The 72,089-nt window shown below is 41.7% G+C and overlaps 2 protein-coding genes across 2 annotated transcripts; one reads left to right on the top strand and one right to left on the bottom strand.

Annotated features, from left to right (window-relative positions):
- Window positions 1-10,733: 10,733 nt before the first annotated feature.
- Window positions 10,734-24,084, bottom strand: LOC100460011 (putative SAGE1-like protein). Its single transcript, XM_003779737.3, is given in 13 exon segments — window positions 10,734-10,878; window positions 11,262-11,355; window positions 11,726-12,113; window positions 12,364-12,469; window positions 13,101-13,204; window positions 13,206-13,243; window positions 13,492-13,632; window positions 13,903-14,013; window positions 14,272-14,406; window positions 14,657-14,797; window positions 15,427-15,567; window positions 18,339-18,471; window positions 23,875-24,084. Coding segments are annotated over 13 exon segments (1,887 nt in total).
- A 32,040-nt stretch (window positions 24,085-56,124) lies between these two features.
- Window positions 56,125-60,432, top strand: LOC100460374 (cancer/testis antigen family 45 member A3). The gene is made up of 4 exons (XM_024240622.2): window positions 56,125-56,293; window positions 58,216-58,464; window positions 58,843-58,936; window positions 60,152-60,432. Exons 1-4 carry the CDS (start codon window positions 56,125-56,127, stop codon window positions 60,207-60,209), a joined length of 570 nt encoding a protein of 189 aa, XP_024096390.2. The 3' UTR covers window positions 60,210-60,432.
- Window positions 60,433-72,089: the final 11,657 nt, after the last annotated feature.

Raw genomic sequence — 72,089 nt, forward strand, 5'->3', positions numbered from 1 at the left:
TCCAGTGGCGAGGAACCTATCCTGGTGGCTACTGGCAAATTCACTGCACCCAAATACCCACCTTTAAGATTTTTTAATACCTTTTAGTTTTTGTAGACACCATTCTGGAATGGGTAGAAGCTTTCCCCACCAGAACAGAGAAAGCTACAAAAGTGGTCAAGGCACTGCCAAAAGTGATCATACCAGGATTTGGCCTCCTCTGCTCCTTGCAAAGCAACAAAAGACCCTGTTTTCCTGCAACTATAACCTAATAGATAGCCCAAGCTTTGGAAATTAAATTTCATCTCCACTCCTCATGGAGGCCACAATCCTCCAGCAAGGTTAATAGGACTAATCAAACTTTAAGGCAGACCCTGGCAAAACTGTGCCAGGAAACTTCTGAGTCTTGGTACACTCTGTTGCCTATAGCCCTCATGAGAATACGAGTGGCACCCCAAGAAAAGACAAAACTTAGTCCGTTTGAGATGACTTCTGGGAGACCCTTCCTTACCTTAGACCTGTTTATCAAACTGGAAACCCAGTCTACTATACAATAGATTCAAAATCTAAGCCAGGGACCAGGCGTGGTGATTCCTGGCTGTACTGTCATCACTTTGGGAGACCGCGGGGGTCGGATCACTTGAGGTCAGGAAATCGAAACCAACCTGGGCCACGTGGCAAAACCCCCGAAATACAAAAATGAGCCAGGCAAGGTAGTGGGCTTGTAATCGCAGCTACTCAGGTGGCTGAGGCAGAAGACTCTCTTGAATCTGAGAGGCGGAGATTGCAGTGAGCCGAGATTGCACCATTGCACTCTATCCTGGGTGATAGAGTGACACTCTGCTATCCAAATAAATAAATAAATAAAAATTAAAAATCTGAGCCTGGCACAGCAGGCTATCCAGGCATATAGCAATACAGTGCTGCCCTCACCTGGACAAACGATAAACATCCCGCAAGTCCTGCCTGGAGACTCGGTCCTATTAAAAACTTGGAAGGAAGACCCCCCTGGCAGATCCACTTCTTCCTAAATGGAAGGGACCTTAGCAAGTACTACTAACCACCCCAATGGCTGTCGAGCTGCAAGGAATAGCCAGTCGGGTTCACGTGATCAGAATTCAACTTTGCAATAAACCTTTGCAGGAACCAGAGGAAGCTACTAATTACACCTGCCAGCCCACAGGGGCTCTAAAGCTTCTATTCAAGAACACAATTCCAGATAAAGCCCATCTGGAAGATAAGTAACATCTTCATTTTCTTGGTACTTGCCTGCTGCACTCTAATGACTTTTAGAGAGACTGGACTATCTGCTGGGGAAGTAATTAACCATACCGTTAGTCTATTAAACTTAACTCAGGCCTGGGAACTTTGGCTCACACCTGTAATCCCAACACTTTGGGAGGCCGAGGCGAGTGGGTCACTTGAGGTCAGGAGTTCGACACCAGCCTGACCAACATGGTGAAACCCCATCTCTACTAAAAATACAAAATTAACCGAGTGTGGTGGCGCATGCCTGTAATCCCAGCTACTTGGGAGGCTGAGGCAGGAGAATTGCTTAAACCCAGGAGGTGGACATTGCAGTGCACCGAGTTTGTGCCATTGCACTCCAGCCTAGGCTATAAGAGTGAAACACTGTCTCAAAACAAAAACAAACAAACAAACAAAAACTTAACTAAACCTTGTTGACTTTGCATAAATACCAAAATTTGGGGATATGACAGATCTGGGCCATTATAAGACTGGCCTGGCTCCTAACACATCTCCAGGGACAAACTCACTGGCCCACAGAATGGGGATATCAGCCCCAACAGTCAATACACGTTAGTAACTTCCATGGGAAATTGGAAGCATTAGCTATTGTCTGCCTTGCTCCCTTTAATACTGCCAGTCATTAAAATATTTTAAGATTTAACTTTTGGTCCAATTTTGTTTAAAGTCCTGATTTCTTACTTTCTTGCTTACAGTAATTTCAGGTCCACAAGATGGTTTTGCAAGGCTTTCAACCTTGGTCTCCTAATGAGTTATCTCATGTCTTGCCCACCAGTCCCGTGAACAACATGGTTCACCCCACGTTAGATCAGGCTGGAAGAGACTTTAGCGCCCAGGCTAGGCAGGGACAACGCCCCACTCAGCAGGAAGCAGCTTCAGAAGAAATGACCTAGCCCCTCAACCTCCCATATGATGATAGGCCCTAAGATCTCTTAGGGGGGAATTGAGGCAGGATAAGCAGTCAAGCAAGTGACCATGCCCTTGGCACGCAGCAACCGTGGGGACCGTACAGCCAACACAATAAGCCTCAGCATTCACGTTGTAGTTAAGCTCATTCAAGCAAAGCTGTCTTCAGTAGGGAATTTCCTCTGTAGAGAGCATGTGCACTTTGATCTCACCTGTCCTCAAACTAACCCTTTGCTCATTGTAATAGTAAAAACACACCCCTGGATGGAGATTTAAAATGCTAACGAGACATGTGATGTATGAACAAGCATGGATGGGCATGTACACCCAGAGGACCACCCAGAACATGTTTACTAGTAACACATCTTCCCACTTCCTTACGAATAATCATGTAAGACTGCCATAAAGGGAGTTTCCCCAATAATAATGAATGCTGTCTCATCCTTACAAGCAGCCAGCCCTGAATCCTCTCTGTGTTTCTCGGTGTGTGTTCTGCAGCTAACTTTCAAAATATTCTTTTTCCTTTGCAATAAATTACTCTATGCTGCATCTCCTTTGCTATGTGCCTCTTGTTTAAATTCATTTAAACTAAGAAAGCAAGAACCAATGTCTCAGAACAGCCGTCAACAACACTCCGAAATATTCTACCACTTTTGTTGATTTCATCACCTTCTGCAAACCATCATCTATTAAGCTATGAGTCTGCATATACATACCATAATATGCCTCCATTTTGGAAAAGCATTATGCTGGAAGAGGAAATTCTCATGTTTCCAAATTCTATTTCAATTCTTCCAATCTGTGAACCCCCTTTTTTGAGTTTCATACATCTGATTCTGTCACATTACTGCTAAAAATATTCACAGAGAACCAGATAAAGACATATATTATTTGGAATAAATGTCTTTTTTTTTTTTTTTTTTAGACAGGGCCTCGCTTGTTGCCCAGTCAGTGCACTATTGGGATCACAGCTCACTGCAGCCTCGATCTCCTGAGCTCAAACAATCCTCCTGACCTCCTCAGTAGCTAGGGCTACAGGTGTGCACCACCACACACAGCTAATTTTTGTATGTTTTGCTGAGATGTGGTCTCGCCATGGTGCCCAGGCTGGTCGCATACTCCTGGGCTCAAGTGATCCTCCCGCCTCAGTTCCCCAAAGTGCTGGGATTACAGGTGTGAGACATCGTGCCCGGCCACACACCTGTATTTTAAAAAATCTCCAGTCATTAAATGAATACATTAGAATCTGCATGTTGTTCTTGGTTTTGTCCATATTCTTTCTAGTAAACCCCTTTTGTTTCATTAGCTCAAACTCACGTCAACATGTTTCTGAAATATTTAACACTCTCCTTCAATTTCTTCTCACAATTTCAAAAAGTTTCCTTAGTTTTCAGTGGATTTGAGGGTAACTGTATTCTAATAATGTCAATGACAGGGAAACATTTATTTTCAGTAGCTGCAATACTTTTTTCTAGTCGATCTCATAACTGAGTGACTCCCGTAATTTTGATGAATTTCCACATGCATTTTACTTCATTCTTGAACATTACATCACTTACCTTTGGTGCCTTAACTGTCTAAATAATTGTAGCATAACTGACAAAAATATTTACTTTTAATTGATATAGTCCATGTAGAGTAAATGTGCTAACACATAATCAAATAATTTATATTAATTATGGATACTTGTGTGATTTAAAATATTTAGTCGTTACACCAATGTAAGTAAAAATTTATATAAAGATAAAAAATAGTTATGAAGAGTAAAAAATTTCACACCAGGCTTCTGAACAAATCTGACTTTTAAAAACTCTTGAAAATTAATTAATTTTCTTTTCTTTTTTTTTTTTTTTTTTGAGACGGAATCTCGCTCTGTCGCTCAGGCTGGAGCGCAGTGGCGCAGTCTCTTCTCACTGCAAGCTCTACCTCCCAGGTTCACGTCATTCTCCTGCCTCAGCCTCCCGAGTAGCTGGGACTACAGGCGCCTGCCACCATGCCCGGCTAATTTTTTGTATTTTTAGTAGAGACGGGGTTTCACAGTGTTAGCCAGGATGGTCTCGATCTCCTGACCTCATGATCTGCCCGTCTTAGCCTCCCAAAGTGCCGAGATTACGGGAGTGAGCCACCTCGCCCGGCCAAAAATTAATTTTTTTAAAAATGAACACCAGTGTAATTTTCATAACTGCCTTCAGTGAATAAAGTACAAAAGTTTCTTGATAATTGCTATTTTCCTGGGAAAGAATACTTTTTCAGAAAATGTTTGTTATTTGATGAAATTCCATTTCTGAAAAGTCAAATATTTTAAGGAATAAAATTTGCATGACCTACTTGAGGGTTCTTAAGAATATTTTCAAAAATTGCACAGACATATTTGTAATTAAATCAAACTATTTCTTTTTTCCACCCTGTGGCACTATGGATTCCATGAGCATAGAAAGAGAACAATTGCCACCTTCCCTCAGAAGGAAGTAGTGGCCTTCACAGAAAATTGCAAATGAGACGTTTTTCAGTAATAGGCCTGTGGCACCCATGTGTCCCCTCCATGTGCACAACGCTCAGGGCTCTGCAGGTGCAAGGGCAAATCCTGCCTTTATTTTAAATTTTGATACATTGTTCATCGTGGATGTTTTGTATTAATTTTGAATTTTGAAAAATTATGGCAAACTACTCCTCATCTTGATTACCAAGTGCCTTGCTTTCCCCCAAAATTTTGCCTCATTCATCTGAACCAAGTCCTGGCCCTACCCTGCCTGCTGCCCTGTGGACTTCTCACTGTGTGATGCCCTGGGCCACTCCCACAGGCAGGGAGATTCTCTGCTCATTGCAACCAGAGGCACCCTAATGCATAAGATGGTGAAATGCCAACCATGTGGGCTTTTCACCATCATCTCCCCAGTGTCTAGGAGAGAACCAGCACTGGAAAACCCTCGAGAAACATTTGTTGAATGAAGGAAACATCATAACGAGTGTCTGAAGATTGCTTTAAGCTCCTGATGGGAAATGATTGGTGTTCCAACAAAGTGGCTTTCAAAAATCTTTAGAATAAAGGAATTACAGAAACACAGTGCTCTTGTGGCCAGGGAAAGCAATCTCCCCAGACACGACAGTCAAGGTCACAAGGAACGTCAGACATCAGTTATCCCAGGATTGCCATTTTCCAGAGATATTACAAATGAGGCCCCAAGAAGGGAAAGACAAATCCCAGGTCACAGGCAGCTAAGGCTGGAACAGAGTCTAAGAAGCCAAATGTCCAGCCTGCCTGCTGCAGAGCTGCTCCTTGCCCAGACCCAGGAGCCTCAACTATTTGGGGTGAGAGCCTCTCTGCTTACTGAGGGCAGTATTTCGGAAAATGCACCCTCACTGGGTGCTTCCACTCTGTTCTTCTAGCACAAAATATGGTTTAGCAAGTCCAGAAATGTTTCTCTCCTTGTCCAGTATTATACTGAGATAACAGCCTTGTACAGACAGCATAGTCCTGTAAAAATACTATATCAGACCAATTTTACATAACAGCTCCCTTTTATACAGATGTTTAACATTAGATAGATATTTAACATTATATATGCATATATACACACATATATGTTTGTGTGTGTGTGTGTGTGTGTGTGTGTGAGATCATATGAATGCATTTTTCTCTATACATGTTTTTTAAAGATCATGAGGAACTGTTTGCTTTCAGCTGGCAAGGCCAGCAAAACCCTTTTCCTTCCTACCTCAGTCTTATATCAACTCTCTAAGTGATACAGGCAGGAGGCAGAGAAACTCTAGGCAGACAAGCGTGGGTCCTTGGTGAAACCCACCTTCAAGCTGAAAAGCCTGAAGTGACAAGTTCTCTCCTATCTTGGCCACTCCCTGCCAATTGTTTTTTTCTGAATAATGTCTTTTTACTAACTGAATGTTGCCTTTTCCACAACTACCTACGGCCCACCATGCCCCCTGTCCCATGTTTGTAAATACCCCAGATTCAACCAGTAGAGAGGAGAAGCAGCTGGATATCAGGGAGCGGTGACTTGACTTCAGAGATGACAGCTAGAGGTCGGGGAGAAGCAACTTGACTTCAGAGGAGAGAGGCAGAGAGGCGATTTGACTTCAGTGGAGAGCGACCTGCCCTTCACGTCCCCTTTCCAGCTGCCTTCACTGCTGAGAGCTGCTTTCATCACAAAATAAAATTCTCTGCATTCACCATCCTTCAATTAGTCTGTGTGACCTCATTCTTCTTGGGCACCAGACAAGAATTTGGGACCCATTAAGTATGGGTACCCAAAAAGGCTGTCACACTGACCCTTTGCCATTGCTGACAGAGGGCAGCCACCCCACGGAATGAGGCAAAGCTCCCACTGAGCTGATAACACACTGCTGTCCGTGGATGGTGGAGCTAAGAGAGCATTGTAACATGCACTGTGGGGCCTTGGGGTCGCAGGCACTCCTACCTGGATGGTGCCACAGCGCCTGCATGGAGGTTGCTCCTGCGAGTGCCAAAGCAGCTGGCCAGTTGCCACACTCACTTGCCTACATGCTCCCTCCCGTGAGAGGTGGCGTGTGGTGGGCCCAAGGAAAAGGAGTTTGCTCCTGCTGGTGCCAAAGTGGCTGGGCACCCCTGTCACGAGTCCTGTGAAGAGGTCAAGAAAGTGTCCTGCATCATAAACTTATGTCCCAAACTAGTCCTTAGGGATCTTGATCTCCTTTCCTTCCCACCATGTGACACCATTTCTTTGCATTGAGGACATTATGCTGATTGGGCAGGACTTAGCAACTACTCTAGACACACTGGTAAAATACTGACATGACAACCGAAGTATTAATTTGCACAAAAAATCCGGGGCCTTTTAACTTAGTGAAATATTTAGTGGTCAGGTGCTCAGACGTATGTCAACATAGTACTTATCAGATGAACAGCAAGTTGGTACATCTCACCCTTCCTACCTCTCAAAGGGGACACAAGAAATAGTGGGCCTCCTTAGGTTCTGATTGTGGTAACATGTACCTCATTGGGGTGTGCTGCTGTGACTTATCTTTTAATGACTGGAAAATCTGCTACTTCTGAGTTTGGCCTAGTACAAGAAAAAGCTCTGTGAACCCACAACTATGGCTCCAAGGGCGGCTTCCTTACGAACAGAGTTGTCAGAAAAACAAACAATAAAAAAATTCCTAGGCCTGGCTTACTAGTATTCCTTCTTTACAATTCAATTCCTTCTTTACAATTCCCACTTTACAAAGTGGGCTGGCAGTACCACTGTTAATTTTCTATTGCCACATAACAAATTAACCCAAATTGAGCAGCCTAAAACAACACACATTTATTATCCACACTTCTGCAAGTCAAGACCAGGAAGGTTCGACCGGCCTCTCCGCTGGATGTCTCCCAAGGCCAACTCAAAATGTCAGGCCGGCGGGGTGCTGATGTGGAGACTGTGGAATAATCCACTTCTAAGCTTATTCAGGTTATTGCCCATTTAGACCTAGTTCCTTAAGGTGGTAGGAATGTGGTTCCCATTTTTTTTGCTGGGTGTCATCCAGAAACTGCACTAAACACCTAGAGCCATCCTATACCTTCTTGGGAGCACTGCTTCATCCTCAAAGCGGGCCTGCTGTGTCACATCCTTCTTGCACTTTGATTCCCTTACCTCTTCTTCTGCTCCTTGGTAAGGAAAATGCTCTGCTTCTCAAGGATTCCCCTGCCAGGTCTGGCCCACCCACACCACATTCGTGTCTCAGGGTCAACTGACTTGAGACATTAATTATCCAGCAAAATCTCACCATAGCAGCATTTGGATTATTGCTTGATCAAGTATACAGGAGACGGGAGTCTGGGGAATCAGACTACAGCTGTCTCAGTCAGCTCGAGTTGCTATCACAGAATACCACAGACTGGGTGGCTTCATCACCAGACATTTCTTTCTCACGGTTCTGGAGGCTAGAAGTCCAAGATCAGGGTGCCAACATGCTCAAATTCTGGTGGGGGGCCTCTTCCTGGCTTGCAGTCAGCCACCTTGCTGTATCTTCACATGTTGAAGAGGCACGGAAGAACAAATTCCCTTTTCTCTAATTATAAGGGCACTAATCTCATCATAGGGACCCAAACATCATGAACACATCTAAACCTAATTACCTCCGAAAACTCCACCCCCAAATATCATCCCATTGGGAGTTAGGGTTTCATCATATGAATTCTCAGAGGACACAAATATTCAGTCTGTTCATAATGCCTGCCTACCACAAAAGCCAGAAGTGGACAGCTTCATTACGACAAGCCCAACTAGGATAGCTCTGACGGACAGTGGTGAAGGGAAATCCTCCAAGAGGGAAGATGCTTGAGCAGTGTTTTTGTGTGGAGGAGAGATGGCCAGACCTATAAGTATGTATCCATGTTTAGGCCGTGTCTCGTTTATTGGCTGTATGATCAAGGACTTTGTGGACACATGATTGAAAATGTATGACAAGGAGGTCTGGGAAGAAATATGTGGATAGAGTAGTCCAAATGGATATAAAATGTGAAGATACTTAGGTCTCATGAGAGTTCTCAGCAAAGGGTAACCTCTGTAGAGGAGAATTTTAATAATCTGAAGGATAAAGTACCTATTATCTAGATATTAATCAGCCTCTTTCCCCAACACCGGTGTCAAAACCTGAGCTCAGAAAGTGGCCAAGGTGGCCAGGGATAGAGATTATGCTTCAGTAGCATGGACTTCCACTCACCAAGGCCAATCGGGCTACAGTTGATAGAGACATGAGACAGCCAAGGGTCCCCGGTGAAACCCCGCCTTCAAGCCTAAAATGGCCTGAAAGTTGAGAAACCTGACTGCTGCTCCCGAATGAAACCTGCACCCAGGAGAAGAACTGGCACTGTTCCCTAGCCCTTTCTCAACTGATTCTTTATTAATAATGGTGACATGAGTACTGGGGGAAGGGTGTGGAGCTACGGGAAGTTTGCACCTTGTGCAGGGGTGGTGGTGTGGAGCCTGGTCTCTTCGATTCTTGTGTGGTGGCCCAGAATCAATCTGTGAGGTGGGGGCCTGTTAGCAGGACTCCCTCTCGCTTTGCTGAGAGTTTTTTTTTCCTTCCTATTTTTCCTTTTCAACCAATAAATTCAGCTCCTCACCCTTCAATGTGTCCGCGAACCTAATCTTCCCTGTTCGTGTGAAAAGAACTCAGTTTTAGCTGAACTATGGAGCAAAATTCTACAACATAGTCATTGCTGAGTGTACAGTCTGCCAGAACAGAGAGCAACACTGAGCCTCTTATATGGCACCTGTCTCCAGCGTGATCAGCCAGTTACCAGATGGCAGGTGATTACATTGGACCACTTCCACTATGGAAGGGACAGGGCTGTGTTCTTACTCAAATTGACACTTATTCGGAATATGGATCTTCCTTCCCAACCACAGTAATTCCAGAAAATCAACATTTGTGCACTTAGAAAATGCTTTATTTACCGTCATGGTATTCCACACAGCATCACCTCCAAACAAGGCACTCGCTTCCCAGAAAATAAAGTGCAGTGATGAGCCCGTGTTCATAGGAATTCACTGGTCTTATTATCCATATCTCCCTATCCCCCATCATCTTTTTTTTTAGAGATGATACTGTCTTGGCCTCCTTGTTTTTTTATTCCAAATCAGCCTCCCAAAGTGTCCTCCATTATCTTAAAGTGACTGGATGAACAGAAATTGGAATGGCCTTGTACAACTCAGTTACAGTGCTAGCTAGGTGGCAATACCTTGCAGGTCTGAGAAATTACTTTTAGGAAGCAGTGTTTGCTGTATGTCTGCATCCAACATAGTCTGCTTTCTCTCCAATAGTCAGGATTCATTCGTCTTAGAATGAAGGGGTATAACTGGGAGTGTCTCTGCTCACTTTCCCCCCGTGAACCACTAGCATAAATGCTTCCTGTCCTTCTGACTTTAGGCTCTCCTGAACTAGAAGTCTTAGTTCCAAAGGAAGAAATGCTTTCAACAAGGCACACAACAGTGACTCCATTGAAAAGAGACTGATACTGCCAGCAGGCCATTTTGGTCTCTTCATCACTTTCCATGTAGAGTCAAAGGAGGGGGTCATCTACTGGCTGGCGGTGATGAACCTGACAACCAAAGGGGGATTAATTGCACTACACCAGGGGCTAAAAAAGAGTATGTTTGATATGTCTAGAGAGCTTCTTAGTCCTCCCATGTTTATAACACTTAATGGAAAATTACAGCAACCCAATCCAGGCAGGATATCTATTGGTCCAGACTGTTCAGTAATGAAGGTTTGAGTCATCCTGCCAGACCAAGCATCATGACCAGCTGACATGCTACCTCAGGGCAAAGGGAATGAGAAATGGGTAGTGAAAGAAGGCAGTTATAGATACCAGCTACAACAATGTGAGCTGCTGCAAAAACCAGGACTGTCATACTAAATACTTTGGTGAGTTATTAATTCATCCTCCTTCTCAGGGGGAAGAACAAACAAACAAAAGTACAGCTTTTATTAAGGGAGATTTATTAAATATAAAAAGCTCCCTCTTTTTTCTTAGCTTTTGGAAGGAAATTCTCTTCACTTCAAAATTATAGGGAGCTTCAGCAATAACCTATTCTATTCTACAGCATGTGTCCTTGTTTCTCCTTGGTCTTTGCACTAACACAATTTTTTTTTCTCCTATGCTTAACTTTTCTGAGACGGCAGTGGGAATCTATTTCTTTAAGCACCTTTTTGAGTTGCTGAATTAAGGCAACTTTTTAAAACCTGAAATTAAAGAGATATTCCATCAACCAGAGGATACCTACAGCATCTATGAGATGTAAGAGGTAGTAGTGGATACAAAATAGAGTTCACAATCTACATGCAAATAAAAAATGCATCCCCATGGAAAGATACAAACTAGAAAAATACAAAGTGAGTCAAGTGAGGGCCCACGCCCACTCCCAGATTATGGTAAATTTGGAAGGCTCCATGGCATGGGAGGAAAGTGTTAGAATAAGATAATATCAACCTAAATGCCTGTGGAAGTAGCATGACTACGATTGAGGGCCAGGGATTAGGAAGAACAAGGCATGATTTGTTCCTGCCCCTGTCCCAAATTGGGCGCAAGTGCTTAAAACAACAGCAGAGTTACTTTTTGCACCCACCTTGCTGCTTCCTTGATGGTAAATTCAACAAATTGTCTCTTGACTTTCATAGATCCTTGTACTTCTTCAAGCAAAATGAAAATTCTTTCATAATCTGAAGATATTTAAAAACATTAGTATTTCTAGAGTTATGAAAATGAAATATACCTCAATCTTAGTGCATCCACTACCACAGTATACATTTTCCATGGGCTACAATGTTACATAGTGTTTGTGTTTTGAATGCTTAAATCACAACATCTGTATATTACTAAGGAAACTATTGTGAACACTAACAAAGGAAAACAAAACATTTAAGCAGATGTATTAGAAATTTTCAGTAAAATTAAATGGAAGTCATGCTAAATCATATACAGATCCAATTCAGCCCAACAATGAGCTCAAGAGGCAGCTTAATTCTGTTCTAAATCATAGAATGAGAGACTTGGCATGCTTTCATTGATAGACATTCTTGCACTACTTACTTTGCCCAAACCTTTGAACTTCTTTCATTAATTGACATTTTATATCTTGATTAATTTTATTTGCCATGGCAGGAGATATCTGTGGAGTTTCCACTGAAGACATTGCTGTGACTGGTGGGTCACCTTCAGAGACACTGTAGTTTTTGGTGCCTACCCCAAATTAATTACTATCATGTTTGTAAAGCAGCTCCTCTCTGCTGAGACTAGTGAAGTCGTAAGAGAAAGAATCCAATGCGTTGGGTGGCATATGATCTCCTGTCATATTTATAAGCTCTAGTGGAGCAGAATTTGACAGGAAGCCATCAGGAGGCATTTGACCATTTTCCATCTCCTCCTCTTGAATATTGTGAATGACAGTAGCATCTGGAATCCAAATGAAAAAGTTGAGCTGTGAGGTAAGTGCATTATGTCACCCCCACAGCTATATCCATCTGAGGCTCAGTTTCTAGGATGTTATCTCATAAAGCAGGAAGATACACCAGGTGGCTACCCGAGACCCCTTAAACTGAGCTCAAGTAGGATAATACAACAAAACCACCTTCTTCCCTGCAGGACGCTATGCATGCATATGGAAACCATAGGACAGTACAAGCAATACACAAATATACACTGATCCCTGGTACTCCTGGATGAAATACCAGCTCCTGACAGATTAATAAGCCTCGGTGGAACTGTTGACGAGGAGTTATCAGGTGCTTGTTTTTCATCTTCTCTTCATGGACATTGTGAGTGTGGTGGTGTCATCTGGAAACAAAACGAAGAGGTCGAGCTGTGAGGTAAGTGCATAATGATAACCCCATAGGGATATCCCACTGATGCTCATTTTCTAGGAAATTATCCCATAAAGTGGGAGGATATATCAGGTGGCAATCAGAGAACCCTGAAACTGAGGCAAGAAAAGATTACCGCAAAACCACCTTCTTCCGTTGATGCCACTATGCATGCATATGGAAATCAAGTAGGAAAGTACAACTCATAAGGAAACACACACAGATCCCTGGTACTCATGGCTGGAATCCTAGCTCCTGCCATATTAATAAGTCCTCATGGAACACTTGACAAGAAGTTATTAGGTGCTGGTTGGTCATTTTGTGTCTTCTCTTCATGGACATTGTGAGTGATGGTAGCGTCTGGAAACCAAATGAAGAGGATGAGCTGTGAGGTAAGTCCATTATGTCAACCCCCAGGTATATCCATCTGAGGCTCAGTTTCAAGGAAATTATAAAGCAGGAGAGGATATGCCAGGTGACCATCTGAAAACCCTCAAATTGAGCTCATGAAAGATAATACAACAAAACAACCTTCTTCCCTTCATGACACCACGTATTCATATGGAAAACAAGTAGGACAGTACAACCAGTAAACAGACATACACAGAGCCTCCCTCGTACTCATGGCCAGAATACCAGCTCCTGCCAAATTAATAAGCCCTGGTGTAACAGTGCACAGGAAGTTATCAGGTGCTGGTTGGCTGTTTTTTTATCTTCTTTTCGCTGACATTGTGAGTGATGGTAGCATCTGGAAACCAAATGAAGAGGTTGAGCTGTGAGGAAAGTGCATTATGTGAACCCCTCAGGGTATATTCCTCTGATGCTCACTTGCTAGGAAATTATTGCACAAAGCAGGAGGACATGCCAGGTGGTGATATGAAATCCCTTAAATTGAGGTCACAATAGATAATACAAAAAAACCGCCTTCTCCCCTTCATGACACCATGCATGCATATGGAAACCAAGGAGGACAATCCAACTTATAAGTTAACATACACAGATCATTGGTACTCATGGCTGGAATACCAGCTTCTGACGTATTAATAAGCCCTGGTGGAACAGCTGACAAGATATTATCAGCTGCTTTTTGGCCATTTTCCATCTTCTCTTCATGGGCATTGTGAGTGACAGTAGCACCTAGAAACCAGAAGAAGATGTCAAGCTGTGAGGTGAGTGCATTATGTCAACCCCACAGGTATATCCTCTGATGCTCAGTTTTTAGGACATTATCTCATAAAGCAGAAGGATATGCCAGGTGGTGATCTGAGACCCCTGAAATTGAGCTCATGAAAGATAATACAATAAAACCACCTTCTTCGACTTATGACACTGCATGCATACGGAAACCAAGTAGAAACAACTAGTAAACAAACATACACTGATCCCTGGTACTCATGGGTGGAATACCATCTCCTGACACATTAATAAGCCCTGGTGTAACGGATGACAAGAAGTTATCAGATGCTGGCTGACCATTATTTATCTTCTCTCCATGGACATTGAGATTGACTACAGCATCTGGAAACCAAATGAAGAGGTTGAGCTGTAAGATGAGAGTATTATGGTAACCCCACAGGTATATCCATCTGATGCTCAGTTTCTAGGGAAAATATTTCATGAAGCAGGATAGGGTATGCCAAGTTGCAATCTCAGAACACTCAAGTTGAGCTCACGAAAGAAGTTACAACCAACCAGATCACCTTCTTCCCTTGATGACACTGCATGCATATGAAAACCGAGTAGGACAATCCAACTTATAAGCAAAAATACACAGACCCTTGGTACTCATAGCTGGAATACCAGCTGCTGCCATGTTAATATGCCCTGGTTTTACAGTTGACAAGACGTTATTAAATTGTGGTTGGTTATTTTCCATCCTCACTTCATAGACATTGTGATTGATGGTAGCATCTAGAAACCAAAGGAAAATATTGAGCTGTGAGGTAAGTGCATTATGGCAACACCACAGGTATATCCCTGTCATAATCAGTTTCTAGTAAATTATCTCATTAAGCAGGAGAGGATATGCCAGGTAGTGATCTGAAACCCCTCAAATTGAGGTCACGAAAGATAATAAAAACAAAACCACCTTCTTCCCTTTGTGACACCATGCCTTCATATAATAACCAAGTAAGACAGTACAAGTAGTAAACAAGCATACACAGATCCCTAGGACTCATGGCCGGAAAACCAGCTACTGCCATGTTAACACACCCTGGTGGAAAAGTTAACAAGACATTGTTCAGTTGCAGTTGGTCATTTTCCATCCTCTCATCACAGACACTGTGAGTGACGGTAGCATCTGGAAATCAAATGTTGAGTTCGAGCTGTGAAGTAAGTGCATTATTTCGACCCACAGGTATATCCCTCTGATGCTCAGCTTCTAAGAAATTATTGCATGGAGCATGAGGACATGACAGGTGGTGTTCTGAGACCCCTCAAATGGAGCTCAAGAAACATAATACAACAAAATCACCTTCTCCCCTTCATGACACTATGCATGCATATGGAAACCAAGTAGGAAAATCCAAATAGAAAGCGAACATACACAGATCTCTGGTACTCATGGCTGGAATACCAGCTCCTGTCATATTAATAAGCCCTGATAGAACATTTGACAAGACATTATCCAGTTGCGGTTGACTATTTACCATCCTCTCTTCATGGACATTGGGATTGAAGATAGCATCTGGAAACCAAATGAAGAGGTTGAGCTGTGAGGTAAGTGCATTATGTCAGCCCCACAGGTATATCCCTCTGATGCTCAATTTCTAGGAAATTATCAAAGAAAACAATATGCCAGGTGGCCATCTGACATCCCTCAAATTGAGGCTAGGAAAGAATATACAACAAAATTACCTTCTACCATTCATGAAAGTATGCCTGCTTAGAGAAACCAAGTAGGAAAGTACAACTGATAAGCAGATATCCACAGATCCCTGGTACTTGTGGATGAAATTCCAGCTGCTGCCATATCATGAAGCCGTGGTGGAGCAGTTGACAAGACGTTATCAGGTGCTGGTTGGTTGTTATTTATCTTCTCTTCATAGACGTTGTGAGTGACTGAAGCATCTGGAAACCAAATGAAGTGGTTGAGCTGTGAGGTAAGTGCATTATGTCAACCACACAGGCATACCCCTCTGATGCTCAGTATCTAGGAAATTATCTCATAAAGAAGGAGGATATACCAGGTAGCAATTTGAGAACCCTAAAATTGAGGCCAGAAAAGATAATACAACGAAATTACCTTCTTCCCTCATGACACTATGCATATAGTGCATAGTGGAAATGAAGTAGAACAGTATACCAAGTTAGCAAACTTACACTGATCCCTGGTACTCATGGATGAAATACCAGCTGCTGCCATATTAATAAGCGCTGGTGGAACAGTAGTGACGACATTACCAGGTGCTGGTTGGTCATTTTTTTTTATCTTCTCTTCATGGACATTGTGAGTAACGCTAGCATCTGGAAACCAAATGAAGAGGTTCAGTTGCAAGATAGGTATGTTTTGTCCCATCCTCCCCCAGAGGGACAGCTATGTATTAATCAGTTTCTAGGGAATTATTTATTTCATGGAACAGAAGGATTGACCACGTGGAAATCTCAGAACTTGCAAACAAAGATCAGGTTAGATAATACAATAAAACTACCTTTTTACTTCTTGGCATAATGAATACATGCAGTAAACAAGTACGACAGCAGAATAAACATTCACAGGTTTTTGTTCTCATCATTTTGTATCATCTTGCTGCCCTTTACATTTCTCATTTGATATTATTTTGATAGTTCACCTATAAATGCCTTGCTGTACACAGCAGGAAGCGAGACTAATTGAGCCCTCCTTAACCTGCCTCCTTTCTACCTCAAATATTCTGAAAAAATAGAGGGGGCTATTGGAGTTGAACACTCCTACCTCCACTCCATCATCACACATCTGTGTTTTTTATGATTCTACAGATCCTTCCCCTTTGTCTAGAAAAAGTGACTTTCTTTTCACTCCAGGTCTGACACCTTTTTCATTTATTCATCATCTGTGGCAGGCAGCATGCCAGGAGCTGGGGATCAGCAGTAAACAGCCCAGAGAGCAACGTTCCCTGCCCTTGCGAAGCTCACATCCTCTTGGGGCAGTCAGACAATACATGTACAATGAGCAAATAAAACAAACAGCGCTGGGCTGGTGTTGGGGAAGCAGTCCATGGGCCTGTGGGAGACAGCAGCAGAGGGAGCCCCCGGGGCTGCAGCTGGTTTGGCAGGGCCTTCTGAAAAGGTGCCATTGGGCAGGGCTTGGAGAAAGAAGCAGAGCCTCCTGTGCAGAGGCAGAGGGAGAGTTCCAGGTTGCGGTGAGGCCAAGGGTAGGGAATGGAGTGGGGATGGACCGCGCACTACAGAGGTGAAGGACAGAGGCAGAGAGAGCCAGGAGGAAATGGGTGGGATCCGCGTTAGGAGAGGGTGACAGAGGCCAGTCCATGCAGAGGCTCGCAGACCAAAGCTAGTTCAGGGTCTGTTCTGAGAGCTTATGAGAGATGAGGATGGGTTTTCAGGAGGGACATGGATGATGTGATTTACGTGCTGACATAATTATCTAGCCACAGGGTTAGAGAGTATGCGATAGATGAGCGAAGATTAGCAACACAGAGCTAAGAAGGCATTGTACTAGCCTGGAGAGAGATCACGGCAGTGTGCACTGGAGGCATAGAGAGAAATGGTTGGACGCAGAATTTATGCTGGGCATCTACTGCTGGACTTGCTAAGAGATGGGAAATGAGAGAGTAATAAAAGAATCATAAGATAACTCATAAGTGACTTTAAGTATTTTGACTTGAACTACTAAGTAAAAGTACACCAGGAGTGTTCAGGAGGTGTTAGGCAACCAACCATGAGAGCTGAGTGCTGCCAACTCTTCCCGAATCTGGTTTAGTCACCTTACGTGACAGTTTGAACTAGATCATGGTGGGATTATCCACACTATGGATACCTACAAACTCTAAAAACCGGGACTTCTCAATCCTCCATACCTGTGAACAGCTGGTTGTTACACCTTTGTGGATGTTTCACCTAATGGATGTATCTTTAGCTGAAATAGTGAAGGCTGAAAGTAGTGTATTTTTGGAGAGAGGGAGGTCAGAAATTTGAACATGTAGAGCCAGTTGAATTTTAGATGCCTATTAGACACTCAATAGAAATACCACACATGTAGTTGTATTTGAGTCTGGATTTCAGGAGCAAGTTGTAGTGTAGAAGTATAATGGTGAGAGTTCTTATAGTGTGAATCATTTAAAATTCTAAGATGGCATGACATCACCTAAGGAGATAGTATATTGAAGAGAAGAGAGCCTAGGATCAAGCTTTGGCGCCCTGAAATATTTAGAGGTGGGAATGGAGAGGAGAAAAACAAAAAGGAGAGGGAAAATGAGTCTCTGGTAACAGGGTAAGAAATCCAGGTGTCTGGGGACCCAAGAAGCTTTCCGTGCAGGAGGGAGTAAACAACTGTGTCTCATGCTGCTGAGACATTAATGCCAAAGTGCAGCAAACACTGGTGACCTTGATGATAGTAGTTTCATTGGAATACACTAAGAAGAAGCCAGACTGCACTGGGTTAGAGCGGAATGTGAGGACAGGCAGAAAGTGAGCAGACCCATCCTCTTGTTGAGCCCACCATCTCCTTCTGCCTCGGGAACCTGCTTCATTCATCTAATGCTTGCAGCAACTCCAAATTGTTACGCCTAATTAGAACCTTGCCCTTCCACTTGCAAATGTGCTCATATCTGTTCATCCCTCAAGGACATGACTACAAATGTCCTTTGACATGGTTGAGGCCCAAGGATTGGATTCCCCCTCACCTTCCTGTTTGTTTAACCACCATGACGTACTCTTCCTTCTCTTAGATGAAGAGTGTCTCTTGGATTTTCTCGAACGTTTCTTTTTGCTTTGATGCCCTGTTGCAACCTGATTTACTTCATCACTCCTTGTTTGCTGAAAAACATCAGTGAACATATTCTATTAAAGACAAATCCAACCATTGCAAAGTCACAGTCTTCATATGCATACACAGCCATGCATTTATATCGTTAATATAAAGTTTTAGTCACAGGTCAAGGATTTCTCATCACTCAACACACCCGACGCTCTCAGAAAAGGCAAGCTAATTTTAATCTAGTCTCAGTGAAACAAGGGAAGGTAAAATACAAGGTGTTATCCAAAGTCAAACATGGTACAGTCATGATAAATCAGAATGCTTGGGGAATGAGTGGTTTTCATCAACCAAAGGAATAAACATATGGTTATATCTCTAATGAATTACACATCATTTTGTCTCAGCCCTTGTTAGGGGACAAAAAAAAAGAAATACCTTTCTTATCTTTCAGTGCTTTAAAACTACGTATTAACAAATACTGATTAATACTTCATTAGATGATACATATAGATAGTGAACGGTAGGATAGATTGAAAAGGTAATTGTTCCCACACCTCCATGGTGGGAACATTTACCTTTTCAATCTATCCTACCCTTCAATATCTATGTGTATCATTATGTATATCATATAGACACATATAGATATCATTATATCTATATGTATCACTACCTATATGTATCTATATGCTTCATTTCCCAAGCATTCTGATTAATCTTGACTAAACCATGTTTGACTTTGGATAACACCTTGTATTTTACCTTCCCTTGTTTCACTGAGACTAGATTAAAATTAACTTGCCTTTTCTGAGAGCATCATATGTGTTAAGTGATGATAAATCTTTTATTCCAATATGTTGATCTTGGAGACAGACAGGGGTAGGGCATGCTTTGCAATGTTGATGGTAGATAAAACATGAAATTCAAGGGTATAGTAGGTAAACTAAAAGCTGTTTTCATCAAAGGATAACCCAAGACTATGCTCCTGTCTACCAGAGGTACCAAGAAGGGCTGGTACTTTTTCTACTGAAAGTATACCAAAAATTTGAAAAGGATGGACTCCTACCTAACTCATTTTATGAGGCCAGCATCATCCTGATACCAAAACCCAGCAGAGATACAACAAAAAAAGAAATCTTCAGGCCAGTATTCCTGATGAACATCGACGCAAAAATCCTCAATAAAATTCTGGAAAACTGAATCCAGCAGCACATCAAAAAGCTTATCCACCATGATCAAGTTGGCTTCATCCCCAGGATGCAAGGTCGTTTCAGAATAGGCCAATCAATGAATGTAATTCATCACATAAACAGAACTAATGACAAAAACCACATGAATATCTCAGTAGATGCAGAAAAGGCCTTTGATAAAGTTCAACATCCCCTTATATTAAAGGCTCTCAATAAACCAGGCACTGAAAGAAAATACCTCAAAATAATAAGAACCATATATGACAAGCCCACAGCCAATATCATACTGAATGGGAAACAGCTGGAAGCATTCCCCTTGAAACTTGCGCAAGACAGGGATGCCCTCCCTCACCACTCCTATTTAACACAGTATCAGATGTTCTGGCCACGGCAATCATGCAAGACCAAGAAATAAAGTGTATTCGACTAGGGAGAGAGGACGTCAAATTATCTTTGTTTGCAGATGACATGACCCTATATCTAGAAAATCCCATCGTCTCAGCCCAAAAGCTTCTTAAGCTGATAAGCAACTTCAGCAAAGTCTCAGGATACAAAATCCATGTGCAAAATTGCTAGCATTCCTATATACCAAAAACAGGCAAGCAGAGAGACAAACCATGAATGAACTCCCATTCACAATTGCTACAAAAAGAATAAAGTACCTAGGAATACAGGTAACAAGGGACGTGAAGGACCTCTTCAAAGAGAACTACAAACCACTGCTCAAGGAAATCAGAGAGGACACAAACAAATGGAAAAACATTCCATGCTTGTGGACAGGAAGAATCAATACTGTTAAAATGGCCATACTGCCCAAAGTAATTTAGGGATTCCATGCTATTCCATTAAACTACCATTGACATTCTTCACAGAGTGAGAAGAAGTTATTTTAAAATTCATAAGGAGCCAAAAAAGAGCCAGAATAGCCAAGACAATCCTAAGCAAAAAGAAGAAAGCTAGAGGCATCACGCTACCTCACTTCAAACTATACTACCAGGCTACAGTACCCGAAACAGCGTTTTCCTGGTACAAAAACAGATATAGACCAATGGAACAGAATAGAGAACTCAGAAATAAGATCGCACAGCGATAACCATCTGTTCTCCGACAAACTTGACAAAAACAAGAAATGGGGACAGGATTCCCTATTTAATTAATGGTGCTGGGAGAACTGGCTAGCCATATGCAAAAATTGAAACTGGACCCCTTCCTTACACCTTATACACAAATTAATTCGAGATGGATTAAAGACTTAAATGTAAAACCCAAAACTATAAAAACCCTAGAAAAAATATAGGCAATACTATTCAGGACATAGGCACGTGCAAAGATTTCATGACAAAAATGCCAAAAGCAATGGCAACAAAAGCAAAAATTGACAAACAGGATCTAATTAAACTAAACAGCTTATGCATAGCAAAATGAACTATAATCAGAGTGTACAGACAACCTACAGAATGGGAGAAAACTTTTGCAATCTGACCATCTGACAAAGGTCTACTATCCAGACTCTACAAGAAACTTAAACAAATTTACAAAAGAAAATCAAACAAACCCTTTAAAAAGTTGGCAAAGGACGTGAACAGACACTTCTCAAAGAAGACATTCACGCGGCCAACAAACATATGAAAAAAAGTTGAACATCACTGATCATTATAGCAACGCAAATCAAAACCACAATGAGATAACATCTCTTGCCAGTCAGAATGGAGATTATTAAAACATCAAGAAACAACAGATGCTGGCAAGATTGTGGAGAAAAAGGGCTGCTTTTACACTGTTGGTGGGAGTGTAAATTACTTCAACCATATGGAAGACAGTGTGGTGATTCCTCAAAGATCCACAGGCAGAAATAGCATTTGATCCAGCAATTCCATTCCTGGGTATATACCCAAAGAAATATAAATCATTCTATTATAAATATACAAGCATGCGTATGTTCATTGCAGCACTATTCACGATAGCGAAGAAGTGGAATCAACCCAAATGTCCAGCAATGATAGACTGAATAAAGAAAATGTAGCACATATACACCATGGAATACCATGCAGCCATAAAAAGGAACGGGATCATGTCTTTGTAGAACCATGGATGGAGCTGGAAGCCATTATCCTCAGAAAACTAATGCAAGAACAGAAAACCAAACAGTGCATATTCTCACTTATAAGTGGCAGCTGAATGATGAGAACACATGGACACATGGCTTGGGGGCACACACAATGGGGCCTGTCGGGGGAGGCATGGGGGTAGGGAGAACATCAGGAAGAATAGCTAATGGATACTGGGCTTAATATCAAGTTGATGGGTTGATAGATCCAGTAGACCACGATGGCACATGTTTACCTATGTGACAAACCTGCACATCACGCATATGTACCTCAAAACATAAAAGTTGAAAAACAAAGAATATGCTCCTGTATTAAATATGCAGGAGCACATTTAATAAAATTTATATTTTATAATAAATTATATTATAATATAATAAATATATTACAAATATCTATAATAAATATATAATATAATATAATATTATCTATAATAAATATATAATATAATATAATATTATCTATAATCAATATATTATATAATATAATATTATCTATAATCAATATATAATATAATATATTATCTATAATCAATATATTATATAATATAATATTATCTATAATCAATATATTATATAATATATTCTCTATAATCAATATATAATATATTCTCTATAATCAATATATAATATATTCTCTATAATCAATATGTTAGATAATATATTCTCTATAATCAATATATTCTATAATATATTCTCTATAATCAATATATTCTATAATATATTCTCTATAGTCAATATATTCTATAATATATTCTCTATAGTCAATATATTCTATAATATATTCTCTATAGTCAATATATTCTATAATATATTCTCTATAATCAATATATTCTATAATATATTCTCTATAATCAATATATTCTATAATATATTATCTATAATCAATATATTCTATAATATATTATCTATAATCAATATATTCTATAATATATTATCTATAATCAATATATTCTATAATATATTATCTATAATCAATATATTCTATAATATATTATCTATAATAAAATATTATATAATATAATGTAACAATATAATAAAATTATATATTTATTATTAATAAATATATCTATATTTATTAATAATAAATATTTATTACACAAATTTATTAATACTTAATAAAATTTACATTTATTTTATTAATAATAAATATTAATAACAGTAAACATATTTGTATTTATTATATCAATTTTATTACATATAGTATTTAATAAAACATATTTATATATAATGTTGATTTAAAATTTTTCCAATTTTCATTTCCTATAAAATAGGGGCTTAGAATGTGTGAAAACATTTTTACCGAACATTTACTACCATCCAGTTACTGTTCTAAACGCTTTACATGTATTAACTCAATCCTTGGCCAATCCCTATGAGTGAGGTGTGATTCTTATCTCTATTGTTAAAAAAGAGAAAATAAAGCCACAGAAAATTGAGGAAAAGTTTAATTAATTGAGGAGTTTTGGGACTGTGGTGGAATAACTTTAGTCTGGTTTGATTACAGAAGAGATTATTGCCTACCTGTGTCCTTATACCAGTGGTCTGTTCCACAACTGCAGATTCAATCTCCTTTGTCTTCATGTTTTAATGGTGAAGTTAGTATGTCTATCTCATACACAACACAAAACTCACATTAAGATCTCCATTAGGACAATCCAATTATGGCAACATCACCTAGTGCTTCATATTCCACGAGGAATACTTAGTCATTTTTTAGATAGAGCACTAGAGACTTGGATAAGAGCAACAGACTGTAGACTGTAATCTCAATATGAAAGGAGTTATTGTGGGGAGTGGGAAAGAATATAGACTCTGGAGTCAGAAAGGTATGCGTTCAAACCCTGGCTCAATCTCCTATCATGTGTCACTTGGGGCAAGCCATTTGATCACTGTCAGCCTTGATTTCTTACTAAAGGGGATCTAGTAATACACATCTGCAGAACAATTATGAGCATTAAATGTAATAATTAAAAACATCAGTTTCTTGTATAATGAATCCACTCGGTTCAAAAAGTTCCCATTTTATGTTCACATAAGAATTCCTGTGTCATGTTTTATCTTTTAAATCAAGAGAATTAACACCTATAGTTCACATTTATTTTTTCAATAAGCAAGTAATTATACTAAGAACGTCACAATTAGGGCGGAAACAGAAATAGTTGTCTTACTTGCCCATCATTTGTAAACACATAGCCAACTGTATGAAGTTCTTCAGTTGGAGTTGGTTGACTCGTTTGAAGTGGAGAAGCCTGCATCTGCAGATAGTCCTCATAATTAACTATGTGTGTTACCAGAACACTTTGATTTATAACTGGAACATAACTGACACATAAATCGGTGCTACACAGCTGAAATATATGATCCTCTTGAGAGTACATGATCACAGACTGTCTTAGTAATGTGTGCCTTAGTACCAAACACAGTTTAGAATCTCATATCTAGAATCTATATCATGTTCCGTGATCTAGAATCATCTCCCTTTACCTAAGTCATGACTCAGTCCACTCTCACTACTTCCTATAGGTTCACACCACCAAGTTAAACAATTCCCTTATGCCTCCAGCTCAGTTTGAGAATGGGCTGACCTTCCTTACACCACCATCCCAACTAAAAATATAATTCTAAATATTAATACTTTAATATTTAGAATGCCAATTTTCACTGAATTCTTCAAGTTCATTTTTTAAAGCTCAAAGGAGTAGTATGTATTAAGGAGCACATACACTGTCCTACTTATCCTACCTGCCCATTATTTATAAACACACAGCCAAAAGTATAAACTTCTTCAGGTGGAGTTGGCTGACTCATTTGAAGTGTCTCATTTGAAGTGACTGACTCGTTTGAACCAGCATCTGCGGATATTCCTCATAGCTAACTATGTGTGTGTGACTACAACACTCTGATTAAAAACTAGAACATAAATGGCAAAGAAATTGACACTATTCTTCCCATTGAAAGGGTGTAGGCTCCGAGGCATTCTCTTATCATCCAGAGAATGCTGAGTAGTGAGCCTAACCCTCTTTGGATAACTTGCAGAAATCTATAGATATTTTTCCCTGGAAAAATACCCTTACACACAAACTTGGTGTAAAATTTCAGAAATGTGACCAGCCTAAGATCTGATTAATTTAGTGGACAGACGACCCCACTTAAAATCACCAAAATTGGGGTACAGAGGGTTTGTAAACTGATGCCAATTATCCTGGACACTATCAGCTTTGTTATTTCCATATAAACAAGGAATTCTCTGCTGAACTCACAGCGGTAGGCAATGTCATATAGTATTTGTGTGTGTAATCTCTGAAATCTGACAGACCTAGGTTCTGTCACTTTTCCAACTGGTTAAACCTGTGAGGGCTGCTTAAATGTGCACTCTACGATTCTATTTCCATAAAATGGGCATAAAACAGTATCTAATTCATGGCGCTCTCATAAGGATTACCAGAGATAAAGCGCAAAGATAGTGTATGTGCTGGCTAACATACTTTCTTTAAGCTTGAAAAAAATAAACTTGTGGGATTCAGTGAAAATGGACATTCTAAATTTTAAAATATTCAAAAATAAACTACTCATACAATAAACACCTTCCTACAAACTAGACTTGATATTTTCAAAATCAATAAAGGCCGACACAAAAACTTGTCTGGTTTCAGCATAGCAAGTTTCCTCCTAGTTAACTTGTCTAAATGACTGCTACTTGCAATATCATAAGCATTTCTGTATGTTTAAGTCCTCCTTTATGAAACAAGTAATTCGTTATTCCTGAAATTTTAAATTGATGTATTTAATACAGGCAAGCAGAAGGAGAGGAATGATGGAAATTAGAGTAGAAGAAAATCAATAAAATAAAAAAAGAGAAAAATCAATGAAATCAAAAGTTGGTTCACCGAAAAAGTGAAAGAAACCTAACAACCTTTTAGCTTGACTGACCAAGAAAAAAAGAAAGGACTACTAAAATCGAGAATGAAACGGAGGTTATTAATACTGACCTTATAGAAATTAAAAGGAATAAATTATGAACAATTTTATGCCAACAAATTAAACAACTTAGATAAAATAGAAAAATTCCTAGAAGACAAATTACTGACTCTAGAAGGAATAGAAAATCGAAATAGGACTATAGAAAGAAAAGGGATATAATTAGTAATTTAAAATCTCCCCACAAATACAAGCCAAGCCAAGGTGGCTTTGCGTGTAAATTCTGTAAACATTTAAGGAAGAAATAATACCAATACTTAGCAATGTCTTCAAAAAAATAACACAGGAAGGAACACTACTTCATTCTATCAAGCCAATATTACCCCGATATCAAAGCCATTTTGTCAGCTGCAAATTCCCCCTTTCATCCCGCTGTGTGAGAAGGTTCTGCGTTCCTCTGCTTATGTCGGCTGTCCAGTGCGCTGTACAGGCCGCCTTTAGAGGGCGCCAGAGTCAGCGAAGGGGAGAGCTGCGCTTCCTGGTTCTCTAGGCTGGCACCCACCGAGCGAGAGGCTTCTCCTAGGGACTCTGGCGCCCCGCACAGGTCCCAGGGTTCTGTTGGAGCAGGTCACGCGGTGGCCTGAGGCTTCCCTTCCTTCCATTGCCCTTGGATGGACCATACACGATCGGTGCTTGTGGTGAGATGCCACCCCATGCGCATCACTCCCAGGCGCCCTAGGGGGTACATTCCCACAACTCCCAGAGGGCAGGTTTCTAGAAAGTTCCAGCAGTGGTGAGGCACCATAACAACTTTATTGCAATTTTGTGAGGTGCTGCCACACTCTTCTGGCAAGATCAGGACTTTTTTATTTTTTTATTTTTACTTTTGAGACAGAGTCCTGCTTTGTCTCTCAGGCTGGCGTGCAGTGGCAGCGAACAGGGCTTACTGCAGCCTCAACCTCCTGGGCTCAAGCAATCCTCCCACCTCAGCCTCCCGAGTAGCTGGGACCACAGGCATGCACCACCATACCTATTTTTTTGTAGAGATGGTGTCTCACTATGTTGCCCAGGCTGGTCTCAAACTCTTGGGCTCAAGCAATCCACCCACCTGGGCCTTCCAAAGTGCTGGCATTATAGGCGTGAGCAACCATGCCCAGCAAGGTCAGAATATCAACATTGGTGATAAGATGAATAGGATAGAATTTCAACATTGGGGGGTTGGGGAAGGTAATTTGAGTATTCCATTTAAGATCTGTAGTGGGAAGCTCTTTCCAAGGCACTGTATCTCAACAGTGTTTCAGGATAAACTTTTTGGAAGGTAATCTATCTTAGCTCTGTGTTAAAGGGATTCTTCCCTGTATACTACACCTCAGATTCCCACAGGTAGATCTCCAATGAGTTCTGCCAATGTGGCACCCCAACAAGTTCTCTGGCATACGTTGAGTAACAGCTGGGCCTACCCGATATGTGGACTTCAACCCTTGGTTGTGGTGGTGGTGGTGTGAGTGTTTCCTCATATGCTCTCTTCAAGCCCTGCAGAGGACTTTCATGGGTTCCTCTGTCTCAGCATGGGGGTGATGAATCTTCCTCTGGGTTTTAACTTACTCCTGGGAGAAAGTTCTTATCTTACCTGGGTGCCCTACCTCAACCCTACGTAAATGTTTTCTTGTGGGCTCTGTCTCATCTCTTTTGGATGGGACTGTTTCTGAGTTGCTGTATCTTAGCCCTGGAAAGGATTTTCCATAATGCTCTATCTCAGTCCAGAGTGGCGACTCTTAGGAGCTCTATCTCAGCCCTTGGGAAGGAGAATTTTACTTGGTTCTTTCATAACTGCAGTTGGAAGACTCTTCCCTGGGTTCTCATCATAATTATGTTAGGGGATGCCTTCCTTGGTTGCTCTATGTCAGCCATGAACTGAAGGAGCTTCCTTGGATGCTCTGTTTCCCACCTTGGGTAGGGGAGGACCATTCCTTGGATGCTATATCTCAGCCCTGCAGGGGACTCTTCCTCATGTGCTTGTCACAGCTGTGTGTGTGTGTGTGTGTGTGTGTGTGTGTGTGTGTGTGTGACTTTCCTTTGATAGTCAGTCTCTTCCTTGGGTGCTGTATATCAGCTCTGGAGTTGAGGTTTTTCCTTGGATGCTCTATCTCAAGCCTACAGTGGCACATCCTTAATGCTCTAACTCACCATTGCTGGAATTTTTCTTAACTCTGGGGCATAGAACTTTTCCTTGCATGCTCCATCCTCTAGTGGGGGAGTTATTCTTTGTGGTCTTTTAACTCCACCACCCAGAGGTTCTTACTTGTGTGCTCTGTTTCAACTCTAGAGGAGGGACAGTACTTGTATTTTGGGTGCTCTATCACTCCTATGAGAGAACTGAGGTCTTTCTTAGGTTCTCTAATTCATCTATGGAGAGGATTCTTCTGTGGGCTTCTGATTCAGCCCTTTGGGGAAGACTCTTCCTAGGAGCTCTAGCTGAGCTCTGCCATGATGTGGGGGCGTGGGATGGGGAGGCACTTGGTCTTGGATACTCTATCTCAGCCTAGTCAGGATTCCTCCTTGGGTGCGCCTTCTCAGCTTTGAGCAGGAAAATCTTCCTTGTGGGATCAAACTCAATCCTTGGGCGATTCTGCATCAGGTGCTTTCACTTAGTCAAGGAGGTGGGTTGGCTTTTTCTTAACTGTTCTATCTCAGCAATGTCTGGGAGGTGGGAGGTGGAGCATGGAGGACTTCTTTGGGTGCATTCTCTCAGTTGAGGATACTGACCGCTTCTTATACCTGCTCTTTCTGTATTTAGAGTTCTCTTTATTTTTTACTAGCCAATTTCTTGTTACTCTGTTCCCCTGTTATCATTAATAATTCTATATGTTCAACTTTCACTGTTTGAATTACTGTGTGGTTCCTCTCTCTTGATTTGATGAGATCTGAAACAGAATTGGTACTGTGGATAGTCCTGGGGTAGACCCTTTAGCTGAGATTAGGGAATTTATCTGGTCATGCCTTTGGGCTTAAACACAGCGCCCTGCTTCTTGCCAAAGGGAAATGATACGAAAGTATAATCCATGGCATGCATAAACTTCACAACTTGTCAAGGTATCACCATGGATGATTGTGATGAACTGCCAATTGAAGTGCTGGGGAGCCAGTGTATCAATCTGGAGCCAGTGTATCAATCTGGTTCCAACCACATAGGAGTTGCAGTTGCACTACATCCACACAAAACCTGGTATAGACTGCCATTAGTTGTAGCTATTCTGCTGGGTGTTTAGCCATGTCTCATATGGCTTTCATTTGCCCTTCTCTGATGTGAATGAGTTGAAGCAACTATTTATATATTTAGTAGCCAGCAATTTGTACATGTCCTTATGAAGTACGTTTTCAGGCCCTTTTGCCCATATTTTATTTGGTTATCTTTTTCTTAGTGATTTGTAGGAGTTCTAAATTCAACTCCTTTTTCAGATATTATATATAATATAATATATAATATGTATACATAAAATGAGTATCTTCTGTGAATCTATGGTTTGCCTTTTCATTCTCCTAATAATGTCTTTTGATGATTAGAAGTTCTTAATTTAATTAATTCCAATTAATCTTTCTTTTTTACACCATTAAAAACCTTTGCCAACCCCAGAGTCATGAAGATGATGTCTCAAGTTTTGTTCTAGATTTCTGACCCATCTCAAATGAAGTTTGGTATATGTAATGAGGTAAATGTCAAGGTTCATTTTTCCCCTATGTTTACTTAGTGGACTTATTTAAAAACTATCATTTCCACCAGATATGCAGTTATATTTTTCTGTAAATGTGTATTTCCTTTTTCACTTTCTAAAAATTTTTTTCAACTCTTTTTTTAATCTTTCCCCTTTTTATTTGCTACGGAGTGGCCACAATGTGAAGACTATCCCCAAACCAGGTGCAGGCATCTTCTCTGCAGGAGGCCCTAGAGACATCATCATTGACTGGCCAAGTTTCCAAGTGTAAGGGAAAGCCACTTTCTTTATGCCTCTCGGTTATGATGCCTTTCCGCCTCTGCCAAGCCCTGGCTCTCTGAGGTCCAGTGTTAAAAAAATAAATTAGGCTTCCCTGGAATGGAACCAGCGTGGGTCTTGTCTCTTTCCTGTGAGTTTCCAGGTACAGGTGCATTCTTCTCCTCTCTCTGACAGGCAGCCATGCAAGTTGTATCCAGACACTAATACCGTTATCATCATCATCATCATTGTCATCACTGTCAACAGTCAGGAATCAGTAAGTCCTGTAAGTCAGGCTTAGGGAGCTGTAGGCTGATGGACAGACTTGGAAGGCATGTGCACCCCAAAAGCAACTGCAAGCTGCAGTGCACAGACCAGAGGCAGTAGCCAGCACAGTGTCCACTGTCCCCTTCCAGAGAAGAGATGGTGGTGGTTTGGGGAAGGAGGAAGAGGAGAGAAAGCTCCAGGACTGAGAGCTACTGGGAGCAGCACAGATCAACTGAGATAATGTGAGGAAAACACCCAGCAAGACGCCGGCATTTATTAGTTGCTCTGTGAACAGCAGAAGTTTCTTGTTTTGTTTGTTTGTTTGTTTTTAAATAAACTGCTGCAGCTGTTGAGAAGCCCCTGCAAGTCTTAGACTATGTGCAGAGGGCCTGGTTTCCTTCATTCACAGACCTGGGCCCCGGGAGGGACGAAAGAATAGAAGAATTCACCTCCAAACCAGAGGCCTGAGTCATGAACTTTAAAGGAGAAGGGAGAAGTCCACAGAAAGGTAGAGGTAGCATTCACCCCTGCACGGCTATGTGGGACTCACCACCCAAGGCACAGTTTGGTTCCCATCCCAGGGCACCAGGTGCCACCATGGCTGGAGCCCTCAGTCTACACATGAATCAAACAGGTACTACGACAGCTTCCAGTTGATTAATATGTGTTCATTCTATTTCCCCAGCTGGGCAAGATCAGAAAGTGTTCTAAATGTTGTTTCAGAAAGAGTGAGGCTTTTCCTAGGTCAGGCCCAGTGAGGTGTTGTTTTTATTTTTTAAAACACTTTTTATATTGAATAAATTTCACATTTACAAAAGAGTTTCTCGGGGATAGAAGGGAGCTCCCATAAATCCTTCACCTGCCATCAGGGTTCCAGGCAGGGCAGTAACATGATCAGAATTCTGTCCTCCAACGGGTTGCTGGCTAGGACAATGACAGACAGACACCAAGACCAGTTTGGGGGTGGATATCAAAGTCCAGGGAATGTTGCCTGAAGTCTGAGCTAAGGCAAGGCGAAGCCTGGTCGCCCTCCCGGGGACCAGCAATCAAAATGCCCACAGGCTCCAGGACTACACCAGGAAGAAAGAAGCCAGAAACAACAACAGGGTAATGGTTACCGGGAGTCAGCCTGGGCACAAGCACCACCACTTGCCAGTGGGACCCGGGACGCATCATGATCTCTCAGTGCCTCAGTTCCCTTATCTGTAAAATGGGGAGATCTCACTGCCCACCTCACAGAGCCATTGTGAGCATTAAATGAGCTAGTCATCCTTGAAACAGGGTCTTTCAGTCTATGTGATACCAGCTAGTATCATCAATTCAGCATAAAGGGCTCCAAATGAAGATAATCCTAGCAATCCAAAAGTGGCCAGCATCCGCTGGGCACCTCCTATGGGCCAGCCCTGGCTCAGGGTACAGCATGCGTCATCTCACAAAATGTTTTCAACTACTGTAAGAGGTGGGGATGTCACCAGTCCCCATGTCCAGGGGAGGGCTTAGAGGCATGCTGGGTCCAGGGACCAGGTGGGAAAGACTCAGCTGGGACTCCAACTGAGATACTCCAAGTCCAAGTCCACATTTTCAAACCCTATGTCCTCCTGCCTCCAAGGCTGGCGGGGTGACCTTCGAGAGTGACTTGCCCGGTCATCTTTCAGCATGGACAGCTCCTCTGGGTGTATAAATGCTGCTCTGCATGTTTTCTGTGCAGCCACACGGCTGGTTCATGGGTCCGTGTGGGAGGCGGCCCCAGTGCGTCCTGCTCCTCCTTGGCCCCACTGCCGGTGCCCGCACAATGCTGCTGCTGCCCTCAACTTTATTTATTTATTTATTTATTTATTTATTTATTTATTTATTTATTTATTTTTTGAGACGACGTCTTGCTGTGTAGTCCAGGCTGGAGTGCAGTGGCGCGATCTCGGCTCACCGCAACCTCCGCCTCCCCGGTTCCAGCAATTCTCTTGCCTCAGCCTCCCGAGTAGCTGGGATTACTGGCACACGCCACTGCACCCGGCTAATTTTTTGTATTTTTAGTAGAGACGAAGTTTCACCATGTTGGCCAGGCTGCTCTTGAACTCCTGACGTCAGGTAATCCACTCGCCTCAGCCTCCCAAAGTGCTAGGATTACAGGCGTGATCCACTGCGCCTGGCCTCAGCTTTTATTTTATGTTCAGGGGTACATGTGCAGGATGTGGATGTGCAGGTTTGTTATGTAGGTAAACGTGTGCCTTGGCGGTTTGCTGCACAGAGCATTTCATTACCTAGGTATTAAGCACAGTGTCAATTAGCTATTCTTCCTGATGCTCTCCCTTCCCCCACACTCCCTCTGACAGGCCCCAGTGTGTGTTGTTCCCCCACCCCCCAACGTGTCCTTGTGTTCTCATCATCTGGCTCCCACTTGTAAGTGAGCATATGCGGTGTTTGCTTTTCTCTTCCTGTGTTAGTCTGCTGAAGATAACGGCTTCCGACTCCATCCATACCCCTCTAAAGGACATGATCTCATTCCTTTTTATGGTTGCATTGTATTCCATGGTGTATATGTACCACATTTTCTTTATCCAGTCTATTATTGATGGGCATTTGGGTTGATTCCATGTCTTTGCTGTTGTAAGTAGTGCTGCAATGAACATACTGAATGCTTTATATTCCTTTGGTTATATATCTAGTAATGGGATTGCTGGGTCAAATGGTATTTCTGCCTTTCGATCTTTGAGGAATCACCACACTGTCTTCCACAATGGTTGAAGTAATTTACACTCCCACCAACAGTGTAAAAGCAGTCCTTTTTCTCTGCAACCTCACCAGCATCTGTTGTTTTTTGTCTTTTTTTTTTTTTGCTCCCGTCGTGCAGCCCAGAGTGCAGTGGAGCAATCTCGGCTCACTGCAACCTCCACCTCCCAGGTTCAAGCGATTCTCCTTCCTCAGCCTCTGACTGGCATGAGATGGTATCTTATTGTGGTTTTGATTTGCATTTCTCTGATGTTCAGTGATGTTGAGCTTTTTTTTCATATGTTTCTTGGCCGCATGTATGTCTTCTTTTGAGAAGTAAATGTGTATTTCATTTAAGTTTTTGAATTTAATATAAAGTTGTTAATAGGAGTTTCCCTTCCCTTTTTAAAATTTTTGCTGCATCCATAGTTATGTCGTTTTTCATTCCTAATGTTACGTATTTGTTCATTTTTTTTCTTGATCAATCTTCCTAACAGTTTGTCTATGCTATTAGTTTTCAAAGGACTGACTTCTGGATTTGTTTATTTTCTCTATTGCAATTTCTTTTCTATTTCATTAATTTCTGCTTTATGTTTATTAGCACCTTCTTTCTACTTTCTTTGGGTATATTCTACTGTTCTTCATCCAGTTTCTTATGTTAGACAGAGCTCAATTTTCAGGCTTTTTTTCCTTTTCTAATATAAGCACATAAGACTATATATTTCCTCTAAGGTCTAGTTTCACTGCATCCAGAAAGTTTCCATATGCAATATTTTCCTTATCATTCATATCTAAGTACTTATTAAAAGACTTTTAAAATTTCTGAATACATTTTGTTGTTGTTGCTATTCACTTCTAGTTCAATTTTGTTTTGTTTGAAGAGTATGTATGAAACTAGGTATTTGAACATTGTTGAGACCATGGCCCGTTTTTCCATGTATGCTTGAGAATAGTTTATATTCCGATTGTTGGGTACAGGTTTCTATAAATGGCCACAAGTTAACTTTGTTTATTGTATTGTTCACATTTATGTGTTTATTATTTTTTTCTGTTCAACTTAACAATAATTGAGATAATTACGTTTAAAATCTTCCACAATAATGGTGGATTTTTCAATTTCTCTCAATAGTTCTACTTATTATTGCTTTATATATTTTCGAGACTGTTTTATTACCTGCATACAACTGTACAATTCTTAAATGTTTCTGGAGAAATGAATTTTGACCATTACATAGGGACTATTTATGCTCAAATAATGCATTTTACTGGTCTCCTTTATCTGATATCAATATAACTTCCTCATCTTTCTTTCTCTTTTGATGTTTGATATTTTAATCCAAACACATTGCTATTTGCATTAAAATTACAGGATACACGAACGTGTAGAAGGTAGTATGTGGTAAAAAATGCTGAGCTTCACGTGAGCTCACATTTAGCTCTGGTCCTGCCCCTGACCACTCAAAGGACCTTGACAATTCATACTTCCTCATCAGAAAAATGAGGGAATTTGATTGGATTAGTGCCAAACTTCTTTTTAACTTTTATTTTAAGTTCAAGGGTACAAGTACAGGTTTGTTATATAGGTAAACTTGTGTCACAGGAGTTTGTTGTACAGATGATTTCATCACCCAGGTGTTAAGCCTAGTACCCATTAGTTATCTTTCCTGATACTTTCCCTCCTCTCACCCTCCATCCCCAGGTAGGTTCCAGTGTCTGTTGCTCCCATATTTGTGTCCATGTGTTCTCATCATTTAGCTCCCACTTATGAGTGAGAACATGCAGTATTTGATTTTCTGTTCCTGTGTTAGTTTGCTAAGGATAACGGCCTTCAGCTTCATCCATGTCCCTGCAAAGGACATGATCTCATTCTTTTTTATGGCTGCATAGTATTCCATGGTGTATATGTACCACATTTTCTTTATTCAGTCTGCCATTGATGAACACTTAGGTTGATTCCATGTCTTTACTATTGTAATAGTGTTGCAGTGAACATTTGCGCGCATGTATCTTTATGTTAGAATGATTTATATTCCTCAGGGTATATACACAGTAATGGCATTGCTGGGTCAAATGTTAGTTCTGCTTTTAGCTCTTTGAGGAATCACTATGCTGCTTTCCACAATGGTTGAACTATTAGGTTGGTACAAAAGTAATTGCTATTTTTGCCGTTAAACATAATGGCAAAACTGCAATTACTTTTGCACCAACCTAATAATTTATGCTCCCACCAACAGTGTATAAAGTGTTCACTTTTCTCCACAACCTCACCAGCATCTGTTATTTCTTGACTTTTTAATAATAGCCATTTTGACTGGTGTGAGATGGTATCTCATTGTGGTTTCAATTTGCAATTTGTGTTTCTCTAATGATCAATGATATTGAATGCTCTGCTTTTAAAGGGCTCATGTGTGTAAGTCAGACCCACTTGGAGAATCTCCTTATAGTAAGATCAAGTGACTAGTGAGCTTAATTACATCTGCAAAATTATTTTTTCCTGTAATGTAATTATGAGACTAACACCAGAGGGTAAAAGTCATGGGGACCATCTCAGAATTCTTCCAAAGAAAGAGAAGCTAAATGTAGCAAGGGTCGAAGCCATGAGTTTTGTCCCACTTTCTCTTGCAAAGTACTTATCGCTCCAGGACCTGAGTGTGATCTTTATGTATCCCTTCAATTTGATAATGGGGTGCTTCTGTACCTACACATCACTATAATTTGGGGGGTCAGAAAACACCCTGGTTAGGATGGGCAGCTCAGCTGGCGTGGTAATGTGCTGTTTCAGTGAAATTCTGGGGAAAAAAATTTTTAAGTCACCTATATTCTTTATGTGAATATATGTGCTGCTCTCCTTTTGGCTGCGACTTCTGTTCTATTCATAATTATACTAAGCATGTGGGTTGCTCTCAATATTCAGTACTCAGGCTATTTTGCTGCTTAGTGTCACATCCTTCTGGCCACATTTCAGACTCAGTGTGTTTGTTGCCCCTCTGGCAATACTTGACTGCCACTTAGTGGCTATTGTGATCTATTTTCTAATCTGGATTTCTGTTGACAAAACTTTCTGTTTAGGGCACATTATGAGTCCCTATCTTTCCAGGCTTTATTCATTTTCATAGTCCTTCACATGTCCTTCAGCAAACTTTCTATCCAGAAAAAAAAAGATATGCAGTCATGTAGATGTCCGGTCACAGGGAATGCATCCAGGTATTCTAGGTGAGGTAGGGAGAGTCTTGTCAGTGAGACATCTGGGCCCCCAGCTGGCAGCAGGGGCCACCTCGGTTGAGCCTGGAGACATCCAGTACTGGTGAGATCTAGGATGGTGCATGGCAAACACCAGTGACCTACTAGGGCCTTGGTCTCATGGGGATTCAAGCGAGTGCCCTGTACCACTTCATGGTCTAGTTTAGCTCATGGGAACACCCACAACCTCCTGGACTTCGGCATATGTGTCTGTCATTGCAGGATTCTCTTGGCTCCATGGGATCCATCTCTTCTACTCTCACTAAAACAACCCTGGCATGTATATTTTAAAAACCGGAATACCATTTGGTTAGATGAGCTAAAGAAGAAAAAAAAACTTACCTTGTTTTGTAACGCTGTTTGACCTGGATACAATTCAGCTAACAATGAAAAATGGCCGCAGAAAGAAATATGAACTTTAACACCATCTTACGGCTAGATCTTTTCTGTACAAATCAGGGAAAGTGGTCTGATGTTCCCTATGTGCAGGCCTTTATAGCCTTACAACAGAACCCAGTTCTATGCAGCACCTGTGGGTTAAACCCAGTAAGACAGAAAACCACACAGATGCACTAGAAGATTATCTTCTATTAAGGGGAAGGGCTCTCAGGGCCCACAGTCCAACACCAGCTCCATAAAGGGGCTCTCAGGGGCCCATATCTACTTCCGAGTCCCCAGCACACCCTACCCTATCAGAGTCTTCTGTAGAATATAATCCCATTTCAACTCCTGCATATGCTCCTCTTTATTCTCCTTTGCCTTGTGAGTAGGGACTGGCCAACCTGGAATAACTCACAGTGGGACTTCATACCATCCAGGACCAGTGAAACTGCTCCCTTTACCAGAAGTCCAAATGTAGAAGGGATCATTAGAATACATATTCCATTCTCAATAAATGATCTAATCCAGTGCAAGCAAAACCTCAGGCAGTTCTCAGAGGAACCCAATGCATTTACCAATGCAGTCCAGGCTCTAACTTTGGCCTTTGACTTAACTTGGAAAGGTATACAAGTTGTCCTTTCCCTTGCTGTACTTCACAGGAACAACAGAGAATCTGATTAGCCAGTCAGGGATACATAAATAGCAGGGCAGCTGACTGGCCTGCCACCCATGAAGTGGCAGCTATTGCTGATCTCTCCTATGACCCAGGTTGGAATTACAACAGGTCTGGAAGAATAAAGAATAGGGATGACCTACATGGTCCAATGCCTCCTGGCAGGGATCAGACTATGTATTAAAAAAAAAAAAACCTGTTAACTATGAGAAAGTCAAAGTAGTCACACAGGAAAAAGGTGAAAACCCTGCCCTCTTTCAGGGGTGCTTAAATGGCGGCTTCCGAAAGTACAACAATATAGACTATGTCTGCTGAAGGCCAAGTGTTACCAGGACAAAACTTTGTTAGCCAGTCTACCCCAGATATCAGGACAAAACCACAGAAATTACAATTAGGGCCAGAAACACCTATGTCTCAACTAACAGAAATGGATTTTGGAGTATTTCATAATAGGAATCTGAATGAGGAGGAAGGCAGAGTCCAGTGCAAGAACAGGTGAGATAAGGCTCAGGCTAAAATGATAGCTCTTTCTGTTAGTAGTGTCATGCCACCTTGAAATCACCCCTAGGAACCTTGAAGCTCGGAAACTGGTCGCCAACAGGGTAACAGCTATCAAGGAGCCTGCTTTCAATGCAAGCAATCGGAGCACCAGGCCAGAAAGTGCACACAGCTGCCCCTGGGCCATGCCCAGTCTGTAAACAAGACAGCCACTGGGGAATGGATTTTCCTCAGTCCTGAAGGGGAAAGCGGACATCCTCCCTTGAGATGGCACTAACTCAAGACTAAGGAGGCCCAGGGTTCCAGACGGCCCCCACTGAAAAGAACATTCCAGTCACCAATCTGGAACTCTAGCTGACCCTTGATGTGGCAGGTAAGAATATCTATTTTTTAATGGATAAAGGGGCCTCCTACTGTGTATTAACTTCTCATGTTGGGCCACTTACTTCCAAAAGTTGTACCATAACTGGGGTCAATAATCAACCCCATTCTTATTATTTTACTTCCTTACTCACATGTCAGTATACACATGAGTTTATGCCACACTCTTTCTTGCTAATTTCTGAGTGTCCTACCCTGCTCTTAGGCAGAGATTTATTAACTAACATGGGTTGCCATCATACCACTCAAAGGCACCAGCCCCTCCCAAATGGTCCTCGTTGAAGGGCCAGCAGATCACCTCCCTATGTCTGTCAATCTTAGAACAAGTAAATCCAGCATCTGGAACAACAGGGTTCTCAGAAGAGCCCTTTGGGCTCAACCTGTGGTCATTAAACTACAGGACCCCAATAAGTACCCAAAATAAAAGCAATATCCCCTAATGTTAGAAGCAAAAAAAGTATTGAAGCCCTTAATTTCTAGATTCTTACAGCATGGTTTACTAGTGTCCTTAATACTCCTATGCTGACCAGTCATAAAACCAAATGGGGAATATATCAACTGGCACAACACTTGAGAATCATAAACGAGATAGGAACTCTCTTCCTCACTTGGTAGAGAACCGTTATATCTTGTTAACCCAAATTCTGGGACATTGCCAATGGTTTAGTGTACTGGACCTTAAAGATGTCATGTTTTTAATCCCAGTGCACCTGTCCTTTCAGTTTCTATTTGCCTTTGAAAAGACAGACCCAAATACAGGGAACACCCACCAGCACACCTGGGTGTTGTAGCTCCTGGGCTTTCAAGATAGCCCTCACCTGTTTTCGCTAGCCCTAGACAAAGATCTTCAAGAGTTACCACTTAGAGAATGCAGTGTCCTACACTATGTAGATAACATCTTGATATGTAGCCCTACCAAGGAAACATCTGACAAGAATACCATCACAGTCTTAAATTCCCTTGGAGCAAGTAGATATAAGTTTTCAAATAAAAGGGCACAATTAAGCAAACAGGGAGTAACTTACTTAGGGTACATTATAACCCCTGGAATAAGGCAGCTCTCAGGAAAAAGAAAACAGGCCATACTAGATTGCCTAGTTCCGAAACCAAGAGACAACACAGAACTTTTTTTGAATGTACCGGTTCTGTAGAACCCTGATTCCTAGATCTCTCTTGAGAGGAAGACTCACCAAACATCAGGCTCTCCTCTTGGACTGCCCCAAGGTTACTATAAAAACTTGTGACACCCTTAATCCAGCTCTGCTCATGCCAGTCAATTCCTCAGAGAACCTAACTCATTCCTGTATTAAAACCATAGAACAGAGCTACTTAGGTAGAAGAGATCTAAGAGATACATCTCTCAAGAATCCTGACGATGGATATAGTTTTCTACATTCTGATGGAAGTAGTTTTCTAAAAAATGGAAAAAGAAGGGTAGGATGTACTGTGGTAAGTCTATACCAAACAATAGACGCCCAAACACTGCCACCTTTTTGAGGTATTCCTCAGCACAAAAAGCAGGGCTAATCGCCCTCACCCTGAATCCTGGTTCCTCTCCCTGAGGCACTGGATCTAGGTCAGGGAAAGGCACTTAACATATACACTGACTCCAAGAATGCCTTCTTTGTGTTTCAACCACATGCAGGTATCTGAAAAAAGCGGGATCTTCTAAATGCACGGAATTCCCCCATTAAACATGCAAAGGAAACACTGCAGATTTACGGGGCTGTGCATGATCCTAATCAACTGGCAGTCATTCACTGTCAAGAACATCAAAAAGGAAACTCCTCAATTGCACTGGGCAATGCAAGGGCTCGCAGGGAAGCTAGGACCTTATTCTTCTCAGCTCATTCTCATTATTTCTTATTTTTTATTTTTTTGAGATGGAGTTTTGCTCTGCTGCTTAGGATGGAGTGCAGTGGTGCGATCTCAGCTCACTGCAATCTGCACCTCTCTCACTCAAGCAGTTCTCCTGCCTCAGACTCCCGAGTATCTGGGATTACAGGTACATGCCACCACACCTGTCTAATTTTTGTATTTTCAGTAAAGACGGGGTTTCACCATGTTGGTCAGGCTGGTCTTGAACCTCTGACCTCAAGTGATCCACCAACCTCAGCCTTCCAAAGTGGTGAATTTCATACGGATGTGAGCCACCGTGCTCGGCCCCATTCTTTTCTTATAAATCTATCCTATACTATAGAAAACAAGCACAGGCTAAAGAAAATCAGAAGACCCTAAATCCTGAGGATTGGAGGCTCATAGGTTTAAACTCTTGCTAGTCCCACCCAGGAAAAATTGATAAAAATTTGCACAATTCCCTCCATATGGGGCAGGATGCTATGACCACCTGCATGGACCATGTGTTTACAGGTAAAGGCCTGGCAACCACAATAAAAAGGTCACTCAGGCCTGTGAACTTTGGTCTCAAAATTACCATGAGGCAAACAAAACAAGGGTCTCCTCCTTTATTAACCTCAGTCCAGTGGCAAAGAACTATCGTGGTGAGGACTGGCAAACTGACTGCACCCAAAAGCCCTCCTTTCGAGTTTTTAAATATCTTTTAGTTTTTGTAGACACCATTCTCGAATGGGTAGACGCGTTCCCCGCCAGAACAGAGAAAGCTACAGAAGTGGCCAAGGCACTGCCAAAAGAGATCATACCAGGATTTGGCCTCCCACGCTCCTTGCAGAGCGACAAAGGCCTCTGTTTTCCTGCAACTATAACCCAATAGATAGCCCAAGCTTTGAAAATTAAATTTCATCTCCACTCCTCATGGAGGCCACAATCCTCCTGCAAGGTTAATAGGACTAATCAAACTTTAAGGTAGACCCTGGCGAAACTGTGCCAGGAAACTTCTGAGTCTTGGTACACTCTGCTGCCTGTAGCCCTCATGAGAATACGAGTGGCATCCAAAGAAAAGACATCCGTTTGAGATGACTTCTGGGAGACCCTTCCTTACCTTAGACCTGTTTATCAAACTGGAAACCCAGTCTACTATACAATAGATTCAAAATCTAAGCCAGGGACCAGGCTGTACTCTCATCAATTTGGGAGACCGAGGTGGGAGGATCACTTGAGGTCAGTGGTTCTGGACCAGCCTGAGCAATATGGAGAAACCCCCAAAATACAAAAAGAGCCAGGCGTGGAGGCCTCAGCCTCCCAAGTAGCTGGGATTACAAGTGCATCATAGGTGCCATTACAGGTGCCATCACGCTGCTAATTTTTGTATTTTTAGTAGAGATGGGGTTTTGCCATGTTGGCCAGGCTGGTCCCGAAACCTGGCCTCAAGTGATCTGCCCATCTCATCCTCCCAAATTGCTGGGATTACAGGCATGAGCCACCACACCCGGTCCGTTCTATGCTTTTAAAGCACAAAAAGAGCAAAATATTGTGTGGTTTTTCCTTTAATATTTTACAAATGTTTACATTGATAAATTTTTTTTTTATTAATTTGCAAACATTTTGTATAAAAAAGATTTCAACTTTTCATAAATACAAATAAAACATTTTATTAATTTTCACAAGTCCATTAATGCTGGAGAAATGTCTAGTTGTCTTTCTTTTCTCTTTCTCTCTTTTTCTTTCTTTCTTTCTTTCTTTCTTTCTTTCTTTCTTTCTTTCTTTCTTTCTTTCTTTCTTTCCTTCTTTCTTTTCTTTCTTTCTGACAGAGTTTTGCCCTGTTGCCTATGCTGGAGTGCAGTGTCAGGATCTTGGCTCACTGCTGCCTTGGCCTCCCGGGCTCAGGTGATCCTCCCACATCAGCTTCCTGAGTAGCTGGGACTACTGGTGCACACCACCATGTCTGGCTAATTTTTGTACTATAATTTTTTTTTTTTTTTTGTAGAGCTGGAGTCTTGCCATGTTGCCCAATATGGTCTCTAACTCCTGGGCTCAACCAATCCTCCTGCCTCAGCCTCCCAAAGGGCTGGGATTACAGGTATGAGCCACCACGCCCAGCTTAGTTGTCTTTCTTGTGCTTTGTTATTACTTCATAGAAAAGTAAATTGTACTATTTTCTTTAAGAATATTAAGAACATAAGAATTTAGACTTCAAAACTGCACTCACTGTCAACAGTGGTATTTGTTCATGCTTAATTAAGAAATATTGACCTTAACAGCAAGGATATTTTTAAAAATGGATTTCAAGACAGGCCGTGTGTACTAGTTATCCGCATAGAGTAAAACTATGCAACTCTATAAGCAGATGATACAATGAGGCTTAATAAAGGCAGTCGATAGATACACAGATTGAATGATTGATTTCTTAAAAAGAATTGGTTTTACACAATTGTGAAAGGTGGTAACACAGTCTCTATAAGGCTTTTGTCATCTCTACTGAGGATGGTGGCGTAATAAACAGGCTGAAACCCGCAAACATGATCTGGAACATTATGAGGGCAGATGGAGGTACATGTTCATTTTTGTTGCCTCTGATCTTGGAGACGAAAAGCCAAGAAGGGCTCTTTGTAATGGAGCTAAACACATACACCTGGCCCAGAAGATACAGAAGGTGAAAGAGCATCCAGGGGAAGGAAGAGAAATTGCAGGTCTGGCTGTAGCCTCATACCAATAAGGCGAATCCAGAGAGCAGCAACAATGTGTGTGAGCTAGAAATGGCTGCTGCCTCCTATCCACTGCCCTGCACAATTTTCAAAGAACCTCCAGGGGGAACACCAGATACTTCCCAGAAAGAGAACCATGGTTAATATAATTTGGCCTAGTCAAGTTGACAAATTGCAAGTGATACCCTCGTCACTTTGGTATCCATGCACATCTTCTTATGCCATTCTTAATCTCTACGTAGAGACAATAACAAATCACAATTCTCCCTAACGTGGTCCAACTCTCCCACCTGCAACCAAGAAAACACGAACTCTTCTCCAAAAGAGGGCACTAAAAGCCCCACATTTTTCTTAAATCTTGTTCAATCTGCTGCTACCTAATTCATACTGTGCGTTTAATATCCTGTATCTTAAATGTTGAAAAATAAAGTTAATAACACATCTTATGATAGGAGATCAGGGGATGTCAGGAGGTCAAAACAAAAAATATTTAGTATATATATATAAACATATATATGACACATAATATTAATATATGCAAATGAATTCATATCAAAATAAGGAAATGATACTCTTTATTCTGAAACAAAAACAGAAACAAGGTTAGTCTTTGTATCTGCGTATGGTCTTGTAGTCACTTCTCCCACTACCCATTTCATACTCCCTTTGTCTTCAGCTAGCACCTTCTCTGGTGACAGACCTTTTCCTAGTGGGGTGACTCAAACCTCCAATCTTGAGGTTCATGGCCATAAGCAGTCCTGATTGAATTAGGTTGTTGCAGTTTTCATTGACTTTCATCACTGGACACAGGAGTACTAACAGTTGCTCTATAGGATCTCCTGAATTTTAGACATATCCCTCCTTAACCCCATGATGACTGAAAGGTTGTGCCTCAATCAACTTGCAGACTTGACCAGTTTATAGACCTAAAGCCTCATGAATTAGGCACATGTACCCTAAAACTTAAAGTATAATAATAAAAAAAAATAAAATAAAATAAAGAAAAGGCTTCTTGAGGAGGGACCTTTCTAGAACGAAAAAGTTTATACCATCACTCTTTCTCCCATTCTTACTCAAAGAAGGCCTGTAGCCCTTCACTAAGGTGAAAGTAGATGCAGAAGAGAAATTATTAGATTTCTCAATGACTACAGGACCCCAGTTCTGAATTGACACGAATTTCTTGAAGACACAAACATCATGCTGATTCTTTTGAAAAATATGTGATTTATTACTGAGCCTTGGGTGACATTCAATGCTTGACCATGGATGCCAAATTATAATGCTACTTAGACATGCCAGTCTTGTCCTAGGTGCTTTCTGACCCACCAAGTTACAGCAATGGGTATGCATAGAAGCACCCCATTATTAAATGGAAGTGGTATGTACAAGATCAAGCATGTCCTGAAGGCGAAAGTAAGTTCCATTATGAAGTGGCCAAAATACACATGGATCCTATTCCTGCTACACAACTTTCTCCATCTACGATTGGCAGAATACTAAAATGGTCCCCATGAATTTCACCCCCTGATTATGTTACATAGCATGACAAAAGCGATTTTGCAGATGTAATTAAGGTTACTAATCTGTTAACCTAAATACAGAGGAATTCCTCAGGTGGGCCTAACCCACACACATGAGCCTTTAAAAGCAGAGCCTTTTCTCCAGCTGGTACCACAAGAGGATGAGACAGTTATGAAGAATGAGAAGAATTTGACATGCTGATGCTGGCTTGAAGATAGGGAAGGGACCTCATGAAAAGATCTGGTAAACCCCTTTATGAGTTGAGAGTGAGTCCCAGTTCACAGCCAGCCAGAATCAAGGATTTCAGTTCTGCACAGCAAGGAATTGGATTCTGCCAAATATCCAAATAAATTTGGAATTGCATTCCACCCCAAACTTTTTAGATGAGAACACTGCTTGCATACAATTTTGATTTTGGCCTTTTGAGACTCCAAGTAGAGAACCAAGTCATGAACTCACAGATTTCTGAACTGCAGAACTGTGAGATAATAAATAATAATTCGGTGTTGCTTTTAGCCATTTAATTTGGAGTAGTTTGTTACAGGGCAATAAAACTAATACATTCTCTCAATCTGTACTTACATCCCTATGGGGAGTACACTATAACCGGTTGAATGAAGAAGCAGTAACTCAGGGTTAGTTTACCAGTAGAAGTGAATGACATGCAGGCACCACTTATATTAGTTTTCATACAGGAAAAAAGAGAGAGAGAATATAAATTAATTACAATCTCATCTGTTGGATTTATAGTTAGGTTAAAATGTAACATATAGGAGAAGACTACTGGAATCACGGAGGAAAGACCAGTGAAAATCCACGCTTTTATTTTTAAAAGTGGCAAATATTGTCAACATAAAGATTCTTGAAATTCTGGGAATTCAACAGTCCGAAGAATATTTATTCAAGAAAAGTGGCTAAATCACACTACAAACCATAAGCTTTGTGATGTTTTAACTTGATCCATTCCCCCACACCCTTCTCTGCTCCAATGTTAGCCTTTAAACTTACACCCTCACAACTCTGGTAGCTCTGAATATCAGCAAATTATCAGCCACTGCAGGGAGCTACTGGTGGGAGCTCCCCTAAAATCTCTATTTCCAGACAATCACTACTATGAATATTAATATTATTATTATGTTTGAGACAGGGTCTCTGTCTCCTAGACTGGATGGCAGTGGCGCAATTATGGCTCACTGCAGCCTCGACCTCCTGGGTTCAAGAGATCCTCCTGCTTCAGCCTCTGGAGTAGCTGGAACTACAGGCATGAGCCACCATGGCCAGCCTAATCATCACTAGTTAGCATGCCACCAAAACTCCCTGAGAAGCACCATTCTCAGAGTTTGTGTTTAATTAAACTGTCTGATAGCTGGCTTTGTGTGAATACCCCATCCACTATCTTCAGGTGTAAGCTAGGAATTCCTGTAGGGCTGTGTTGCACAGAAGTGATGGCAGTGGGCAATGCTGTCCTGTTTTGTTTTTACAAGGAATGCATCTAAGATTTCTCCCCTACAAATAATGTGTGCAGTGGATTTCTGATAGACCCACAGCTAGTATCATACTGAATGATAGAGACCTTTCTTAAATGCGTTTACATTTTTTCTCATGAATAGGTTGTTGCATTTTAACACGGTTTATGCTTTAAGTGTGATGATAACATAGATTTCTTTGTGTGTGTGTGTTAATATAGTGTGCCAGTCATGAACTTACTGGCGGTCAAGTACAAATTCACCCCATTCTTTTTGAGACAGGGTTTGGCTCTGTCGCCCAAGGTGGAGTGCAGTGGTGGGATCTTGGCTCAAGGCAACCTCGGCATCCCAGGTTCAAGTGATCCTCCCACGTCAACTTTCCTGGTAGTTGGGGCCACAGGTGCGCGCCACCACGCCCAGCCAATTTTTGTGTTTTTCTTTTTGGTTGGTTGGCTGTTTTGTACAGTCAGGGTCTGGCTATGTTACCCAGGCGATTTCATCCCGCTGTGTGAGAAAGTTCTGCGTTGTTACTGAAGGCCGACTGTAGAGGGCGCCAGAGTCAGCGAATGGGAGGGCTGTGCTTCCTGGTTCTCCTGGCTGGAGCCCACGGTCTTGCAGAGTACAAGGCGTCACCTCGGGACTCTGGCGCCCCCAACAGGTTCCCAGTGTTCAGCTGGGGCAGGACAAGTGGTGGCCAGCAGCTTCCCTTCCATCCCTCTTGGGCTGTACGGGATCAGTGCTTCTGGTGAGATGCGTCCCATGCACATCATTCACAGGTACCCTAGAGGGCACATATCCCACAACTCCCAGAGGGCAAGTTTCCAGAAAGTTCAGCCAGTGGTGGAATTTTCTCTGCCATTTTGTGAGGTGCCACAGCCGCTCCTCTGGAAAGGTCAGGACTTCAAGACTGTGAGTGGGGCAGTTTTTCTCTGGATGCTTTAATATCGCCCCAGAAAGTGTCTTTCTGGGGTGCTCTGCGTTGGGTGTGTGGTACGGCTCCCTGGGTGATGTGGTTCCTCTCTGGAGACACCACCGTGGGTGCCTGTGTCAGCCGTCGGGGAGCATTTTCCTTGGGCACCTTGTCTCGGCTAGCAGGGTTTCACTAACTTGTCAGTGTGTCACAGTACTGCATAACATTGATAAAACAAGCATCTATTATGCAACTCGTTTCGTGTTCCTTATTTAGTGGTAAGAAAGGCAAGATGTAGGAACTTCCTGTTCACCTTATGAGCACCATCTTGACATGCCAGACTGCTAGATTGTTAAACGTTTCACATAGTTAGAAGGCCCCTGATTTTGTGTGGGAATTATTTCTCACGTAATGTCTTGCAAGTGTGTTGCTAATGTGTCTGGATTAGTTGCTACCTCCTGCTCAGTCAACATAATGTCATCCGTGCAAAGAATGGTGTCACATCTGGTCTAAGAGAAAGGTGGTCATGGTCCCTAAGGACTCGTTTAGGATATAAAACCTAGAGAGTTGATATAAGGTTGAAAGAGGAGATGATAGTACATTGCTGTCCTTTCTAACTGAACCCAAACTCTTGTTTATGACAATTAGTGAAAGAAAACAAAACATTCACCTAATTAATATTATATATCAGGTTGTCAGGGACGTCACGGTTGCTGATGCAACAAAACCACCTGCAGTACAGCAGCTGCAGTTGGAACAACAATTTGATTAAGTTTATGGTGCAATCTCGGCTCATTGCAACCTCCACCTGCCGGGTTCAAGCAGTTCTCTTGCCTCAGCCTCCTGTGTAGCTGGGACTATAGGCACGCACTGTCACACATGGCTAATTGTTTGCATTTCTTAGTAGAGACAGGGTTTCACCATGTTCGCCAGGCTAGTCTCAAACTCCTGACCTCGAGTGATCTGCCCACTTCAGACTCCCAAAGTGCTGGGATTACAAGCGTGAGCCCACCTCGCCGGGCCCTGGCTATTTTTTGTATTTTTGGTAGAGATGTGGTTTCGCCATGTTGGCCAGCCTTGTCTGGAACTCCTGACCTCAAGCGATCCACCCACTTCTGTGTCCCAAATCCTGGGATTACAGGCATGAGCCACTGTGTCCGGCGAAAACTTCACTTTTAAGTGAAATGCAGAAACAAAATCAGATAATCAGAAAATGAGATACTGCATGTTCTCATTCATATGTGGGAACTAAACAATGGGTACACATGAACATAAAGGTGGAAACCATTGACTCTGAGGACTCCAAAAGGGAAGTGGAGGGGAGGGAGGGAGCAGGTTGGAGGGTTGAAAAACTACCTATTGGATGCTCTCTTCACTATTTGGATGATGGGTTCACTAGAAGCCCAAACCCCGGCATTATGCAATTATACCCAAGTGAGAAACCTGTACATGTACCCTTCTGGTATTTATAATTTTAAAAAGGTTAAAAAAGAAAGTTTCAGTTTTAAATCTTAACCAGATATACATGAAAAGGATTACTATATTTGGACACCTTTAGAGTTTCTATGTTAGTTTTTAGTATTAAAGCAGAAAACTATTCCTTGACCACTTTATTAATTGTATATCGTCTTTGAACAAACATCCAAAATACAAGACTGTCACTTTTTGTTCTGTAACTGTGATTCTTCACTGCAGTCTTCTATAGATTTTACAGAGTTAATGGTCCCTAATATCTGCCATTCTCCAACTGTCCTGGGTGGCTAAATAGCTGCCATAGTAAACTTGTCACTGATAGAGTTTCTGGAAACATGCAGGGCTCGTTATTTCAGAGTGACTCCATTTGGGCATTCCGGTGGATGGCCTACAGGTTTTCTTGCAGAGTATACTAGAGTCTCCAGAATGAATAACCCTAGGAACTTGAGGAACTAGTGCTTTCCAGAATTTTGGAAGCCAAGATACAAATATTGGTTTTCTCAGAAGCAATGCAAGTAGGAAGGAAAATCCATGTCTAGACTAAATGTCTGTTAAGAAGAAAGCACTTCTCTTTTTACCACAGAAGTGATCAATTGTAATCCACATACCAACTAGTGGCTGGCAGATCATTCTGGAGTCTGGTGCTAAATTGGGGGCTTATTGTTGGTCTCCATTCCTGGAAGATTGTTCACTCAGCAATGACTGTAGCCAGGTTTGCCATGGTGAGTGGAAGTCCATGCTACTGCGCATAATCTCCATCCTTGACAGTTTGACCACTTTGTTGAGCCCATAAGATTGTGACACAATTGTTGGGGAAAGAGGCTAATTAATATGTAGATTATAAGCACCTTATCCATCTGATTATTAAATTCTGCTCTGCTGAGGATACCCTTTGCTGAGAACTCTCATGAGACCCCAATATCTTCACATTTTATGTCCGTTTGGACAGGCCTGTCCACACATTTTTTTTTCTCAGATCTTCTTGTCACACATTTTTAATCATGTGTCCTCAATGTCCCTGACAATTCAGCTAATAAGTGGGACACAGCCTATGCATGATACATACGTACACATCTGGATATGCCTCCTCCAAGAAGGTGCACTGGTCAAAGTTCTTCCCTCTGAGAAGATTTCCCTTCATCACTGTCCTTCAGGGCTGTCCCAGTCAGGACTGTCATATGCAGCTGTCCACTTGTGGCTTGTGTGGTAGGCAGGATTCTAATTAAGCCCCACCAAGATTCCAGTCTCATGGTTATTCAATCAAATACTCATATGAATACTGCTGTGGTGGGATTTTTTAATGCAAAAATGAGTATTTCATTTTGATAACACTAGAAGAAACAAAACAACTGTGTTCCTACGTCGAAGTGAAAACAATGTTTAAGCTTTCTTATCAATCAAATATATTCCAAAAGAAAATGTGTTCTATAAAGGTTCTGAAGCACAGGCAAATATTAATACAATAGGCTAGGAAGCTATAATACTGAAAATGATTCTCTTCTGACAGGGTACTTAACAAACATAATTTTTAATTTTAATTTTAATTTATTTATTTTAAGACGGAGTCTCCCTTTGTCACCCAGGCTGGAGTGCAGTGGCTCGATCTCTGCTCACTGAAGCTTGTGCCTCCCAGGTTCAAGTGATTCTCCTGCCTCTGCCTCCCGAGTAGCTGGGATTGCAGGTGCCCACCACCATGCCTGGCTATATTTTTAATTATTTTTTTAAAAACATAACTTTTGAATTACAAAACCAGTGAAGTAATCCCTTCCAAATAATTGTGTCAAGAGTGAAACTGCTTGTTCCATTAAAACTCCAAACCTTTCGCTGTAATATTTTTTGCCACTATGAACAATTCAAGTAAATTTTGCTGCACTTAAAATAAGTTATGAAAGTGGAAAAATGGGCGGGGCATGGTGGCTCACACCTGTAATCCCAGCACTTTTGGAGGCCAAGGCAGACGAATCACTTGAAGTCAGGAGTTTGAGACCAGCCTGGCCAACGTGGTGAAACACTGTCTCTACTAAAAATACAAAAATTAGCCGGGCATGGTGGTGCATGCCTGTAATCCCAGCTTCTGGAGAGGCTGAGGCAGGAGAATCACTTGAACGTGGGAGGCGGAAGTTGCAGTGAGCCGAGATTATGCCACTGCACTCCAGCCTGGGCAACAGAGCCAGACTCTGTCTCAAAAAAAATAAAAAAGGTGGAAAAATATACAAAGTTCCAGATTAAAATGATTAATAGATGCAATATAATAAGGTTTCCCCTCCTTTCTTTTTTTCTTTCTATCTTTTTTTTTTTTTTTTTAGACAGTCTCACTTTGTCACCCAGGCTATGCGATCAAAGCTCAATGCAGCCTCAAACTCCTGGTCTCAAACCTCCCAGTCTCAAGCTTCCCAAGTAGCTGGGACCACAAGTACACGCTCAGCTAATTTTTGTATCTTGTGTAGAGGTGGGGTTTCACCATGCTGCCCAGGCCACTCTTGAACTCTTGGGCTTAAGGAATCTACCCACCTTGGCCTCCCAAAGTGCTAGGGTACAGGCGTGAGCCACCACACTGGGGCCCTCATTTTTCTTATCAATTAACAACTATCTGTTACCTTTAACAGATAGAGGTTGAATTTATATTTATTTATTTATTTATTTATTTATTTATTTATTTATATTTTTAGACAGAGTCTCGCTCTGTTACCCAGGCTGGAGTGCAGTGGCGTGATCTCAGCTCACTGCAACCTCACTTCCCCAGTTCAAGTGATTCTCCTGCCTCAGCCTCCCAAGTAGCTGGTGGGACTACAGGTGCGTGCCCCACGGCCGGCTAATTTTCTGTATTTTTAGTTGAGACGGGATTCACTATGTTGGCCAGGCTGGTCCCGAACTCCTGACCTCAGGTGGTCCAGCTGCTTTGGCCTCCCAAAGTGCTGAGATTACAGGCGTGAGCCATAGCACCCGGTTGGGGTTGACTTTAAAACACAACCCCATCCAATGAAAATTTCAGTTTGTTGATGTTGTTGTTGTTTTTGTTTGTTTGTTTTTCAGTTGGAGTCTCCTCTACGGCCGGGCTGGAGTACAGTGGTGCATTCTCGGCTCTCTGCTACCTCTGCCTCCTGGGTTCAAGCGATCCTCCCACCTCAACTTCCCGAGTAGTTGGGACCACAGGCGCGCGCCACCATGCCCAGCAAATTTGTGTGTGTGTGTGTGTGTGTGTGTGTGTGTGTGTGTGTGTGTGTGTGTGTGTGTGTGTGTGTGTGTGTGTGTGTGTTTGGTTGGTTGGTTGCTTTGTAGAGCCGGGGTCTCACTATGTTACCCAGGCAATTTCATCCCGCTGTGTGAGAAGATTCTGCGTTCTTCTGCTTATGTTGCTGTGCAGTTGTTACTGAAGGTCGCCTGTAGAGGGCGCCAGAGTCAGCGAAGGGGAGGGCTGCGCTTCCCGGTTCTCTGGGGCACGAGGCTTCTCCTCAGGACTCTGGCTCCCCCAACAGGTTCCCAGTGTTCGGTTGGGGCAGGCACGCTGTGGCTGGCTACTTCCCTTCCTTCCATCCCCCTTGGGCCAAACGGGATCAGTGCTTCTGGTGAGACGCCTCCCCATGCACATCACTCCCATGTGCCCTAGGGGGCACATTTCCCACAACTCCCAGAGGGCAGGTTTCTAGAAAGTGCCACCAGTGGGGAGGCGCCACAACTTCACTGCCGTTTTGTGAGGTGCCGCCGTCTCTCCTCCAGCAAGGTCAGGACTTAAGGACTGTGAGTGGGGCAGTTTTTCCCTGGATGCTTTAATTTCACCCCGGAAAGTGTCCTTTTTCCTCGGAAAGCGTCTTTTCTGTGGTGTTCTCTGTCTGGTGTGTGGTAGGGCTCCCTTGGGGAAGTGGCTCAGCTCTGGGGACACCGCCATGGGCGCCTGTGTCAGCCGCGGGGGAGGGTATTCCTTGGGCACCTCGTCTCAGCTGTGTTGTGAGGCTGGGGGCTTTTCTTGGGGGCTCCCTCTCGGTGATGCTAGGGACTTTTCCTACTGAAATGTCCTGAGCCCGGGGGTGGGGGCCATGCCTTGGTTGCTTGTGTCGGCCTCGGGTGCGGCGCTATTTCTTTCCCACTCAGTCGCAGTCCTGAGGGGGGGCTCTGCCTTGGGGACTCTATCTGTTCTCATGGAACATGGTGGGGGTGGCTGTGTCCCGGACGCATTATCGCCGCCCTGTGGGATCACTGATGGGGGCTTTATCTCAACCTGCGAGGGACTCTTCCTTGGGTGCTGATGTCGGCCGTGAGGCACATTTGTCCTTGGATGTCGCTCGCTCTCAGCTAGGATGTGTTGGCTTTTCTTTGGTTCTGCTTATCCCCAATGTGGACGCTTACCGGATGCTTTGTCTTGGTGGTGGGTGCTCTCTCCCGGTGCTGCGGGGGAATAGGGTGCTGTTCCTTGGATTCTCTAAGCCTATGGTGGGACTCGGGGAGCTCTGTGTCAGCCATGAGGGAGGCCACGTGATCTTGGGAACTCTGTCTCGCCCCGGGTTGGGGTGCTTTTCCTTGGTGGGTTGATCTCAATTCTGAAGGAACTCTTCGCCAGGATTCTATCTGACCTTTCGGCCACAGTCTCAGGTGTCTGTGTGGGAATGGGAGTCCAGAAATATTCGAAGGTTCCAGCTGTGCCACATTCGAACACTCGCTGTACAGTTAGTCTTTCGTTCCAGCCACTCTGATGGGTGTGCAGTGATCTCTCCTTATGTCTACACTCGCATTTCTCTGCTGATTAATGAGATCGAGCACCTTTTTAAAAAATTGTTTTTATTTATTGATTTTTGTTTGTCTTTTGAGATGGGGTCTCCCTCTGTCACCCAGACTGGATTGCAGTGCCACCGCACCCAGCTATTTATTGTTTTCTTTTTTTTTTTTTTTAGCACCATTTTATGTGTTTATTGGTCATTTAACTATGTCTTTCATGAAGTTCCTTTTCAGGTATTTTTCTCCAGCTTTTACTGAGATGTTTGTATTTTAAAAATGGATTTGTAGTTTCCATATATTCTGTATTTGAGTTATACACACATGCATGCAGGCATATATGTACATATATAAAAATACATATACAATTTTAGTATCTTCTATGAATCTTTTTTGCTTTTGCAGTATCTCAATAATGTGTTTTAGATGAACAGATTCTCTTAATTTTATTAATCAGTGTATTATTTATGGCTAGTGCTTTTTATTATTTTAAGAAACATCTTTGAATCACCCAATGCCATTACGATTATATATATAATACTTTAAGTTCTGGGATATATGTGCAGAACGTGCAGGTTTGTTACATAGATAGACACATGCCATGGTGGTTTGCTGCACCCATCAACCCGTCATCTAAATTAGGTATTTCTCTAATGCTATCCGTCCCCTAGCCCCCCATCCCCCAACAGATCCCACTGTGTGATGTTTTCCTCCCTGTGTCCATGTGTTCTCATTGTTCAACTCCCACTTATGAGTGAGAACATGTGGTGTTTGGTTTTCTGTTCCTGTGTTAGCTTGCTGACACATGTCCCTTCAAACGACATGAACTCATTCTTTTTTACGGCTGCAAAGTATCCCATGGTGTATATGTGCCACATTTTCTTTATCCAGTCTATCATTGATGGGCATTTGGGTTGATTCCAAGTCTTTGCTGTTGTGAATAGTGCCGTGATAAACATATGTGTGCATGTGTCTTTATAGTAGAATGATTTATAATCCTTTAGGTATATACCCAGTGATGGGATTGCTGAGTCAGATGGTATTTCTGGTTCTAGATCCCTGAGGAATCGCCACACTGTCTTCCACAATGGTTGAACTAATTTACACTCATGATAATAATATTCTAAGTTTTCTTCTAGATCTCCCAATCATCTGAAATAAATTCTCATGGAATGGAGTAAAGTCAGAGCCCAGATATATTTGATGTGATTATTAGCCATTAGAGTATGACTCTTATGAAGTGCCTATTCAGCTTTTCCCCCCAAATTTTAGTGGGATGTTTGTTTTTTAGAAATTCATTTGTAGTTCTGGATATATTCTGGATTCCATTCATTTGTTGCTAGATAAATATGTATATATGTGTGTAAGTAATATATATTTTATACATAACCTATACTATATACTGCATAATGTATAATCTACAAACATGCTTTGGTTTTTCACTTCTTAATAGTGTCTTTGAGGAATGGAACTTTTCCATTTAATTATGTCTAATTAAACAATTTGTTCTTTATGGTTACTGCTTGTTTATCCTCATTAAAAACATCTTTGCCTATACTATAGTTGTGAAGACAGTATCTTAAGTGTTTACTAGATTGTCTATCCATCTTTAATAAAGTTTTGTGGAGTGGGAAGAGGTAAGAGTCTAGGTTTGTATTTTCCCTGCATTTATCAAGTGCATTTATTAAAAGCACTATCTTTTCCACAATCATTTACAGCTCTTCTGTATTTTGTATTTCCAGATTGTTTCTGGCCTCTGTGTCCTCTTCCCTTGGTGTATTTGCCTGTCATTGCTCCAGTACCACACTGTTTTAATTACTCTACCTTTATAGTAAATTTCATATATAGTAGTGCATATCTACTAACTTAGTTCTTTTTCTTAAAAAAAAAACTGTATTTTCCTTGGCTTAAAAAAACTTGGCTTTTCCAAATCTTTTATTTGCATATACTTAAAAATTGATCTGCTTGTCAATTTTCAGAAAAACTTTTGTTAACATGGTGGAATTTTAAATATTATTGCTGTGATCATTCTGCGAGACTTGACAATAATGTCTTTTAATAATGTCTTCCAGCCAGGCATGGTGGCTCACGCCTGTAATCCCAGCACTGTGGCAGGCCAAGGCAGGTGGATCACTTGCGGCCGGGAGTTCAAGACCAGTGTGGCTAATATAGTGAAACCCCGTCTCTACTAAAAATACAAAAATTAGCCAGGCGTCATGGCAGGCGCCTGTAATCACAGCTACTCGGGAGGCTGAGGCAGGAGAATTGTTTGAACCCGGGAGGTGGAGGTTGCAGTGAGCAGAGACTGTGCCACTCTACTCCAGCCTGGGCGACAGAGGAAGGCTCCAACTCAAAAAAAAAAAAAAAAAAAGATGTCTTCCAATGCATGGAAAGAATATTTTTCTCCATTTACTACAGTCTTGAATTTCTCTGAGTGATGTTTTATAATTTTTGTGTAGTGCTGTAGCACATCTTGATTAGATTTATTCCTAAATATTTGATGTTTTTGGTACTGTTTTTAATGACATTTGAAATCTTATATTCTAATTATTTGTCGCTATTAATTATACAGAAATGCCATTGGTTTTCATTATATCTAGTAAGTTGACTAAATTTGCTTATTAACCGTAATGATTTTATTCTTCTGCATTTTTCTATGTACAGAACAATGTCATCTGTGAATAATGACAGTTTTATTTCTTTCCAAATTTTAAACCTATTGTATTTTCCTGATGCTACAGCACTTTTTAGAACCTCCAGTAGATTGTTGAATGGATAGTGGACATCTTTGTCTTGTTTTCAAACTCAGGGAGAAAATACTGATACATCACTATGAAGTATGACATTTACAATTTTTTTGTACATATGCTAACCAGAATAAGAAAGTTGCCCTTTTTCCTAAGTTGGTGATAGTTTTTATCACGAATGGACTTTAAACATTGATCCATGTATAAAAACGATCATGTGGCGTTTCCCTGTTTGTTGTTGTTGTTAATGTGGTGCATTACATTTATCGATTTTCAAATGTTAAATCAATGTTGCCTTTCTGCAATATACTCCAACATGATGTATGTCCTTTTTAAGTACTATTGCATTTTATTTGCTCACCCTTAGTTTGGAATTTTTGTGTCTAAGTTCAGGGGTGATATTGGCTTGTATTTTTGGCCTGATCTTGTAGTTTTTCATTCTTCTAAATTCCTTGTCAGATGTTGTTATCGGTTTTGTATCAATCTTCTAATAAGAGTTCCTAATAAGGGTTCATACAGATTGGTTTATACATCTATTTGAATATATAAGTATAAATACTTATATATTAAATACATATTATGTATAATATAATGTATAATATATAATTTACAATATAATGTATAACAAGGGTTAATACAGATTGGTTTATACAGCTATTTTTCCTAATAAGGGTTAATACAGATTGGCTTATACATCTTCAAATAGGTAATAATATTTTTATCTATTTTTGGTTGATGACAGCTGCTTATTCCACAAGCATTCTGATTGATTTGGTTTTACCATCTTAGTTCTGTTTTACTTAGTGTACATTAAAATTAGGTTTCTTTTCCTGAGAACAGAGTGTTTGCTCAGACTTGGTAAATCTTGGCTCGTGATTAAAAGTGAAATTAACGATTCAAAGTCTTGGTTGTATACACATATGCAGATTTTGCCATTTTGTGATGGTTAGATTTTTGTCATGAATGGAGTATGTTCATTGATGTTTTTCAGGAAACAATGACCGATGAAACAGAGAAGGTGGCTGTAGATCCTGAAACCATGTTTAAACGTCCCAGGGAATGTGACAGTCCTTCGTATCAGAAAAGGCAGAGGATGGCCCTGTTGGCAAGGAAACAAGGAGCAGGAGACAGTCTTATTGCAGGCTCTGCCATGTCCAAAGAAAAGAGTAAGTAAGCCTGTCCTCACCTCCTCTTCATGCTCCTGCCTCATCCGCTCCAGAGAAACTGTCCTTGTCAAGGTTAACAGTTTCGGCTGACATTGCCATTAATTTCTCAGCAGCATTTGACAGTTGTTCACTCGCTTCTTCATGAAAACCTTCTAGGATTTCCATTTCCCACAATCTTTTTTTTTTTTTTTTAATTTCTTGTCCTTATTGGTGAATCCCTATCATTTTTTTCTTGATATGGAGTTTTGCTCTTCTCAGCCAGGCTGGAGTGCAGTGGCACGATCTCGGCTCACTGAAATCTCCGTCTCCTGGGTTCAACTGATTAATCTGCCGCAGCCTCCCGAGTAACGGGATTACAACCACCAGCTACCACACCCAGCTAATTTTTGTAAGTTTAGTAGAGACGGGGTTTCGCCATGTCGGCCAGGCTGGTCTCGAACTCCTCACCTCAGGTGATCCACCCACCTCAGCCTCCCAAAGTGCTGGGATTACATGCACGAGCCACCACCCCCGACCCCATCATTGTTTTTTTCTACATTTCTTTTTCTTCTCTTCTCTAAATACTGTAAAAAAAATCTCAACCCCAGCATCTCTCTCTCTCCTTCTATTCCACTCTGCCATGATCAATCACTGAGCTCCTGTGATACCTCCATGTTTCTCATTATTGCCCACATCAAACACATACCCTCCAACCCTGCAGCCAGGTCATCATGTTGGCATGTAAATCACATCATGCCATGTCGCTCCTGAACACCCATCCTCAACACTCCTAAGCACTCAGAACCGACTGTGAACAAGCTTTGGTCTACAGTGTTCTGCATGACCTGGCCTCTGTCACCCTCTCCTAACACGGGCCCCATCATCTCCTGACTCTCTCTGCTTCTGACCTTCACCCCGTAGTGCCCAGTCCATCCCCACTCCAGCCCATACCCTTGGCCTTACTGCAACCTGGAATTGCCCCTCTGCGTCTGGGCAGGTAGCTCTGCTTCTTCCTTCAAGCCCTGCCCAATGATACCTCAACAGAAAGCTGTCCCCAACCAGCAGAAGCTCCTGGGGCTCCCTCTGCTGCTATTGCCCACAGGCCTGTAGACTGCTTCCTTACCACCAGCCCAACGCTGTTTGTTTCATTTGCTCATTGTGCAGATACTGTCTGACCGCCCCATGAGGATGTGAGCTCCACAAAGGCAGGGAACGTTGCTCTCTGGGCTGTTTACTGCTGATCCCCAACTACTGGCATGCTGCCTGCCACAGATGATGAATAAATGAGAGGTGTCAGACCTGGAGTGAAAAGAAAGTCACTTTTGTGAGACAGAAAGGAAGGATGAGGAAAATCATACACTAAAAGGGACTTTTTGGTGATGGAGTGCGCATAGAACTTTCAGCAGTAATGGCCGCCTCTATTTTCTCAGAATATATTTGATGTAGAGAGGAGGCCGGTTGCGGTGTATCCAAGTTGTCTGGCTTCCAGCTCAGTAAAGCATGGCGGTTTGTAAGTGAATTTGAGAAATCATGATATCAAGTGAGACTTGCTGCTTTCAACTTGCAAAGCATAACAAGCTGAAACTATCCCATGAGTACCAGGGATCTGTGAATGTTGCTTTGGAGTTGTACTGTCTTACTTGGTTTCCATATCTATTCATAGGGCCAGAAAATAAGAGGTGGTTTTATTGTATTATGTGTCCTGGCCTCAGTTTGTGAGGCCTGGGATTTCTCCCTGGTGTATCCTCCCATTTATGAAATAAACAATTCCCTAGAAACTGAGGAGCACATAGATGTACCCAGAGGGGTGATGAAACACACATATCTCACAGCTCAACTTGTCAGTTTGGTTTCCAGATCTGTCTTTCATGATGTCTATGTGGAGGGGAAAGAAAGTGGTCAAACTCCAACTGATGGCTTTTACTCAAAATCTGTTTCACCAGAGCTTAAGACAGGACATGGTATTCCACCGAGCCAATTGGATTCTCAGACTGATGACTTTACTAGTTTCAGCAAAGATAGGCTGATGCAGAAACCTGGTAGAAATGCACCTGTGGGAGGAAACATTACCAGCAGTTTCTCTGGAGATGACCTAGAATGCAGAGAAACAGCATCCTCTCCCAAAAGCCAAGAAGAAATTAATGCTGATATAAAACGTCAATTAGTGAAGGAAATCCGATGCATTGGACGAAGTAAGTAGTATAAGAATGTCTGTTTTATAAAACTATAGGAAGTCACTCTTTCTATGATTCAGAAGATATTCATGTTGCCTGTTGAGTTTCATTCTTTGCCAGAGTTGAGATTGCACATAATTTATGGTGGTTCCTCTTTTCTTTGACTAAAGCATAGTACATTTTTTCTTTTTCTTTTCTTACTTGGTTATGGTTAAAGGAGTTACATTCGTATGTATGTGCAGGTGTCTTTTTTATTATTTAGGTTTTGTATGTGCAGATATCTTGAGTTAAGCATTTAAAACATTTTAGCCTCTGAAGCAGGATTGCTGAGGTATAGATTCACTTCTGTTCTTCTTTATATTTGATAATACTGAAGTTTTTTAAAAACATCTTCAGAATATGAAAAAATCTTCAAAATGCTTGAAGGAGTGCAAGGACCTATGGAAGTCAAGAAACAATTTTTTGAATCCATCATCAAGGAAGCAGCAAGGTGGGTAGAAATAGGAACTGTCCAATTTGTTTTGAGCACTTGGGCTCAATAGAGTACTGGGGGTGAACGTGGGAGTACAGCCCCTGCCTTGAATTTCTCAAATCCTGGTCCTCACTCATAGTTACAGGTGTCTCCACAGTTACTTAGGCTAATGTTATCTGAATCTAACTCATTCTTCGAAGACTATGGAGACTTCCATTCTCATCTTAGTCTGAGGTGTGCATTGTCCCTCAATTGACACTCTTTGTATTTGCTAGACTACCTCTTTTTAAAAAATTTGTGTAGGGACATAGCAGATGCATATATTTCTGGAGTATATGAGGTATTGTGATACAGACAACAATGTGTAATAATCACATCAAGGTAAGTGGGGTTTCTATCACCTCAAGCTTTTATCCTTTGTGTTACAGACAATACAATTATACTCTTCATTATTTTTAACTGTACAATTAAATTATTACCAACTATAGTCACCCTGTTGGGCTATGAAATACTACATCTTAGTTATTCCATTCTTCTACCTATTAGTCATCCCCACTTCCCACACCCTCCACCCCCACTAACCTTCCCAGCGTCTGGTAACCGTCATTCTCTCTATCTCCATTAGTTCAGTTGCTGTACATTTTTGCTCCCACAAATAAGCGAGAACATGTTAAGTTTGTCTTTCTGTGCCTGGCTCATTTCACATAACATAATGACCTTCGGTTCCATCCCTGTTGTAAATGACTGAATCTCATTCTTTTTTTATGGCTGAACAGTACTCTCTGGTGTATATGTACCATATTTTCTTTATCCATTCATCTGTCAGTGGACACTTAGGTTGCTTCCAAATCTTGGCTACTGTGAATGGTGCTGCAACAAACAAGGGAGTGCAGATATCTCTTCAGTACACTGACTTCCTTTCTTTTGGGTATATATCCAGCAGTGGAATTGCTGAATCATATGATACCTCCATTTTTAGTTTTCTGAGGAACCTCCAAACTTTTCTTCATAGTTGTTGTAGTAATTTATATTCCCACCAACAGTGTATGAAGGTTCCCTTTTCTCCACACCCTCGCCAGCATTTGTTATTGCTGGCTAGACTACCTCTTACCATGCAGATACATTTCTATTTGCATGCTGACTGTTACTTCATCTTTTTATCCGTCACAGTGCTTCCTACAGCATAGGTTCTTTGGCTATCTTTTGGTTAATGACATGTCTCTTTCTTTTCAGATGTAAGAGACCAGACTTTGTTAAGCACCTTAAGAAGAAACTGAAACGTATGATTTGAGAATACTTGTCCCTGGAGGATTATCACACCCCCAAATGCATAATCTCGTTAATGATTGAGGAGAGAAAAGGGTCAGATTGCTGTTTTCTACGATGGAGCAGGATATTGCTGAAGTCTCCTGGCATATGTTACCGAATCAAATGGCCTTCCAGAGGCTAAGAAATTGCTGTTAGTAAAAGATATTCTTTTTCCCTAAGCATTTTATTTGAAAAGATAACCTGTGTTTTGGTTATTTTGTATTCCCACCTGTGCTGGTAGATATTATTAACCTATTAGGTAAATACTATTACAGTCGTGGTTTCTGCAGCAGCTCACATTGTTGTAGCTGGTATTTATACCCACCTTCTTTCACTACCCATTTCACATTCCCTTTGCCCTAAGATAGCATGTCAGTTGGTCATGATGCTTGGCCTGGCAGGATGACTCAAACCTTCATTACAGAAGAGTCTGAACAATTAGATATCCTGCCTGGATGGGGTTGCTGTGATTTTCCATTAACTCTAATCGAAAAACACGGGAGGACTAAGAAGCTCTCTAGACATATCACGCATACTCTTCCTTAGCCCCTGGTGTAGTAGGAACTCGATTTGTTGGGTTTGTTTTTTTTTAATTTAACCAGGGATTTTTTTTTCTTTTTTTAATTATTATACTTTAAGTTTTAGGGTACATATGCCCAACGTGTGGGTTTGTTACATATGTATACATGTGCCATGTTGGTGTGCTGCACCCATTAACTTGTCATTTAGCATTAGGTGTATCTCCTAATGCTATCTCTCCCCCATCTCCCCACCCCACAACAGTCCCCGGTGTGTGATCTTCCCCTTCCTGTGTCCATGTGTTCTCATTGTTCAATTCCCACCTATGAGTGAGAACATACGGTGTTTAATTTTATGTCCTTGCAATACTTTGCTGAGAATGATGGTTTCCAGCTTCATCCATGTCCCTACAAAGGACATGAACTCATCATTTTTCATGGCTGCATAGTATTCCATGGTGTATATGTGCCACATTTTCTTAATCCAGTCTATCATTGATGGACATTTGGGTTGGTTCCAAGTCTTTGCTATTGTGAATAGTGCCGCAATAAACATATGTGTGCATGTGTCTTTATAGCAGCATGATTTATAGTCCTTTGGGTATATACCCAGTAATGGGATGGCTGGGTCAAATGGAATTTCTAGTTCTAGATTCCTGAGGAATCGCCACACTGACTTCCACAATGGTTGAACTAGTTTACAGTCCCACCAATAGTGTAAAAGTGTTCCTATTTCTCCACATCCTCTCCAGCACCTGTTGTTTCCTGACTTTTTAATGATTGCCATTCTAACTGGTGTGAGATGGTATCTCATTATGGTTTTGATTTGCATTTCTCTGATGGCCAGTGATGGTGAGAATTTTTTCATGTGTTTTTTAGTTGCATAAATGTCTTCTTTTGAGAAGTGTCTGTTCATGTCCTTCACCCACTTTTTGATGGGGTTGTTTGTTTTTCTCTTGTAAATTTGTTTGAGTTCATTGTAGATTCTGGATATTAGCCCTTTGTCAGATGAGTAGGTTGTGAAAATTTTCTCCCATTTTGTAGGTTGCCTGTTCACTCTGATGGTAGTTTCTTTTGCTGTGCAGAAGCTCTTTAGTTTAATTAGATCCCATTTGCCAATTTTGGCTTTTGTTGCCATTGCTTTTGTGTTTTAGACATGAAGTCCTTGCCCATGCCTATGTCAATGACTTTCTTCACAGAATTGGAAAAAACTACTTTAAATTTCATATGGAACCAAAAAAGAGCCCACATTGCCAAGTCAATCCTAAGCCAAAAGAACAAAGCTGGAGGCATCATGCTACCTGACTTCAAACTATACTACAAGACTACAGTAACCAAAACAGCATGGTACTGGTACTAAAACAGAGATATAGACCAATGGAACACAACAGAGCCCTCAGAAATAATGCCACATATCTACAACTATCTGATCTTTGACAATCCTGACAAAAACAAGCAATGGGGAAAGGATTCCCTATTTAATAAATGGTGCTGGGAAAACTGGCTAGCCATATGGAGAAAGCTGAAACTGGATCCCTTCCTTACACCTTATACAAAAGTTAATTCAAGATGGATTAAAGACTTAAATGTTAGACCTAAAACCATTAAAACCCTAGAAGAAAACCTAGGCAATACCATTCAGGACGTAGGCATGGGATTTTTGTTTTTTTTTTTCAGTTTCCATCATCCAAGCCAGTAGTGGACCCCCTACTTTGTCTCTTGGTTGAGAGGAATGCAGAGTTCAAAGTGGTCAGCTGGCAGACACAATTTTCATTTCAATGGAATAATTTTTGCTTCACCTGTTGAAAAAATTTCTCAATTTGTAGCTAAGACCTCTAGTCCAGCAGAGCCAAAAGTTTGCTTCTTGAGAGCAAAGTTTGCTTCTTGAGCACAAAAAGAAAAATTTTGCTACTAGATACCCAGGAGTAATAGTGAGAGGAGGCCCGCATCTTGCCTCTTTCATTCTTGAAGACATAGATGTGGCTATGGGAGAAATAGTTCCATATCCTTGATGCTGGGATACAGCATTGCTGCCTCTGAAATTGTCAGCCACAGCACTGCCACAAAGCTTGAACTACAACTCAGGCTTTAAAAGTTCACTCCACTGTGCTATTCAGCCAGCCACTTCAGGATGCTGAAGAACATCCCAAGACTGGTGAAACCCATTAGCATGAGCCCATTCCCATACTTTATTTCCTGTAAAGTGAGTTTCATGTTTAAAACTGGTGCAGTGTGGGATACCATGATGGTGGGTACAGCCTTTCCTAATACCACAGTATTGGTTTTCTTGAAGTACCAGGGTGGGAATGAAAATCCATATGCAGAATAAGTGTCTATTTGAGCAAGCTGAAAATGATACCCCTTCAATTGTGGAAGCAGACCCAAGTAATCACAGTGCTACCTGGAAGCTGACTGACCATTCTGGGACATTGTATCATACTGGTGACTCAGTGTTGGTCTCTGCTGCTGTCAGACTGAATAGTGAGCAGTGGCTGTAATGAGATGGACCTGGTAAATGAAAGTTCTTGTTGCCAAACCTATGAATAACCTTTATCTCAGCCGCCATAGTCATGATGCACCATTACTGCTTAGAAGATAGAAGGATGCAACTAAGGAGGTATGAGGGGGCTCAAGTAGCTTAGAGTGGCCTCAGCAAAGACTGCAAGTATACGGCTACCTCAGTTCTACAACTTTAAGAAGTAAAAGAGGACACAAACAAATGGAAGAACATTCCATGCTCATGGATATTAAGAATCAATATCATGAAAATGGCCATACTGCCCAAGGTAATTTACAGATTCAATGTCATCCCCATCAAGCTACCAATGACTTTCTTCACAGAATTGGAAAAAACTACTTTAAAGTTCATATGGAACCAAAAAAGAGCCCACATTGCCAAGACAATCCCAAGCAAAAAGAACAAAGCTGGAGGCATCACATTACCTGACTTCAAACTATACTACAAGGCTACAGTAACCAAAACAGCATAGTACTGGTACCAAAACAGAGATATAGACCAATGGAACAGAACAGAGCCCTCAGAAATAATACCACACATCTACAACCATCTGATCTTTGACAAACCTGACAAAAACGAGAAACAGGGAAAGGATTCCCTATTTAATAAATGGTGCTGGGAAAACTGGCTAGCCATATGTAGAAAGCTGAAACCTGATCCCTTTCTTACATCTTATACAAAAATTAATTCAAGATGGATTAAAGACTTAAATGTTAGAACTAAAATCATAAAAGCCCTAGACGAAAACCTAGGCAATACCATTCAGGACATAGGCATGGGCAAGGACTTCATGTCTAAAACACCAAAAGCAATGGCAACAAAAGCCAAAATTGATTAATGGGATCTAATTAAACTAAAGAGCTTCTGCACAGAAAAAAAAAATACCATTAGAATGAACAGGCAACCTACAAAATGGGAGAAAATTTTTGCAATCTACCCATCTGACAAAGGGCTAATATCCAGAATCTACAATGAACTTAAACAAATTTACAAGAAAAAAATCAAACAACCCCATCAAAAAGTGGGCAAAGGATATGAACAGACACTTCTCAAAAGAAGACATTTATACAGCCAACAGACACATGAACAAATGCTCCTCATCACTGGCCATCAGAGATATGCAAATCAAAACCACAATGAGATACCATCTCACACCAGTTAGAATGGCAATCATTAAAAAGTCAGGAAACAACAGGTGCTGGAGAGGATGTGGAGAAACAGGAACACTTTTACACTATTGGTGGGACTGTAAACTAGTTCAACCATTGTGGAAGACAGTGTGGTGATTCCTCTAGGATCTAGAACTAGAAATACCATTTGACTCAGCCATCCCATTACTGGGTATATACCCAAAAGATTATAAATCATGCTGCTATAAAGACACATGCACATGTATGTTTATTGCGGCACTATTCACAATAGCAAAGACTTGGAACCAACCCAAATGTCCAAAAATGATAGACTGGATTAAGAAAATGTGGCACATATACACCATGGAATACTATGCAGCCATAAAAAAGGATGAGTTCATGTCCTTTGTAGGGACATGGATGAAGCTGGAAACCATCATTCTGAGCAAACTATTGCAAGGACAGAAAATGAAACACCGCATGTTCTCGCTCATAGGTGGGAATTGAACAATGAGAACACTTGGACACAGGGTAGGGAACATCACACACTGGGACCTGTCATGGGGGGGGGGGAGGCAGAAGGATAGTATTAGGAGATATACCTAAAGTAAATTACAAGTTAACGAGTGCAGCACACCAACATGGCCCATTTATACTTATGTAACAAACCTGCACGTTGTGCACATGGACCCTAGAACTTAAAGTACAATAAAAATAAATAAATAGAAGTTAGACCTGCCAGTAACCCAAATGAGCTTGAAAATAATTTCTGAGTCCTCAGTTACTCAGCAGCCTGGTTGATACCTTAACTTTGATTTTGTGAGATCCCAAGCAGAGATACCAATCCCGGCTGCATGGATTTCTGATCTACAGAGCTGCTTATATATTTGTGTTGTTTTAAGTTGCTAAATTGGGGATAATTTCTTTTGCAGTAGTAACAAACTTAATAGATGTGGTGCCTGCATATTCTGAAATAACAAATGAAAATCAGGCATGATGTTATTTATTTTCTCATCAACTGGTCACAGGGAACTCCACATGAGACCACAGGCACAGGACTAGGGAAGCTTCTCTTTTTCTGGGCCCGGATCCATGCTAGCAGGGTTTCAGGCACTTGTCAATGGGTCACGGTACTGCACAACGTTGAGGTATACGTGAAAACAACATCTATTATGCAACTTGTTTCTGTGTTCCTTATTTAGTGTTAAAAAAGGCAAGATGTAGGAACATGCTGTTCACCTTATAACCACCATCTTGACATGCCAGACTACTAGGTTGTTAAGCGTTTCACTCAGGTAGAAGACCCCTGATGTTGTGTGGGAATTATTTCTCACATAATGTCTTGCAAGTGTGTCACGAATGTGTCTAGATTAGTTGTTACCTCCTTTTCAGTCAGCATAATGTCATCAGTGCAAAGAATGGTGTCACATCTGGCGTAAGGGAAAGGTGGTCATTGTCGCTAAGGGCTTGTTTAGGATATAAACATAGAAACTTGATATAAGTTTGAAATAGGAGATGATAGTACGTTGCTGTCCTTTCTAGCTGAACCTAAACTCTTGTTTACGACAATTAAAGAAAGGAAGCAAAACATTCACCTAATCAAGATTATATATCAGGTTCCCAGGGATGTCACAGTTGCGAATGCAACAAAACCACCTGCAGTACAGCAGCTGCAGTTGGAACAACAATTTGATTAAGTTTATGGTGCAATCTCGGCTCACTGCAACCTCCACCTCCCGGGTTCAAGCAGTTCTCTTGCCTCAGCCTCCTGTGTAGCTGGGACTATAGGCACGCACTGTCACACATGGCTAATTGTTTGCATTTCTTAGTAGAGACAGAGTTTCACCATGTTGGCCAGGCTAGTCTCAAACTCCTGACCTTGAGTGATCTGCCCACCTCAGAATCCCAAAGTGCTGGGATTACAAGCGTGAGCCACCACGCCAGGCCCTGGCTATTTTTTGTGTTTTTGGTAGAGCTGTGGTTTTTCCATGTTGGCCAGCCTTATCTGGAACTCCTGACCTCAAGCGATCCACCCACTTCTGCCTCCCAAATCCTGGGATTACAGGCGTGAGCCACTGTGTCCGGCGAAAACTTCACTTTTAAGTGAAATGCAGAAACAAAATCAGATATCAGAAAATGAGATACTGCATGTTCTCATTTATATGTGGGAGCTAAACAATGGGTACACATGAACATAAAGGTAGAAACTACTGACTCTGAGGACTCCAAAAGGGAAGTGGAAGGGAGGGAGGGAGCAGGTTGGAGGGTTGAAAAGCTACCTATTGGATGCTCTCTTCACTATTTGGGTGATGGGTTCACTAGAAGCCCAAACCCCGGCATTATGCAATTATACCCAAGTGAGAAACTTGTACATGTATCCCTCTTGCATCTATAATTTTAAAAAGGTTAAAAATGAAAGCTTCAGTTTTAAATCTTAACCAGATATACATGAAAAAGATTACTACACTTGGACACCTTTACAGGTTTCTATATTAGTTTTTGGTATTAAAGCGGAAAACTGTTCCTCAACCACTTTATTAATTCTATATCCTCTTTGTACAAACATCCAAAATAGAAGACTGTCACTTTTGGTTCTGTAACTGTGATCCTTTACTGCAGTCTTCTACAGCTTTTACGGAGTTAATGGTCCCTAATATCTGCCATTCTCCAATTGTCCTGGGTGGCGAAATGGCTGCTATAGTAAACTTTTCACTGATAATTAGAGGTTTTGGAAACATGCAGGGCTCGTTATTTAAGAGTGACTCCATTTGGGCATTCTGGTGGATGGTCTACAGCTTTTCTTGCAGTGTATGCTTGAGTCTCCAGAATGCATAACCCTAGGAATTTGAGGAACTAGCGCTTTCCAGATTTTTGGAAGCCAAGATACAAATATTGAAGAGTCCAGTCCCAGTTATAATCACCATCAGAAGAGAAAACGTCTGTGCATTCAATCAGTTTCTAATTGCCATCTCAGGTGAAGGCTAGACCCATATCGTGCTCTGTGGATTTCCAGGCTTTTTTTTTCGTTTTTCATTTTTGTCAGTACGTAGTAGGTGTGTATATTTATGGATTACATGAGATATTTTGATAAGGCATACAACGTATAATAATCACATCAGGGTAAATAGAGTCTCCATCACCTCAACCATTTATACTTTCTTTGTGTTACAATCCAATTACACTCTTTTAGTTATTTTAAAATGTATAATAAATTATTGACTGTAGTCACCCTGTTGTGCTATCAAATGCTACATCTTACTCATTCTACCTAACTATATTTTTGTACCCACGAGCCATCCCCACTTCCTCCTGACACCCCCACTACTCTTCCCTGCCTCTGGTAACCATCCTTCTACTCTCTATCTCCATGAGTTCAGTGGTTTTAATTTTTAGCTCCCACAAAGGAGTGAGAACATGTGAAGTTTGTCTTTCTTTGCCTGGCTTATTTCACTTAACATAGTGACCTCCAGTTCCACCCGTGTTGTTGCAAATGATGGGATCTCATTCTTTTTTATGGCTGACTACTACTTCATTGTGTATATGTACCACATTTTCTTTATCCACTCATCTGTTGGAGGACACTCAGGTTGCTTCCAAATCTTAGCTATTGTGAATGGTGCTGCAACAAACATGGGAGTGCAGATATCTCTTCCATATACTAATTTCCTTTCTTTTCTAAGTTTTTATATGCACTTCATCAGCAGTACTGTAGAAACTGCAGCTGGCAATGTAAGTCCCTAGAAAGAGAACATCACACTCAGGGCACTCTTGCCACTCTGATAGCCACATCTTTTTGAAGACATGGTAAAAGTCTGGGGTAAAATAGTGATTGTTCTCTAGCAAAAATCGAGCACCAGCCTACCCCTGAAGTATTTTGAGCCTTTCGCATACAAAATGCAAATTACAATACCAAAGTCATTTGATGTGGCCAAATGGGTGGGGATTCTTGGGATTAAGCACCCCATCTTCAAAGCTGCATTCTTCTTCAGGTACCTGAGGCAATGTCTGGGATTATTACCTGGAAACTCATTGAGGTACCAACAAATGCTGAAAGGAGAGAACATTGGTAGAACCGGACAGCCTCACAGTGGTGGCCTTGGACTGTAGCAGTTGGAGCTGGCTCTGGCAGCTGCCCTCATCTTGGGTCCTGGGGTGCCTGCCCATAGGCTCTCAGCTGCCCTGCACTGCCGGGGCTCCACATCCTCACCTGGCAGCTGCAGCTCATCAGACTAGGAGCCGCCAGGGCTCAGAGTCACCTTGGTCCTCCCAGTTCAGCACCCAGGTCTGTCCTGGGAGAAGCCCTGCCTAAATCCCACCCCAGCCCTCTTTGTTCCCTGTGTCGCCAGCAGACTTGCCTCCTGGGCACACTCATCCCTCAGCAGCCATGGGCCTGCAAGACCCAGCCAAGCAGCCTCTGCCCACTCAGCAGTGACCAGCTGGAATGGGCTTTTGCAGATGGCATAATCTCTCTGTCTCAGTTATCCCTGAGTTGTCCCTGTGGAGGGCCTGCCACACTCAATTAAGTCCTTTAAAAGCAGACAGAGATGGGGGTGGTGTTTCACTCCTGTAATCCCAGTGCTTTGGGAGGGTGAGGTGGGCAGACCACTTGAGTCCAGGAGTTCAAGACCAGCCTGGCCAGCATAGTGAAACCCCTGTCTCCAAACACAATTGTTTTTTTAAATTAGGTGGGTGTGGTGGTGTGTGCCTATAGTCCCAGCTACTTGGGAGGCTGAGGCGAGAGGATCATTTTAACCCAGCAATTTGAGGCTGCAGTGAGCCGTGATCACGCCACTGCACTCCAGCCTGGGAGACAGAGCGAGACCCTGCCTAACAAACAAACAAACAACACCACCGACGCCCCCCACCCGCCCCAATAAAAACACGTAAAAGCAGACAGATTTCTCCACCAGAAAGCAGAAACAGAAGTACAAGATAGTCAAAGGACAAGAGGGATTTGATTGGGCTTTACCGCTTTGAAATGTAGGAATACACAACGAAGCTGTGCTGGAGGGCCTAGGAGCTGAGAGTGGTCCCTGGCTGTCACCCAGCAAAGATACCAGGACCTCATTTCTACAACCTTAAACACAGGACTAGATCATCAATATCCTCAGTCATTAAGGAAATGGGAATCACATCCACAAGGAGATACTACTTCACCTCACTGGGATGAATATTAACAAGTAATTAACAGTGTTATAGAGGAGAAATTGGAACCCTCCACCATTGCTGCTGGGAATGTAAAATGATGCAGCATCTTTGAAAAATAGTCTGGCATTTCATCAAATAATTGATAATAAAGTTATCAAATGACCTGGAAATTTCACTTCTAGCTAAATATCCGAGAGAAATACAAGCATATATCCACAGCAAAACTTGCACACAAATATTTGAAGCCAGATCCAATATTATATTTTGTCCACCTTCATACCCCAGCCTCAAGAACTATTCTCACTCGTTTACTGCAGACTACCATATAAACTTTGTATTGGAAAAATCATACAGTTGTTTTGGTGATTATCACACCTCCTGACAGGGCTCAGTTTCTAACTCACTGTTTTGGCCAGAAGGAACTTGAGTTTAAGTACAGGTTAAGAAGCAATGAGGGGTGGTGGTGTTAGTTTCAGAAGAGGAGCAGCAGTGCCCTTTAAGGCAACAATCTTAGGTGAGACCCTTACAGCTCTTCGGGTAAAGGGGAACCTCGGGCAGTGTAGGGACCAGACCCACAGGGTCAGTGGGTCTCTCCCCATGTGCAGAGACGAGAGAATGTAGAAATAAAGACAAGACAAAGAGATAAAAGAAAAGGCAGCTGGGCCCTTTTCTGAGACCACTACCACCAAGTCGCAGAGACCGGTAGTGGCCCCGAATGTCTGGCTGCACTGTTATTTATTGGATACAAAGCAAAAGGGGCAGGGTAAAGAGTATGAGTCATCTCCAATGATAGGTAAGGTCACATGGGTCACGTGTCCACTGGACAGGGGACCCTTCCCTGCCTGGCAGCTGAGGCAGAGAGAGAGAGGAGACAAAGAGAAAGACAGCTTATGCCATTATTTCTGCATATCAGAGACTTTTAGTACTTTCACTAATTTACCACAGCTATCTAGAAGGCAGAGCCAGGTGTACAGGATGGAACATGAAGGCGGACTAGGAGTGTGACCACTGAAGCACAGCATCACAGGGAGACGGTTAGGCCTCTGGATAACTGCGGGCGAGCCTGACTAATGTCAGGCCCTCCACAAGAGGTGGAGGAGTAGAATCTTCTCTAAACTCCCCCAGGGAAAGGGAGACTCCCTTTCCCGGTCCACTAAGTAGCGGGTATTTTCCCTTGACACTTACGCTACCGCTAGACCACAGTCCGCCTGGCAACGGGCATCTTCCCAGATGCTGGCGTTACCGCTAGACCAAGGAGCCCTCTGGTGGCCCTGTCTGGGCATAACAGAAGGCTTGCACTCTTGTCTTCTGGTCACTTCTCACTGTGTCCCCTCAGCTCCTATCTCTGTATGGCCTGGTTTTTCCTAGGTTATGATTATAGAGCGAGGATTATTATAATATTGGAATAAAGAGTAATTGCTACAAACTAATGATTAATGATATTCATATATAATCATATCTAAGATCTATATCTGGTATAAATATTCTTGTTTTATATTTTATTATACTGGAACAGCTCGTGTCCTCGGTCTCTTGCCTGGGCGCCTGGGTGGCTTGCCGCCCACAGGGCAGGAGGAGTGGGAGGGCTGCTTCTATTGACAAAGACACCAGGAGAATTTAGGGATTTGCAATAGACTGAATGTTTGTGTCCCCTGCTACATTCATTTATTGAAATCCTAACTCCTATTGTGATGCTATTAGGAGGTGGAGCCATTGGAAGGTGATTAGGCATGAAAGTGGAGCCCTAATAAATGGGAATATTGTCCATATAAAAGGGACCCCAGAGAGCTCTCTGTTCCCTGGCAACATGGAAGAGGGCCCTCACCAGAACCCGACCATGCTGGCACCTTGATCTCAGACTTACAGCCTCTAGAAATGTGAGAAATACAATTTCTGTTGTTTATAAGCTACCTAGTATATGGTATTTTATTATAGCAGCCCTAACTGACTAAAACACAGTTCAAAGTGCCCAGATTCATTGGCATAAACCTATATCTTTCAATTCCACTTTTCGGTATCTGATTTCTCCCTATTAGTGCCCTAACATTAACAGAAGAGACCCTTTTGAGGTTGTGAATTCTTGTTGTAATTCAGCCACTGACAGGAGTAGACTTTGGATTTTATTTTCCCAAATCTTGGCCTGGTTGCTATAGGAGATGACAGTTTCTTTCAGGCCAGTCATAGATGTTATCAGGTCCTTCATTCAGACCTTGGGCAAGAACTTTAACGACTTCTTTCTTCATGTTCTACAGTACATTAGAAACAACAAATCAACCACTCAATACTCCTTATTTTGACCAAACCATTCTAAGATATCAAAGCACAAGAAAGCCAACCAGGTCAGGGCTGGTGGCTCATGCCTGTAATCCCAGCACTTTGGGAGGTTGAGGCAGGAGTATTGCTGGAACCCAGGAGTTAGAGACCAGAGAAAAATTTACAGTTAGTCACCCAGGGACTTCTCTCTTATAGGCACTTGATTATAAGACTCTAAAGGTGTAAATTTGAGTAATTCTTTTGCTATTTCTTACTGTGCACTACCAGTGCTCATT

The sequence above is a fragment of the Pongo abelii genome, chromosome X (assembly GCF_028885655.2).
Source record: "Pongo abelii isolate AG06213 chromosome X, NHGRI_mPonAbe1-v2.0_pri, whole genome shotgun sequence".
In the NCBI taxonomy this organism is placed as follows: domain Eukaryota; kingdom Metazoa; phylum Chordata; class Mammalia; order Primates; family Hominidae; genus Pongo; species Pongo abelii.

Coding starts and splice junctions, on each gene's coding strand:
- LOC100460374 (XM_024240622.2), top strand. CDS start 56,125: ATGACCGATGAAACAGAGAAGGTGGCTGTAGATCCTGAAACCATGTTT. Junction 56,294..58,215: donor TGCCATGTCCAAAGAAAAGA/GTAAGTAAGCCT, acceptor CTGTTTCACCAG/AGCTTAAGACAGGACATGGT. Junction 58,465..58,842: donor AATCCGATGCATTGGACGAA/GTAAGTAGTATA, acceptor AAACATCTTCAG/AATATGAAAAAATCTTCAAA.